Source organism: Pleurodeles waltl, chromosome 3_1, assembly GCF_031143425.1.
Source record: "Pleurodeles waltl isolate 20211129_DDA chromosome 3_1, aPleWal1.hap1.20221129, whole genome shotgun sequence".
Taxonomy (NCBI): domain Eukaryota; kingdom Metazoa; phylum Chordata; class Amphibia; order Caudata; family Salamandridae; genus Pleurodeles; species Pleurodeles waltl.
In genome coordinates, this window is record NC_090440.1 from 348505061 (window position 1) to 348577149 (window position 72089).

The window sequence follows — 72089 nt, forward strand, 5'->3', positions numbered from 1 at the left end:
ACGCTGTGCAGCATGCAGCAGGCCACCACTATTCTACACACATTCTCATGGCCACAGCACAGGGAACCCCCAGAGATATGGAGGCAATGGAATCTAGTCTTCAGGAGACCTATAGTGTGCTCAATCACCCTCCTAGTACGTCAATGGGCCTCATTGTAATTCCTCTCAGCATCTCTTCTAGGATTCCTCACTGGCGTCAGGAGCCAATGCATGTTGGGGTAGCCAGAATCACCTGCAAGAGTGGGCAAAACATGACTGTAACTAACTACCCTCAGTTGCAGACAGCCTGGCTGTCAGTTATGTACAGAAAAAGTGTCAGACACACGCACCTAATAATAGTTTGCAAAATGTCAGCCCCCTGTCATCCAGATATGTAGCAGTCGAAGTGACCTCATACCGCTAGCAGTTCTTGTAATGGCATAAGGCGGGGTTCTCCGCCGTGCACCCATTCATTGGTTAACATGGTTGTCAATGGGGAATATGGGCCTATCATGATCGCCGCCGGTGGTGACGGTGCACACTGCCGTGGAGCGCACACCATTTTGTCACCCCAGGTTCACTTGACTCCTAGATTTCATGCATGCAAGTACTCCACTGAGTGTCCTGCTGTGTCCTGCCTCTGGTCCTGGAAATGGCATGAGTCACAGGGGAAAGGGCCCCGGCCTTCACCACAAAGGAGCTGGAGAACCTGGTGGACAGGGTCCTACCTCTGTATGCCAAGTTATATGGTCGACCAGAGGTGCAGGTGAGAAGGCGAATGGTGTGCATGGATGTGTGTGATGGTGGTGAATGGCTGTATGCATGTGTGCACCATTTGTAACTGCACAGCCATTTAATGCATGACATTCAGCATGAGTGAGGTTCTGGAATGCTGTTTTAAGCGTCTGTCCCATAGGGGACGTTTGGCCAGCGGTATCAAATGTGCTTTTTCTGACCTCAGTGTTTATTTTCTGTGTGTCCCCTACAGGTCAGCGCCCATCAGAAGAGGGGACTCTGGCAGGCTATCGCCAGGGAGGTCTACAACCGGCGGATCACCCACTGCAGGAAGCGGTGGGAGGACCTGAGGCCCTGGGAGATGAAGACCTGTGAAGCCCAGCTGGGGAAGTCCTTCCAATGAGGAAGGGGTGCCCGTCGGGCCCTGGCCCCCTTGATGCGCCACATTCTGGCGGTGGCATATCCAGACTTGGATGGGCGCTTGAAGGCTGCACAGCAGACACAAGTGGGTGAGTGCCAAGACCATATAATGCATCCTTGATGGATGTCTGAGGGTGCTGTAGTATGTATGCTTTCTAGTGGCAGGGACTCTGACTGATGTAATTTAGCATTATGGCCCCCATTGGCAGTTAGATGATAAGAGGCAGGTCTGCAGTTCTTCAGGTCCTTCTGTAATGTGGGAGATGGTTGTATACTAGGGTTGTAGCCAGTAGTCAGGGGCATAGCCATGAGAATAGCTGTAGGTGCTGCATGTTGGTGTATTAGCTGGGTTAGAGTATGGGTGAACCAGATATGTAAATCCATTCAGATGTTAATATTCTCTCTCCTGTTTTGTCTCCCAACCCCTTTACTCTTGTGTTGCCTCTGTACATCAGCATTATCTGGAAAGGGAGCAGTGGCACCTGCGAGTGGGGATGCAGCGGCCCACGGTTCCAAGGAGGCAGAGGCTACTACAGACGCCAAAGGGACCAGTGGGTTGGAGGGTAAGGGGAGTACCACTGGGGAGGTAACTACCACTGGAGGTAGTGACTCTGATACCTCCTCCGATGGGAGCTCCCTGGTGGTGGCAGACCCTACTGGGCCCACCCATTCTTTGACATCTTCTGCCACCCCTATGCCATCGCCGCCCTCCCAGTTGAGCCCCACCCAGTTGCCCGTGCCCAGTCACCCAGAAGGGTGGGCGTCTCCTTCGCCCCAGGCACATCATCCCCTGCCCCAGTCAGCCCTGCTGCCCTCACGGAGGAGGCTATTGACCACCTGAGGACCATCTCTGTAGGGCAGACAACCATTGTGAATGCAATCCAGGGGCTAGCATCCCAGATGCAGCAGTGCAATGCATACCTGGAAGGTGCCATAGAGATCTTTTCAGGCTCTGGCCTCCTCTTTGACGGCAGCCAGTGTTTCTGGTCTTTCTGTCCCCCCTCCAACCACCTCTACCCCTTCCAGCACCCCACTCCCTTCACCCGTCCCAAGCACACGTTCAGACAGCCATACACACACCTCAACACACAAGAAGCACACAGAGAAACACAAGCACCACACTTCCCACCACAGGCATACACACAGCCAACATACAAAGGCACACACAACAACATCCACTTCCCCCACTGTGTCCACCTCTTCCGCCACCCTGTCTGTCACCTCTACATGCACACTCACAAGCACTGCACCCTCATTCACTGTTGCTGACCCCATTCTTGCAGTCACCACAACATCAGACATCCAGTCATGCACCCCAGACACCACACCTGCACTCACCACAACAACTTTAAGTAACACTTGCAGCACACTCACCAAACTTGCAGACACCCAGACAACATCCATTTACACTGGCAGCCTGTCTTGTCCCACTGTGTCCACCCCCTCTCCTCCCATTACACTCAAGACATTCACAGACACCCACCCAACTTGTAACTCTCCCCAATGCTAAAGGGCATCCATCCTTCACAAGTCTCATGAGATGGGAGAATCGTGACAAAACCAAAAGTTGGATTTGAGAACAGGGGGTAGGAAGGAGTTCAAGATCCGTACCTTGTCCGGGTTCCAAATAAAGTTGTAACGGCTATTCCTTTAGCTTGTGAGCTCTGATTCACTTCCCCATAATGGGGCAGAAAACCCCAGGTGAAAATTCTAAACTCCACGTGCAATACTTGCGCTTGATGGCAGACGGATGCCACCAATCAGATTCTGAAATCCAACCCCGCCCTTTTTTTTTATTTTATTTTTTATCTTCTCTGATTTGGGGTAGACGCTCTATAATCCCTTGCTGTCTCTGGACCAGCTTATTTCCATGGCATATTTGCTCATTAACCACCTCGTCATTGTAGACTAATCAACCCTAGATGATGAAATGGCATTGGTTTGCAGCCTGCTCCTCGTTGGCTTATGTTTTTATTGGCTGCATTCAGTGTTGGTCATGATATAGTTTATATATTTGCTTCCAATATAAGTCCCACCTTACCCTCCATTCTGAGTTGTGGAGGATGAGGTTATCTCTTAAGGAGGAATAACGTCCAGAAGAGAGATGAACAGCACTATTTGAAAACTATTTTCTTTTGCCACCTCCATGAGGATCATTAAAAGGAGGAGGTCCTTTATGACCAGGATGTAGCAGATAGTGGTATCTCAGAAAATTGTGAATTCGCCGATACTTTACAGGATGTGTTAGAGGAACCTGTAACTCCCTTTCGCCGCCCGGGTCGCTCAGCCCTGCTCACGCTGCTGCAGCAAGACAATCACGTGTCACTTTCAACGCCCATCTCTATTCCCTCAACCCTTTTTCTCTTTCTCTTTGGTTCAGAATACGGGATGACACCATATGCGCCTGTCCGAGCGGCAACAGGCTGCCACAAACTGTACTGCAAGGTTCTTAGATATCTTATCGTACTCAAGCCATCCAGTGACCATTCTAAACTACCTGGCAACCACTAACATTAAGGTCTGAAGCAATGTTGACACGCGGCACATGCAGTCTCCACGGCCAATGAGCTTTTCCAAATGCAGTGCAACGCGTTAGAATTGGTTGAGATGTTGTACTTACTCCAATCCTACATCATTTTACATAATACTAGTCCCGCCTACTCCGAGATTATGTTATATTGTTGGATTGGCTGGCACGTGAACCGGAAGAATTGAGATGTACTGCCTCTTGACGCTCCCCCGTCCGAATCTGCACCCCCTACGTCAGAGGGTGCTTGTTCATTCAGCTGCTTCCTGCATGTTTCAGCTTGTGTGTCCGTCTCCGCTCCCCCAACGCGATGTTGCGCATGCGCGAGCGCTCACAGCAACACAGATTCAAACGAGGTGTTTAACCCCTTCGCTGCCAGGCCTTTTCCTTCTCAGGTGCCAGGGATTTTTTGGTCTATTTGGGGCTCTTCGCTTTTAGGCCCTCATAACTTTTTGTCCACATAAGCTACGCACCTTGCAATGGGTTTTCATTCTATACCGGGCGTACATCAATACATTTGCTGAAATATAAAGATTGAAAGATAGGATTCAAGAAAACCTTTGTATTTCCAAAATGGGCCATGACAAGGTGTAGAGAAGCAGTGGTTATTTGCACATTTCTGAATTCCGGGGTCCCATACTACCATGTGAATTACAGGTCATTTCTCAAATAGATGTCTTTTTTACACACTGTCTTACATTTGGAAAGAAAAAATGTTGAATAAGACAAAGGCCAAACACCAAACAGTCTGATTTTTAATGCATTTTTAAAGCTGACTGCATTTACAATGGTGCATAATTACACACAGAAAGACTAACGTTATTAAAAATTATACAAGTTATAACTTTAAAAGTACTTAACCTATTCAAAAGATCTTGGTCTTATAATTTATATCAAGATATGAATTGTTTTTAGAAAATCTGGTCTTGAATTATTCATTGAGTGTGTTTGGTGCATGATTGGATTTGTGAATACAGCAAATACTTAGCACATCTCCTGGATTGGCCTACCTGCTCGACCAGTTATACTACCAAATTGGAGCATTAGGGGGCGCAGCTTTCACCTCTGAAGGCCTTGGTGTGGTTGGCCGGACCCTCTGCATAGAGTGCTCGGTTTTACACACTACATAGAGGGCTAGCCTACTACAGTGTGGAGTTGCATTTAGTCAACTGTAGGCATCCTGGAACATGCAGACACAGATAAAAATGGTAATATGAGAAATGTGAAAAAAATAGGAATAGTGTACTGATCCTGAAAAGGAATATTATGGCCATAGAGATAGAGGAGTGCACCATACATGAAAGAGGAATACATGTTGAAATTTAAATAGGACACTATAACATCATTGCACTAACAGCAGGATAAAGAGAAAACTGTAGAAAAAAAAAGTGAAGAGTGTGAAAGAGAGACACACACTATGAAAAAGACATAACCAACAAGCTTGAAATAACAATGACAAGGGGCTAAATTGAGCAGTGAAAAAAGCAATTCGTGAGAAAGAACATGGTCGGAGACCGTGGGTGTAGGAGGCTGGACCGTTACATGTGGTGGTCAATTATAGTGTTACACCCGATACTGGTTCCAGCCAACCCTTATTGTAGAGTGCCAGACAGTGTCCCAGGTAGCAAAGCTCTATGAAGGTAGTGGTGCAGAGCAGCTGAGGCCTAACCAGGATGAGTCAAAATCAATTAAAAACATGAGCCCAGTCACCCAATAACTTCCCACAAGAAGAGACACTACACAAGATTACAAAAAGAAAGGGACTTAAGTACAAGTACACTAGACTAGCAAGTACATATACATCCCAGAAAGATTGTTCAAGAATAAACACAAATTAGAATCTTAGAAAAGCAAAGAACTGTATAGAGGCTGTAATGGGAAACCAAACCATATACTATAATAATAGTGGTATAAGATAAGTGTTGGCCACCAGTGAGGGGGGATCAACAGACAAATGCAGAGGGAGTATTGAAACACCAAAGGTAGGTTCGGAAACAGTACCCATCAGTCATGAGTAGATAGGTGAGTAGGAGCAAGATCCCATAGACATGTATAGGAACCTCCTGGTTGTCGAAGGAAGAAAAAAGAACACCTGAAAACCCCATAAGCCAGACGCAACCAACCATAGAAGACCCAACAGGACACAGTACCCTACAAAGGAGTCCTGTAGCAGAAGTAGCAAGTGTAGTCAGAAACACTCTTGCACACTCAGAAGGGCTTCAGGAAAGCTAGTTGCTGTGGAGGCTGAACAGTTCAACCAGATGAGTCAAAAGGCAGCGTTCTGAAGAAGGAGTCAAAGAAGAAGAGCAGACAGTGTCCAAGCCACACAGTGGTGGGCAAGGAAGCACAGGACACCCGTGTGGAAGTTATGGAGAGAGAAGTCCTGCAGGAGAGGTCCAGGTGGTGACAAGGAGTCCAAGAAGGTGACCACAAGCTGTCACATGACACGCTGAGGAGGATCCACTAGTTAGTAGCCATCAAGGCCATCAACAAGCCTTGGAAGTTGTAAGAGGAGGTAAAGAAAAATTGCAAAGAATGATGGTATCACCACGGTTCCAGAGTATTTATCCTTAAGGGGGAGTCGCAGGCAACCCACAAGAAGACGAGGAGCCAGCATCAGAGAACAGAGCCCCCACGAGTGACCCACTGGCGACAAGAAGAGGAGACACTGTGAGACGCAATAGCGCACAACAAGAACAAGTCCCACAGCGCAGAGAATGCAGCTACGAGCCTGTGCATGCAATAGAAGAGTGCTGAGGATCAAGCTTCATGGAGCATGAAGCACGACTGGAGCAGAAGCCAACAAGTCTTGGTACAGACAAAAGATGTGGTGCACAGAGGTTCTGTCCCAGTGGCAGAACAAGGGCCTACCTTCTTCATCTTGGTGCAGACGTCAGTTAGGAGCCACTGAATACCACTGAAACACCTCCTGTGTTGCTGAGTATTCAATGATCTCTATGGCAGAATACTCCAACAGCCAGCCATCGTTACCTGAGGTGCACGCAAGTGAAGGGGAGTGTCTGCTCCACTCCAAAGGAGATCGCACTTCAGCTGCACCAAAGAAGCATGAAGCAAACGACCCCAGGGGATGCACAGCCATCGAGATGTTGCAGATTACAGACTGGAGCAAGGATACACTGTTTCAAAGAGACATCTTCTACTATTATGCAGACTTGTCTGGTTCCTGCGTTGCCGAGCAGCAGTTACAGAGGGCTCAGATCTGAAGAGTTTTGAAGAGGGTTCCTTCCTGGTACTTTCAAGATGAATCTGAGGAACCACCTGCACAGGAGTGCATGACATAGCCCAACAAGGGGGTTTAGAAACTGTCTGCAGTAACCACCAATCAGGAGGGGTCACTTACATCAGTTACATGCCATGAACTCTAGAATACTACAGGGGCCTCTGCAATTCTTGATTCCAAGATAGCAGAATGAAGTGGCCACCTGAAGGAGCTCTGGGTGTTACCACAGGGATGGAGTTGGAGAGGGGAGTCGACACTCACCTATCCTTTGTACAGTTTTGTGCAAGAGCAGGGCTGGGGGATCCCAGAACCGGTGTAGACTGGCTTATGCAGAGATGGGCAGCATCTGTGCCCATCAAAGCATTTCCAGAGGCTGGGGGAGGATACTCCTCCCCAGCCTTCACACCTATTTCCAAAGGAAGAGGGTGTCACACCCTCTCTCAGAGGAAATCCTTTGTTCTGCCTTCCTGGGCCAGGGCTGCCTAGACCCCAGGGGGGCAGAAACCTGTCTGAGGGGTTGGCAGCAGCAGCAGCTGCAGTGCAAACCCTGAAAAGGCAGTTTGGCAGTACCCGGGTTCTGTGCTAGAGACCCGGGGGATCATGGAATTGTCTCCACAATTCCATGATCTTAGACATGTTACATGGCCATGTTCGGAGTTACCATTGTGACGCTATACGTAGGTAGTGACCTATGTATAGTGCACGTGTGTAATGGTGTCCCCACACTCACAAAGTCCGGGGAATTTGCCCTGAACTATGTGGGGGCACCTTGGCTAGTGCCAGGGTGCCCACACGCTAAGTAACTTTGCACCCAACCTTCACCAGGTGAAGGTTAGGCATATAGGTGACTTATAAGTTACTTAAAAGCAGTGGTAAATGGCTGTGAAATAACGTGGACGTTATTTCAATCAGGCTGCACTGGCAGGCCGGTGTAAGAATTGTCAGATCTACCTATGGGTGGCAAAAAAAATGCTGCAGCCCATAGGGATCTCCGGGAACCCCAATACCCTGGGTACCTCAGTACCATATACTAGGGAATTATAAGGGTGTTCCAGTATGCCAATGTGAATTGGTAAAATTTGTCACTAGCCTGTTAGTGACAATTTGTAAAGCAGAGAGAGCATAACCACTGAGGTTCGGGTTAGCAGAGCCTCAGTGAGACAGTTAGGCATCACACAGGGAACACATACATATAGGCCACAAACCTATGAGCACTGGGTTCCTGGCTAGCAGGGTCCCAGTGACAAATAACAAACATACTGAAAACATAGGGTTTTCACTATGAGCACTGGGCCCTGGCTAGCAGGATCCCAGTGAGACAGTGAAAACACCCTGACATATACTCACAAACAGGGCAAAAGTGGGGGTAACAAGGCTAGAAAGAGGCTACTTTCTCGCCCCGCCCGCCCACAAAAACAGGAAGTTTTGTATTTGATCATTTTGATGTGTCCAGATAGTGTTTTGGGGCATTACATGTTGCAAGCACTAGGCCGAACTACAAAAGTGAGGAGCCATTTTTATTGGGAAACTTGGGGGAACCGGATTCCGGAACTTTCCGTCACAGAAACGTGAGGAAAAAATGTTTTTGTCCCACATTTTGAGGTTTGTAAAGGATACAAGGTAATAGAACCTGGTGAGAGCCACATAAGTAACTCTATCTTGGATTACACTAGGTGTCTGTTTTTCAAAAATGCCTAGGTGCCAGCTGAGCTAGAGGCCAAAATCCACAGCGAGGCACTTTGCACAAAAAAGCTCTGTTTCCTTTAGGAAAATGTGAAGTGTCCACATTGTGTGTTGGGGCATTTCTTGTCACGGGCGCTAGGCCTACCCGCACAAGCGAGGTAACATTTTTATTGGGAGACTTGGTGGAACGATGGGTTGAAAGAAATGTGTGTCTCCTCGAATATCCCAGATCTTTCTATCACCAAGATGAGAGGAAAACGTTTTGTTTTTTTCAAACTTTGAGGATTGCAAAGGATTATGGATAACAGAAGTTGGTGAGAGGCCCACAAGTCAACCTATTCTGGATTCCCATAGGTGTCTAGTTTTCAGAAATGTCAAGGTTTTCTAAATTTTCTTAGGGGCTGAATGAGCTGGAGGCCAAAATCAACAGCTAGGCAGTTTTCAAAAAACACGTCAGATTTCAATTTAAAAATGTGTCGAATTTGCATTTCCTGACGCATGCACTGGGCCTACACACACAAGTGAGGTACCATTTTTATCAGGGGAATTGGGGCAAAACAGAATAGAAGAACAAGTGTTATTGCCCCTTGACTTATTCTACATTTTTTCCTTCAAAATGTAATACAGTGTGTAAAAAAAGAGAAATGCCCTGTAATTCATATGCAAGTATGGGGACACCAGAATTCAGAGATGTGCAAATAACCAGTGCTTCTGTACAGCTTACCTTGTGCCCATTTTGGAAATACAAAGGTTTTCTTGATACCTATTTTTCAATGTTTATATTTCAGCAAATGAATTGATGTACACCCATTATAGAATGAAAACACATTGAAAGATGCAGGTCATTTATTGGCTATGGGTACCTAGTATTATTGATGAACCAACAAGCACAATATATCCATGCAACCATAAGAGTCCAGCAGACGTAACAGTATATCATTTTGAAAAATATAACATTGCAGAAAAAATTTGGAGTAAAATGTTGAGAAAAATGGCTGTGTTTTTTTCCCCTCAATTTCATTTTATTTTTTTATTTCATCTGCTATTTCTGCATGAAAACATTGTAGGATCTACAGAAATGACACCTTGTTGAATTAAAAATGTAGTCTATATTTCAGAAATGTTTTGCATCACACCCATTTCTGTCTGTCACCACACACATTTCTGTCAGTAACTGAAGGGAGGAGAAAGCACAAAAAAATCTTTAAAATGGGGTATGTGCCATTAAAATGCACTGAAGGGAGGAGAAAGCACAAAAAAATCTTTCAAATGGGGTATGTGCCAGTAAAATGCACTGAAGGGAGGAGAAAGCACAAAAAGATCTTCAAAATGGGGTATGTGCCAGTAAAATGCAAAATAATTGTATAAAAATTGCGTTTTCTGATTAAAGTCTGCCTGTCCCTGAAAGCTGGGAAGGTAGTGATTTTAGCAACGCCAAACCTTTGTTGTTGCCATTGTGAACGATAAAAACACAAGCCTTCTTCTGAAGCCCTTTTTTCTCTTATTTAAAATAAAATACTTTTTCTTGTTAAAATTTCTTGGTCTCCTTAAGTGGGACACACAAAAATACGTAAAATTGCATTGTGTAGCTTATGTGGACAAAGCGCAAACTGCCACAAATAGACCAAACAGTGCCTGGCACCTGAGAAGGAAAAGTCCTGGCTGCGAAGGGGTTAAACATTGGCAGCGAAGGGGTTAAACATCTGGTTTGAATCTGTGCTGCTGTGACTGGTCGTGCATTGCGCAACATTGAGTTGGGGGAGCGGAGACGGACAGACGAGCTGAAACATGCAGGAAGCAGCTGAATGAATTAGCACCCTCTGACGTAGGGGGTGCAGATTCAGACGGTGGAGCCTCAAGAGGCAGTACACCGACCGTTAGAATGAAAAACGCGCATGCGCGTCATCCTCAATAAATTTCAAAGCGCGCATGCGCTCCAGAAGTGCCCGTTGAGGGGAGCAGTTCCAGACAGCGAAATTGTCAAAACAGAGCCGACCCTACTCATTTTAATTATAGAATTATGCCTTGCTCCGAAGAAGGTCAAGGTTGTTCCTTGGGAAAGCGCGCCAAAGAAGATAACTGCCAAGAGACGCAAGCAGTTCTGCGGTTTGCAAAACTTTCCGAACACGCAACAACGCCGAGTAGGGGCTCTAGTAAAGCAGCAGGATATGACCTGTACAGGTAATTGTAACCTAGGTAGTTCTGGTGCTCATCTTTGCGAAGAAAATGTGCTCGGAGTGGCGCTTTTCTCTGGACGCACGAAAGCACCAGATGCCTCTTTCGGCGAAGAGAGTGGGTGCTGGGGTAATGTTCATATCCCCAGCTCTACATATTCATTTTTTGCTGAAAATGCACCCCTTGTATGCTGTTAGCAGGAGCGCTTCTTGGTGAAAATTCAAATATGGCGGGAAAGTGTAGGCGGGGCATCTAGAGTCTTTTGTGAGCTGCTGTTCCCCTGCTGTATAAGTTACTTGCTCAGGGGGTCGTGTATATATAGGTTAAGTGATGTGGTGAGATTCTGTTTAGCCGAAAAATCATATATTTTTATCCAATTTACACGTATGCGTCGTACTTCAGAGAAGCCTTTGATTACGAGTTATGGAGACTGGTGCGTGCTTCGGTTCCTTAAAGAAGTCGAAAGACTTTGGTGTGAACGTGCTTTTCCAAAGCCATTCAGTTCTTTCCACGGTGTCAACCTCCTATGATGGGTGCAACTTACTGTTATGATGTCACAGGCCACGTGCGCGTGAAGACACGACCTATGCCGGGTAGCAGAGTTGCTGGATACATTTATCGATTTAATTTATTGACTCCTATAAATCAGGTACTCTTGGAATGTAACTCTGACAGACATTGAGCATATCGATTCATACTGTGGTTGACTTACATATATTTAGGACATGGAGTAATCCTTTACTGCTGGTTGCTTCTTTTTAAGTCGAGCGCGCAAGCACTTTAGCCAATTGTAAGTATTATGGGCTTTTAATTAACAGCGCCTATTCTATTCCTTCGTGGGCTTGCCTTCCAAAAATCCTTTCATTGGTTAACGATTTACGATTCTCATTGGGGAGGTTTTGTTACTGCTTTGCAGACTGACCCTGTCATCAGGGTAATTGCACGATTGCGATATGTTTGAGGGTGAGCAAACTTTTTTGTTATCTTTCAGTTTTTAATTTTGCTCCCAAAATTAGTGATCGCGGTTAACATCCAGACCTGCTGTTTTCCGTAGTGCTTATGACTATGTGATTCCTGCAAAGGAGAAAGCGCTAGTGAAAACAGACATTCAGATTGCTCTTCCCTCAGGATGCTATGGCAGAGTGGGTAAGTTGATCATACATTGTATTGGACACTTACATTACAGGTTGTGTTATAAGTTTATAAATATGGCATTCTTTTCCCTGCTCTACGGCACCCTCCTAGTTAAGTGGGTGGTAGCCAGAATAAATGTATGGTTGGAAGGGCGATATAAACTTTAAGTGACTTTAATCTGCATTTTTTGATTTCTTAGGTTTGGTGTGCTGTCATTGCAGTAATTATGCCTTTGTTTTTTAGTCTATGGCTACGTGTGTGTGTGTGTTGGTATTTCTCCCAAAACAAATGCATATTGTTCCTTGCTTTGCCCCCTACTTGAAAGACGTTGAGGGCTACTATTTTTTATTTTTTTGTATTCTTGAGGCATGAATAGAAGTAACCGGAAGTAGATTTTATACAACTCTTTTTTTAAAAGATTAACTTTGTTTCCTTTCAGATACCAGAAAAAGATGTGCAGTGTGTGATTCCTGCATCGAGAAGATGCCATGTTCAGAACTAGAGTATGCCCATGTCTTGCATTAACTGTAATAAGCTAAACATCTCTAGCTTGTTATAGATGTTATGCCTTTTTCTACAAAGAAGTGTCTCAAAGCGAGGTGCTCAAGTAGAGAAATGGGTAGTACCGATGTTGATGTGGTGTAACTTTACTCCTACTTTTCAGGGTCTTGGGGTGGGGTATCTTAGAAAACCCTTACTGTTTTCTTACACTCCCAGCGACCCTCTATGCACTGCACTAGGCCTGGGGTCCATTTGTGGTTCACATCCCACTTTTGGAGTATATAGTGTGTTCTACAACGTTTGCACTACTTTTCACTATGAGCACTGGGCCCTGGCTAGCAGGATCCCAGTGAGACAGTAAAAACACCCTGAAATACTCACAAACAGGCCAAAAGTAACAAGGCTAGAAAGAGGCTACGTTTCTACACTTACTTACCAGATTTGGTTTGTGTGTGTTTTTGTGTATATTACTTGCCTCCTAAGGGAGTATATCCTCTGAGATACATTTGCCATCTTGTCCCTAAAATAAAGTACCTTTTATTTTTAGTAACTGAGTATTGTGTTTTTTTTCTGATATAGTGCTATGTGGTATAGTAGGAGCTTTGCATGTTTCCTAGTTCAGCCTAAGCTGCTAGAACACCTCTAATCTACTAATAAGGGATAACTGGACCTGGCACAAGGTGCAAACTATATAAGCCAGGCCAGCCTCCTACACCCACTCCCATCCTTTAGTAGGCACATTTAGTTGGTTAAGGTCGATATGCTCCATTGTCAACAAGACTTCTATTGTTTAAATAGCCTGTACCACCTCCTCCTAATACCCTGCAGTAAGACTTTTTAGAAGTTGAGATTCCGGCATGTTACCGATAGATCTTTCTTCAGATGCGGAATGGAATAAGCAGGCAGCTGTACTGCTTCTTATCTATTTAGCTCCAGATTGCTGAAGGGTTTATGGAATATTACATGCAGCCTCCCTATTGCTAATCTATTTTTTTTTCTCTATTATCTTCAGTAGTGTTCACTTTTCAAGAAGTAAAACCAACTTTATTTAAATGGTCCTCATTTTTCATGTATTTTTCCTAGCACGTATTTTGCACACATTAAATTAATTCAGTGTAGGCTAATTGAAAGTGAGGAACCATTTTAACAAGCATATTTCATTTGGGAATTGGTTTTCAGTGCAGTGGTTGTTGCCAAAAGTGGCATAGCGGGCAAGCAACAGTTGGTCTGAATGCTACCTACAGGGATTGCCAGTTTTAGGCTATTTGCAGGCATTCCTTCCATCAACATTTTGTGCATTTAGTAGTACACCCTATGTAGTCCACGGTATGCTCAGATGTGCGTTCCTTGGCTCAGTGTGCCACATGATCCAAGCTTCACCTCGCTGACCCAGACGAAAATGGACTGGGGTTTGCTTGTGTTTGGGCCTGACCTGGCGATACAGGCTGAACTAGTCCCATGAGGATCAGGGTCAGTTGATTTGCATAAGGCGGGCTTTGTCTAACACCGCATTGTGGGTGAAACCATGGGGTTTCGATGCTGTCCAAAGGTATTGGTAGTGGTTCCGACTAATGGTTCATAACCTTTCCTCTACTGTGGACACCCACTTAATTATTGGACGTTGGGGACCAAAATCGAAGCACCTTTGAGGTTTTGAGCTGCAAAAATACACAAAATATAGTTGTGTTGATCATACAGAAATTAGTGTGGGGTGTTTTTTAATTTTAAATTCAGAAATGGCTATTGGAACTTTGATTTAATGGAAAGTTTTTGGAGCTCTTCTAAACTCATTTGTGGCCACTCAACGTCGACACTATTTTGTTTGATACCCTAGCACGAAGCACTAATCCCCACAAATCAATGTCGGGATTCTAACTGAATTTTTAGCCTTCAATTTCACTCATTTGTGTTTAAGATTGTTTTTATATTTTCAGTTTTTGTTTTAGTTATATACACTTTCTGTTGATGATGATGATGTTTCCATTTTTTATGCAGTCACAGGCCTTAGTAGGCTTCCTGGACCCCCGGACCACAGACTTTGAACCACTGGTTCCAACTGTTTGCAAGCATTCCTCCCATAATCCTTTGTACTTTTGATTAGCGTTTCTAAATCGCAGATGTTTTAAATAAAATTCTATTTAGTTTGTGGATATAATTTAGTTGTTTGGCAATCGGGGTTACTAGTATGTTCCTTTCTACCAAGCCCCCCCACCCCACTGAAAGATGCAGAGCTTTGCATAATGTTCACTATCTTAAAGCATTCAGTACTTTGCTATCCTATTTCAGCTACTAAATGCTGTAATACTTACTGTTTGATTACTATTTTGTCTCTGATTTTTGTAGCTCCACGATCTGGTTTAGCTGCTAAACACTTCATAGACGTCGGAGGTAAAGTATGCATTTGTCTTCTCCCATTTGATAAATGTATAAATATAAGCAATGGAAGTTTTCTTTTCCTCTTGAATGCATCATTCTCTAACAGTTTTCCAGTCCTAAAACTGTCACACAGTTTATTCGGCATCTTTTTATCCGTTCTCTGCATACAGCCCCTGGACATGACGTTGGAGCAGTTCTGTAGTTTGAGTATACTCTTCGACTTGTACAGTCCTCTTTGCTCCAAAAACACTGTCAAACCTTCTAATTGGCAGCATCACACAATCTTTCTATAGCGTACATTTTTATTGCGCATACAGGTCCATGACCAATGTTCTATATGCATGTGGTTGTGTGAATTTCCAGCCATTGCTTCTTTCAGTAAGCACACTAACCCTGCTGCACATACCCTAAGGAAGAGAAAACAAAGCTTTACCATTCAGCATTGGCGCATGCATTATCCAGTGTAACAAAATAGTTTTGGTAGAGAAAATTCATTTGGAAAAAGTGAAGCCTGCCCATGAGGTGTATCCTATCGTAAATACGGTTTGGGACCTTCACACGAAGTAACTTTGCCTCTTCAGTTGTCGAATTTCTAAAATACTAAAAATAGAACGCTTCTGAAATCTACTTGCCCTGTTACAAAACAAGTTCTTCTTGTCATTTTGGTGCCACGCACTGTGACCAAATATGACTGTCCTCATGTTACAACACTGTCTCTCCGGTTATGTTGGGGTGCATTTTATATTGGGGTTTAGCTGCTAGCAGGTCTCAGATCTTTTCTATCTGCAGCTGGCTGTAAGTGAGACATTCGTTTGTGGATTATTGTTCATTCTTTACAAAAATACTCCTCGGAAATCGTATTTAATGTTGCACTATAGTTTAGCTAACATTATCTTCCAGGCTGCATTTTTCTATGTACATGTTATTTGGAAAATAAACAATCCTCAATTTTGCTTTCACGCTCATGTATGTAATCGGTGAATTATGTAACAATCCTAGACCTAAACTGTTAATTTTTGCCGCCCTGTATACATTTTTATTCCGAATCCATGTCCATAATGCAAGCTTAGATCTTAGCTTTTCAATCTAAAGTAATTAGACATGGTCCAACTTAATTTGAATGGAGGCAACCCTACATCTTTATGCAAGGGAAACCTCGAGTCAGACATTTTTTGAAATCGGTTTAACACCCTATCCCCGTGCCTATCGAAGTCTCATCTGGGTCTTCGGCGCATTAGCGCTTAGGAGAAAACAAACCTTGGCAAAGTCAGCATGTGCCACCTTTGGCACTTATTGGCTTTGCCATTTGATGATGTACATCAAAGAAAGCAAAAAACGTGCTGTCATGCAACCGTTGGCATATGTAGGTGATTTAAGTACGTTGGTGGAATGACTAAGGCTTTGCTTTTTTTAAATCTACCGTTCCAAAATAGTGGAATTTCTAAGGGGGTCCCACACGAGGTGGGGGCGCGGGGGTGCTGCTAAGTGCTAGGGGGGGGGGGGAAATACATGCACTCATGAAATGTCTCACCAAAAAGGATAAAAGTTCCTTAAGCGAGCAGTGGAAGCATTGAGGCCTGCTAGTCAAAGGGATAGTAAAGAGGTTATGTTCCAGGGTAGGGACAAACCCAAGACTGGGAAACAAAAGGCATTGCATAAGCAGTAAGCACATGAGTGATAGTAAAACCAACCAATTGTAAGCAGTAGACTGGATATAAGACCCTGTAAATTCTTGGTAGGACCCCAAGGAGTCTTAAACAAGACCTAAAACGGGCACCATTGGGTGCCCAGTGCTTTTGGAATAAGGGTGCTTTCACTTTGCCTGTCAGTCTTTCTATTTTTATTTTTTTATTTATTATGTGGTGGTTACATGTCACTCAACAAATTGCACATTTATCTGCCACTATGGATGGGACACGGAAAACCCCAGAAGGCTGGTAGAAGCAATGCTGGGGGTCCTCTAAGGAGCCACCACATTGCATGGAATCATACTTCCAATATTGGCAACAGTATTGCAGTATGATTCAGACATGTTTGATACCAAACATACCCGAGTTGGAGTGGTGTGTGTGTGTGTGTGTGGTTTTTTTTTATTTTTTATTTTAGTTTTTTTTTTTTAGTTTTCACAACAGCCAGTGGTATCTTTTCAGGCTCCAGTGACTATGCAAGCTTGGTTGATGACAAACCTGCTTCAAAGCTGGGGTGGACTGCGAGGGTCCTAATCGGCCTTGGCACATACTTTGTAGTGATTTATCACACCTCAAACAGTCTACTCAGCACACATCTCTGTAGTGGTGCAGTCTTCTTGGGTGGGCTTCTTAATATGGTTACTGCTTGGAAAAGCTTGTGTGGAGAGACTGTACTCCACACATCTAAGGACACAATTCTCATTAGTCTTAGTTTGGCTGGCTGACCCACACTATGAGGGGGTGAGGGAGGAGTAGTTGGCAGCTTGGCAAGTCAGCTCTGGCACTGCAGATCCATCGCACCTTTGCAGGATTGTCAATCTGTCAGCAACAGGTTGACTTCAAGATGCTTAAAGTCAGAATTAGCTTGTTCCAACAGCCAAATACTGCAAGTGATGTCACCTTACCTCTGGGAACCTGACTGGCCCAGTCTTTCTAGAGCACGCCCTTCCTTGGTCAAAAAGTTCTCTGAACAGAGAACTAGGCCTGGGAGGAGCTCCGTGATGTGCCCAAAAACCTCCATCCTGCTTCGCGGAGTTCCAAAAGTGGCGGTGTGTGCTAGGTCACATTGATTTTTAGCAGCTGACTTATTTTTTGCTTCCTTTATGTATAACTGAGCACCTCAATCATGTCCTTCAACTAGATAGTGATGGAGAATCTATAATGCAGAAGTTTGATTAGGTGCACTAACCTGTTGGCTTGTGTTCTATACAGTGTCTGCTCGTTAAGAAATTGCGTCAAATTGTTGCACGGTCCTATTAATGTGTACTGTCATCGTTATTAGTGTTCTGTGTGCTCCTTCCTTCATGAGAACGTTCATGAGAAATGTTGCCATCATTCTGGTGGTACCAGGCTTCTGTCACCATCGACTTTGAACAATAGTCTGCTAAGGCCAATTCATATATTTCTACTTATTGGAAAATGTGTAATAACAATTTCATCTTTCTCTTTCGAAACCTCTAGCACCTACATGTCCCACACTTTCACAATTTACTGTTTCTTGGCTCCACTTTTTTTTTTAATATTCAAAGGCCACTCACAAGAATGCAACTTGTTTTCTTTTGGCAGCTGGTGTTATTGATGAAGACTACCGGGGGAATGTCGGAGTGGTGCTTTTTAACTTTGGAAAAGAAGCTTTTGAAGGTAATTTATTTAAACTGTATTAATTAACAGTTCAATGCTTTTGTCTAGGTTTTTGTTAATATTGTCATGCCCCTATCCTTGACTGAATAGTCTTCAAAATGGCATTTCCGGTAGATAGATCATTTGTTGTAAGCACTTAAAAGTTTATTCAAACCATATTTTAGCTCACAATCTTAAAGTAGCCAATTTTGATCACCTTCTTTCTTCCATGTTCTTTAGGGTTTGGTTTAGAGTGAAGCCTTCTTTGTTTCTAACAAAAGAACGTACTTAAGTTTATAAAAAAAAAAAAAAAAGTCATAACTAATTGACTTATACTAGCAAGTCTGTACAAAATCGCAGACTGTCTAAATATCTTTTTTTTTTTTTTTTTGCTTTAAAGTTTATGGAAATTAAGCTTGTTTAGTGACACGTTTGAGGGTTATACTGAGGAAGAAGACCTCCTTAATCTGGTTCAATGAGTTTGCGTTTCCAGCCATAGACAGTGTACTTATTATGACGGATGTCTAGGGATTTCTGCAACAGCTAGCTAATGAGTATAAGCTAATAGAAATAACCTGAATCAAGACCCCACAAATGTACTCAACGTAAGAGCTGTGGGGCAGGGGTAACTATACTTCTGACCAAAAGCAAGCTTACAGGCTATTGAACCGCCAGGCTAAAAATAAACTAGACCCATGGTCTTGTTCTACTGGCAGAAGCCCCAATGCTGTGTAAGTGGACTATTCGTCATCCCCTTTTGCTGATGTTGGAGCCATTTGGTTAAACACTCATTTGAGCTTTCGAAGACTGAGAACTAAACAAAACCTAGGTCGTTAGTCTTCCATGAATGGTGAAAGCTGAATCTGATCCTTTCAATTACTTTCATATTGAGTGCTGAGTAAGATCCAAAGCAAACTGTCACTTAGGTTAGGAGCCCCAGGTTGGCCATTGAACTCACTGTTTTCACCTCTTAGTTTGGATACAAAGTACCTCCAAGAGATGAAAACGGACTCCTACCCTGGGCATTTTGTTCCACTGAAACAACTAGATTCTGCATCTCAGTGCAGCATTCACAAACCTATCAGCTTGACTTTTGAACACGATGATTCAGTTTTTTTTTTTTTTTTTTCTTTTTTTTTCTTTCTCTTCACTTGGACCTGATTATGGGGGATATAAATCCAGGGCATTATCTGCAAATAAAACTTAATCATGTGAAAATGTGGTGTGTGTGGTTCGGAGGTCTCATCTGCTGTTCTGCCTTTGTGTGTGTATATATGGAAAATGTCACTTACCCAGTGTACGTCTGTTCGTGGCCTTAGTCGCTGCAGATTCACATGCTGTGCACATCCCGCCATCTGGTGTTGGGCTCTGAGTGTTACAAGTTGTTTTTCTTCGAAGAAGTCTTTTCGAGTCACGAGATCGAGGGACTCCTCCCATTTCGGCTCCATTGCGCATGGGCGTCGACTCCATCTTAGATTGTTTTCCCCGCAGAGGGTGAGGTAGGAGTTGTGTATGCTAGTAATAGTGCCCATGCAATGGAGTGAATACGTATGTACATAATGTTGTTTAAAGTAATATATTTACAAATGTTCAAGATCAACTTCTAAACGGCTACAGGCTCCCGGGGAGGCGGGTGGGCGCATGTGAATCTGCAGCAACTAATGCCACAAACAGATGTACACTGGGTAAGTGACATTTTCCGTTCGATGGCATGTGTAGCTGCAGATACACATGCTGTGCATAGACTAGTAAGCAGTTATCTCCTCAAAAGCGGTGGTTCAGCCTGTAGGAGTTGAAGTTGTTTGAAACAATGTTCGTAATACTGCTTGACCTACTGTGGCTTGTTGTGCGGTTAACACATCTACACAGTAGTGTTTGGTAAATGTATGAGGTGTAGACTATGTAGCTGCCTTAAATATTTCGGTCATTGGAATATTTCCTAGAAAGGCCATGGTAGCACCTTTCTTTCTAGTTGAGTGTGCCTTTGGTGTAATAGGCAGTTCTCTTTTTGCTTTAAGATAACAACAGGTTTGAATGCACTTAACTATCCATCTAGCAATGCCTTGTTTAGAAATTGCATTCCCTGTATGAGGTTTTTGGAAAGCAATAAATAATTGTTTTGTTTTTCGAATAAGTTTTGTTCTGTCAGTGTAGTACATTAACGCTCTTTTGATGTCTAATGTATGTAGTGCTCTTTCAGCTACAGAATCTGGCTGTGGGAGGAACACTGGTAATTCTACTGTTTGATTCAAGTGGAACGGTGATTTGACTTTTGGTAAAAATTTAGGATTTGTCCGTAGAACTACTTTATGCTTGTGTATTTGAATAAATGGTTCTTGTATGGTAAATGCTTGAATCTCACTTACTCTTCTTAGAGATGTGATGGCAATTAAAAATGCAACTTTCCATGTTAAGTATTGCATTTCACAAGAGTGCATGGGCTCAAAAGGTGGACCGATGAGTCGTTAAGACAATGTTGAGGTTCCATGAAGGAACTGGTGGTGTTCTTGGTGGTATAATTCTCTTTAGGCCTTCCATAAACGCTTTTATGACTGGTATCCTAAATAGTGAAGTTGAGTGCTTAATTTGCAGGTAAGCTGAAATTGCGGTAAGATGTATCTTAATGGAAGAAAAAGCTAGCTTTGACTTTTGCAAATGTAGTAAGTATCTTACGATGTCTTTGGCAGATGCGTGTAAGGGTTGAATTTGATTATTATGGCAGTAATAAACAAATCTTTTCCACTTATTTGCATAGCAATGTCTAGTGGTAGGTTTTCTAGCTTGTTTTATGACCTCCATACATTCCTGTGTAAGGTCCAAGTGTCTGAACTCTAGGACTTCAGGAGCCAAATTGCTAGATTCAGCGATGCTAGATTTGGATGTCTGATCTGTTTGTGTTGCATTAACAGATCTGGTCTGTTTGGTAGTTTGACATGAGGCACTACTGAGAGGTCTAGTAGTGTTGTGTACCAAGGTTGTCTTGCCCATGTTGGCGCTATTAGTATGAGTCTGAGTTTGTTTTGACTCACCTTGTTTACCAGATATGGAAGGAGTGGGAGAGGGGGGAAAACGTAAGCAAATATCCCTGACCAACTCATCCATAACGCATTGCCCTGAGACTGATCTTGTGGGTACCTGGATGCGACGTTTCGGCATTTTGCGTTTTCCTTTATTGCAAATAGATCTATTTGTGGTGTTCCCCAATTCTGGAAGTAAGTGTTCAGTATTTGGGGGTGAATCTCCCATTCGTGGATCTGTTGGTGATCCCGAGAGAGTGTCTGCTAACTGATTCTGAATTCCTGGAATAAATTGTGCTATTAGGTGAATGTGGTTGTGAATCGCCCAATGCCATATTCTCTGTGCCAGGAGACACAACTGTGAGTGTGTCCCTCCCTGTTTGTTTAGGTTATACAATCATTGTCATCTTGTCTGTTTTGACAAGAATGTGTTTGTGGCTTATGGGTTGAAATGCTTTCAGCGCTAGAAATACTGCCAATAGTTCTAAGTGATTTATGTGAAACTGTTTTTGCTGAGTGTCCCATTGTCCTTGGATGCTGTGTTGATTGAGGTGTGCTCCCCACCCTATCATGGAGGCATCTGTCGTTATTACATATTGTGGCACTGGGTCTTGGAAAGGCCGCCCTTGGTTTAAATTTATACTGTTCCACCATTGAAGCGAGGTATGTTTGGCGGTCTACCAACACCAGATCTAGAAGTTGACCCTGTGCCTGTGACCATTGTGATGCTAGGCACTGTTGTAAGGGCTGCATGTGCAACCTTGCGTTCGGGACAATGGCTATGCATGAGGACATCATGCCTAGGAGTTTCATCACCATTTTGACTTGTATTTTTTGTTTTGGATACATGGCCTGTATTACATTGTGAAAAGCCTGAACCCTTTGTGGGCTTGGAGTGGCAATCCTTTTGCTGTGTTGATTGTCGCCCCTAAGTATTGCTGTGTTTGACACAGCAGAAGGTGTGACTTTGTGTAGTTGATTGAGAAACCTAGTTTGTGGAGGGTTTCTATGACATACTTTGTGTGTTGTGAACACCGTTCTAGCGTGTTGGTTTTGATTAACCAATCGTCTAGGTACGGGAACACATGTATTTGCTGCCTTCTGATATGTGCAGCTACAACTGCCAGGCATTTTGTAAACTCTTGGCGCAGTTATTCGAATGGCAACACCTTGAATTGGTAATGTACCCCTTGGAATACAAACCTTAAGTACTTTCTGTGTGAAGGATGTATCGGTATATGGAAATATGCATCCTTTAGGTCTAGTGTTGTCATGTAGTCTTGTTGTTTGAGCAGTGGGATTACGTCCTGTAATGTCACCATGTGAAAGTGATCTGATTTGATGTAGGTATTTAATGTTCTGAGATCTAATATAGGTCTCAGACTTTTGTCTTTTTTGGGTATGAGAAAGTACAGAGAGTAAACTCCTGTTCCTTTCTGTTGGTTTGGTACTAATTCTATTGCTTCTTTTTGTAGCAATGCCTGAACTTCTAGTCCTAGAAGATCTATATGTTGTTTTGACATTGTGTGTTTTCGGTGGGACGTTTGCAGGGAATTTGAGAAATTCTATGCAATAACCATGCTGGATAATTGCCAGTACCCAAGTGTCTGTTATCTCCTCCCAATGTTTGTAAAATTTGCTTAGTCTCCTCCCCACAGGTGTTGTGTTAGGGATGTGTGACTTGGAAGTCACTGCTTGTTTTGAGGAGTTTTGGGGCTTTGGAACTTTCCTCTATTCTTTTGGTATTGTCCCCCTCTATATTGCCCCCGAAAACTTCCCTGCTGATATTGGCTTTGATAAGTGGGCCTTGCTTGTGAGGTTGTGGCCTCTGGAGGTTGACCTCGAAACCCTCCCCTAAATTGTGTTTTACGAAATGTGCCTCTGCTCTGTGGGGAGTAGAGTGCGCCCATGGCTTTTGCCGTATCAGTATCTTTTTTGAGTTTCTCAATAGCAGTGTCGTCTTCCGGCCCAAACAATTGCTGTTCATTAAAGGGCATATTCAGCACGGCTTGTTGTATTTCCGGCTTGAATCCTGACATACGCAACCATGCGTGTCTCCTTATCGTTATTGCAGTATTTACTGTCCTTGCAGCCGTATCTGCTGCATCCATTGCTGACCGTATCTGATTATTGGAGATACTTTGTCCTTCTTCCACCACTTGTTGTGCCCTTTTCTGGAACTCTTTGGGTAAGTGTTCTATGAAATGCTGCATTTCGTCCCAATGAGCTCTATCGTATCTTGCCAAAAGTGCTTGAGTTGGCAATGCACCATTGGTTTGCTGCTTGTGCTGCAACCCTATTACCCGCAGCATCAAATTTGCGACTCTCCTTGTCTGGAGGTGGTGCGTCTCCCGAGGTATGAAGAGTTTGCTCTCTTGCGAGCTGCCCGACCACCACAGAGTCTGGTGTTAATTGCTGCGTAATATAAACAGGGTCTGTTGGCGGGGGCTTGTACTTCTCCACCCTTGGAGTTATGGCTCTGCCTTTTACAGGATCCTGAAATATTTGTTTGGAATGTTTTAGCATTCCTGGGAGCATAGGTAAGCTTTGGTATTGGCTATGAGTGGAGGATAGTGTATTAAAGTCATCCTCAATTGGTTCTGCATGCAAGGTGACGTTATGAAAAGCAGCTGCCCTTGAGACCACCTGCGTGTAGGATGTACTGTCTTCAGGTGGCGATGGCCTCGCAGGATAACAGTCTGGGCTGTTATCTGATACAGGAGCATCATAAAGGTCCCATGCGTCGGGATCATCTTGACTCATTGCAGTATGAGTCGGGGATTGCATCAGTGGTGGAGTGGCTACCGGTGATGTGTGCAATGATGGTGGTGGTGGAGTGGTTTGTCTTACCACCTTTTGCCTGTGGCTGCTTGTCCTTTTCTTGAAAGGCAAGTCGTCTTTTCTTCTTAATTGGGGGAAGAGTGCTTATCTTCCCTGTGTCCTTTTGAATGTGGAGCCTTCTTTGAGTGTAGTCTGGCTCTACTGATTCAAGTTCTTCTTCGAACTTATGTTTTTGCATCTGGGAGGACAATCCCTGTTCCTCTGTGTAGGAACCGGTTTTCGGTTCCGAGGCTGAATCTTTCAGAATCAAAAATTTTTGGGCTCTGAGGAAACCTTTATTTTTGGCGTTGTGGTGTCTCGGTGCCGAATCTGCTCGGAGCTGCTGTCTCGGGCCCGAGATTGCTGTGTGGCGGTATCTCGACCGGAGTCGGATGACTTCGCCACAAGCATGCCCTTTTTTGGTGCCGATGATTGGTCACCTATTTTTCGGGTTAAGCCATGGCCTGTTGGCGGTGGCATCCCCTGGGCTTTTGTTGTCTTCTCGTGAGTTTTGTTTCGACGTCTTACTCGTGGTTTTCGGCGTTTCTTCGGGATCGAGCTCGTCCGATTTCCTAGATGGAGAAGGTTTCTTCCTCCTCGAAACACCCTTGTCCTGTCGGTGCCGACGCCATCTGCAGTCTTCTTGCTCTTCGGTCTCTTAATGTCTTCCTCGACCGAAACGCTCGACAGGCTTCACAGGTATCCTCCTTGTGCTCTGGAGACACACGTTACAGACCAGATGCTGATCTGTATACGGATACTTGTTATGACATTTTTGGCAGAAGTGGAATGGGGTACGTTCCATCAGCCTTGAAGACACACGTGGCCGGGCCGACCAGGCCCCGACGGAGAATTGAAAAAACCCCGAAGGGCCACCGGAGCTCTTCAAAAGTCAGTGTCGATCTGTTGTAACTAACCCGATACCGAACGCAAACAATACCGACTATTTTTCCGAGATTCTAACTAACTTTCCGACCCGGAACACGTCCGAACCCGATGGTGGAAAACGCAATGGAGCCGAAATGGGAGGAGTCCCTCGATCTCGTGACTCGAAGACTTCTTTGAAGGAAAAACAACTTGTAACACTCGGAGCCCAACACCAGATGGCGGGATGTGCACAGCATGTGTATCTGCAGCTACACATGCCATCGAGTGTGTGTGTGTGTGTGTGTGTATATATATATATATATTTTTATATTTTTTGTCACATTTGCTACATTTGAAGCTGGCATTGAGCATGTCTGTTCGCCTTGTCCCCCTTTGTCTCTAATGCATTGTCTTGGTGGACTGAACAATTGTGGGGTGGGTGTTTTTTCTTTTTTAAGTCTTAAGTGCTTTCCCTCAGTGCAATATCCACCTAGCTCCAAGCAGCTGAAAATGGTGCTACCCCAGCTCTGTTAGAGCTACTGCAGAAGGCTGAAATTAAATGCATAGTCTGGAAGGTTGTGCTTTATGCGGACCCTTGCATCAGCAAGAAATGGCAGTGAAATCCAAGCCTTCACCATAAAAACTTTTCCTACAATTTGTCAAAGACCATGTCATGTTATTCTGGTGCCCATTGTTCCCCCCCCTAGTGATTCAAAAATTTGTTTCAGAACCCAGACAATGCAGTAGAAAGTGGTAGTCCTAGTAAGCATCCATTAGTGTCTTGGATTACATCAATATTGCAAAATCACTGCAAATATTGGGCATTTGCGGAGTAGTGGCCTGGATGAATTGCCATGTTATGAATTGCCGCTCCCTGTAAGAGGCATTAAAAGATGCTTCAGTGAGGCTGACGGTTCCTTCTCGGGCATGTATTTCAATAAGGTGAGCTTTGGTCCTGCGTGATTACTGTGATCTCAGCGTGTGTGTGGTGTGTGTGTGTGTGTGTGTGTGTGTGTGTGTGTGTGGGTTTTTTTTTTTTTTTTTTTTCTTCCCTCCTCCCCTAAATCCATAACTGGAGAAAAGGCAGAATAATTTACCTGGACCTACAGCTTCCTAGAGTTGGTCCCTTTTCATAGATTAACATTTAATGATCCCTTTGCATCCATATAGGCCTGCTTGCAGGCTAAAGCCTCTTCACACTTTAACCATAAAGATGATTTTTATAGTTCAAGATTCTTTCAGTCTGCAAATTGTGTATTAAGTGATCATGTGTTAATTACAGTTTGTTTTTAACAGTGCTTTTTAGAATTATAGTGCAACTGCCAGTTCGATGACTGGGAATTATTTACTTTTGTTAATCTATGATAATTACCAACTTTGAAGTTTTAACTGAGAAGCATTGGCGAGTTAAAGTCTGTCATCTAACACTTTATTTGGTTTCACCGTGATGGTTGTGCTGCCGAATAACCCAGCAGGTCATGCTGTCCTCCTTTTTTCCTTGATCAGGCGATCATTTCAGAATTATTTTCACAACCCTTGATGTCTGAAGGTTTACTTTGATTTGAGTAAAGTACGCAAATAGGAAAAAACAGTTTTTCTTAGCTGCTAATATATTAATCTGTCTAATAGGAGTTACTTGCCTACAACTACAGTTCTGCCGCTTCTGTGAATTTCATACCTTTACACACAACCCTGGTCTAGTTAATTATCAAACGTGCTTCAATCATGTAAGTCCCAGAGGACACTTTGTTTGTTATTTTTTTTTTTTTTTAGGGTCGAGCCTCCGTCGCATGCGTATTGCAGCGGGACACTTTAGGTATTAGAAAAGGGCTGGGAGCCCTGTCGTCACGTCAGTGTGTTTCATTGGTTCGTGGGCTTGCCTATTAAAATATGCATGCCTTTGACTAATGAAAGCAAGCAGAAGTCATGCCTTTTCCGGTGGCTAGCCCTCCTCGAGCGCATCGACCAAGTACAGAAAACATGCGAGGCTCGCTGTTTTCTGTCCGGCTCGTGGGCTACTTTTTCTCTATTTTCCTAGTGTGATTTCGCTTGGCAGAAGTCGAGCGCTTTACACAGGTAATTGCACTTTTTTGGGTTACGTACATAAATGCACTTTTGCCGATAGATGAAAAGTCGGGTTAGGAGTTTACAACGCTATCAGCTCTAACATGAGCAAACGCGAGACCCGTTGCATTGCAAATGCTTGTTCTTCAAAGGAGCAGTGATCCAAAAAATTGAACCGAGGTAACTCAGTGCTTACTTTTGATACTGGTGGCTACTGCCTTAACTGTGCCATGCAGCTGCAGCCCATCTGGCTACATTAGGCAACCTTCCTTTTTTCCTCTATTTACGAAAGCTTATGTCGCTTGATTTTACACTAATTTTTGTAGGGCTGGCTTAACAGCAGTTTCCTGTCTATTTCTTTACCTATACAGAGTGGACTTTGACAACACTTAAGGCCTCATTACGAGTCTGGTGGTCACTTGACTGCAGTCTGCAAGCAGTGCTACCCTGGGGATTACGACCTCATTCTCTGCCACCCATTTCAGAAAAGGCTGGCTGAGAATTTGGGGGGCAGGGTTGGTACTTGAGTAGCTTTAAAACTTCATTTGCTTTTTCAAAGGGTGCATACTTAACTGAAGCTTGGTGGCTACGTTGCTGCTGGGAGATCATTGTACATTTATTTTCAAATGTATGCAGTTTGGGTGCTTGAAATATGTTCACCTCGCTGTTTAGATCAGCTACTCTGCTGAAAACTTAATCTTGGAAGAAACTAGCTGTGTTAAAAACATGTTATCCCATTGAGACTGGTACTCTGTTCTTTTGTCGCTCTTTGGCCCTTGTTCTGGCTAAACTACAGATAACACACTGAAGATCCTCCACTTTCTGGGCAGTTGTTGGAGGTGGACGAGGGATAGCCATTTATTTGCTAAGAGGATGGGCATTGGGTTTGGTTGTCGTAGTTATCTCTGAAGACTATGGTTCTTGTGATTTACTGGTTTCTGCTATTCTCCAGTATTGGTATCTTTAATACATAAACCTGCTTGAATCATACCTTGTCTTTGAAGTGGGAGTCCCACGGTACATAGAAAGCAGTAAATTACATTTTTACATTGAAGTTAATGGAAAAGGGATTCACTTTAATAGCTTATCTGTTATTAGAAGTGACCCAAAGTCCAGCTAATCGGGCATGAGCAACCTTTATAACCCTCTCCACAGAGGCTTCAGTCTGTGTGGGGTGTGCTTTTTTTATTTTTATTATATTGCACATCATGTGAAGGGAGCCTCCCCGAGCTCTGCTCTAGTTACAACTTTCATAACCGGACTTCTTCTGAATACTGTTATTTGCTTATAGGACTGCGACTTCTGCATTATGTCTACAGCCAAGAAAGGTTTATTTCAACCCTGCCGCACCTGTAGAAATCTTAGGCGCCACTGTGAAGATCTTTGCAAGGACTGCATATACTATCTTCACCCAGAACACAAGGTGCAAGATTATAACATTTTGTCAATCTTTCTTCACAAGACCTTGAGAGGCAGGCTAGGCTCCTGCTTTGGCTTCAAAAGCATAAATCCAAGCAATACCCCCTCTCTGACAGCGACACCTCAGATCTGTGGTATGGAAGAAGAGGAGAAGGTCTGTGGAGGGATTCTCTCCAAAACGAAGTAAGTCAGCCAAGAAAACACCTTCTGTGAGAAAGTGGAGAAAGTTCCTTCCACCTCAAAGAGAAGGGAAAGGGTCATTCTGAACCTCCCACACCAGCTGCCAGTACTATTAAAATTAAACATCCAGATCTGCCATTGACTTCAAAAATTTCAGACTTGTCGACTAGCGCATAGTCTGACAGCTTTGATCACCACTGCTACCACAGCGACTGCAACGTTTACAGCACCGCCTTCACCGATGATAATGTGGTTGCTGTTATCGGTGAGCATAAACCTTCTTTACTGTTGACAATGCCCCAGTGTAAAAGCGTCAATTTAAATTCTCCTACGTAGACCCATCAGATTCTACTCCTCAACATCAAGCATGTGTATGTCTGTAAAGAAACCCACTCCAAAGACTTTTTAAAATCGTCTGCTGATACCTTTGGCTCCATCGATGACCGCAACTTCGACATGCATACAATCCGACCGCACCATCAATGGTAACACCATTGAAGACTGCGCCATCAACCCATTTGTATCCTGCAAGGCCCACCATCGATGGGCATTCATTCAGCAAAACTGTCTTTTCTACCCTTTAGATTAATAACTAAAACAAATCCGCTCGAGGCATTACTACCATCACATACCTCACCCAGTAAAGTGTTGCCTGCCCCTCCAGATAATCTTCTTAATGAGGAGGAAGATAAAGAGGAATATTGAGATGACTATTTGGTGATGGGTTGTTTGCAGTGGCCCAGTCATTTAGACTTACAAATTTAAATGCTAGGAAGATGAGGAAGACCAGCAGTGTGACTATTTGTATGCTTATAAATAGTTTGGTAACCAGCCTGACGCAATTTCACCACAACCAATGGTGCAGATGCCGGTGTTACTGTTTGCCAATTTGCAGCATATGATGCGAGATTACTGCAGTAGATTCTCACCACTGGTATCAGCAACGACCACTGCCGTTTGATCCTTCTACCAGGGATCAGAGATCCAGGTACCTGCAACACTGTTGCCACCTCAATCTTTACCTCCCGAAAATGATTTTCCTTGCTAGGACGAAGTCCAGCAAGAAGGTGAGATCCAGGACACTGCCTGACTGCCCAATAAATTGGATGACTACCAAACACAGACACCATCGCTTCTACGCCACCCCCAGTAGATTGTCCATGTCAGGACATAGGAGGGTTCCATAATATTATGGGACAAGCAGCCAAGAGGTTCTAGCTTCCCATTTTCAAACAGATTGCTTTCTTTATGATTTTAAAGAAGATTACAGAAAGTTAGTGCGACCCAGATTGTAGATCTTATTTGGGAAGAGGGCCTTAAAGTTTATGCAGACCCCATCCTCGATACCACAGGTACTTCCCAGATTGGTTGTAAAGTAAGCCAGAGAACTCACCAGCTTGTTTGGTCTTCCCAAACCTGACTAATAACCCGGGCAGCTCAATGCAGGTCCAGGTCTGAGACCCCGGATAGGGAAGGAAGAAAGGCACCTGCATATCATAGGAAAGAAATTCTCCACAATGGCAGCAACAAAGGTCAGGGCAGAAAACTCCTGGGCATTCCTAGGATGATATGACCACCAGATGTGGTGGGACATCTCCCATTATATCTAGCTCCTTCCCGGGGATGCTAGATCTGAAGCGAGGAAGATATCCGCGGAGATCCTAGATTGTGCTGTATATGTCTCATCCACAGGCTTTCGGCAGCTAGCCAGAGCAACAGTACGAAGACACCAGGGATTGCTAAAACTCACTTTGACCTGCCTGGAAGTTCAGATGAGGGTTCTAGATATGCCATATGACTGAATTCCCTCTTCGGGAAGCATGTTGATGAGGTACTACAATCGGACCCTGAGACGGCCAGATCTTAGGATACCCTATAATTCAAAAGGACGGCCTTTCGAGGGGCAAGAGGTAGGGGATTTACTCCTACAGAGGCAGTCTCCACCAATATAGGCAGTATCTGCCTTATCAAAGCCAGTTTCGTACAGGCACCATGCAACAACCCTATTAGCAACCACCATCCACAGCCTACAGACATCCCACCAGAGGAAAGTTCTACTATAGGGGGCATGGACACATCGAGAAAGCACGGACCTCCACCTGGCGCTGGCCACTAACCCCTATTGCAATACTCACCTAAGGGGCAGAATTTACAGCTTCTCCCACCAATGGTCCCAGATCACTTCAGACCGATTGGTTCTCAATATTATCACCAGAGGGCATACCCTGGAATTCCAACAAACCCCCTCCAGATGTACCACCACGAGGGCTCCTCACTTGAAAGAGCTCCTTTTTATATATTACCACAATGATGGACAAGGGAGCAATAGAGATCGTACCAAAGTCTCTGAGGGGAACCTGTTTCTACATGCTTTTTCCTCGTTCGGACTTACATCTTCAACTGAACAAATTCCTGAAAACATTAATTCCATATGGTCACTCCTCAGGATGTATTCGTTTCTCAATCAAGGGGATCACATGACGGCCTTAAATCTCCAAGACGCCTATTTCATAGCCTTATTCACCCCAGCCACAAACTTATTACGCTTGAAGGTAGGCGGCATCCACTACCGAGTCGGTGTCGCTGTGCAGTCCGAGTTCAGCTCCTCGAGTGTTCACCAAATTCTCGGCTCCAGTGGCAGCATATCTCGGACAAAGGAGTTCAGGTGTTTTCTATACTTGGGCGATTGGCTCATAAAGGTGAACACTGCATGCCAAGCAGCCAGAGACACAGCAACATACCTATCTCTCCCAGACCATAGGCCTCTCAGACCAAAAAAATTGAGGGATAGGGAGGTATTGTGGTCCAGTGTATGTCCTCCCAAGTGATATGTCAAAAATATAAGATACACTGTTCCAAATGTGAAAGGGAGCGAGGATACCGTAGCAGGGGTCCTAAAGTTTAGGAGCAAGAAACCTCACACATCCCGAGGGATGTCATGCTTCATCATCGGAGCTGCTCCTCGTCAGACCGGCACTGCAATGTCTGACGGGCACCACCCCGAATGGGGGGGGCTCTTTGCCGGAGATCTTTTTAAATAATGAAGCCGTGACCCCAAGAATGAAAAAAGCACAGGAGGCGATCAAGAGTAGTGATTAAAATTGGCTCTCAAAATCAGCACCGGGTAACTAATTTATTGGACCAGATGAGAAGAAAAGGCCAAGGTTAAAAATAGTCATACGAGTGAAACAGAAATAATGATCAATCACTCTGTCAAAGAATCAAAATGAGGGCAGGGAACTTCCAAACCATCCCTATCGTGGGTCAACATGTTTCGCATCCTGGTGGTCCATACGGATCCAGTGATGCTTCGTCAGGACCAAAAACTACTAAGTATCTCCTAGGCATAAAAGGGGTCTGGATAACTGTTTACCAGAAATTATCAGAAAAAAGAGTATCCAATCACTTACATTCATATGAAAATTGTTCCTGACGCCCTAAAAATAAAGGTACACAGGTTATTTAAAAAAAAAACACAGGAAAAAGAACAGTACGTAATACCAAGGAAGGGAAATGGTGGTAGAGGGCAACCGTGCTACACAGTGCGAGTGTAAAAAAAAAAAAAAAAAAAAGTGCCAGGTAAAATACATGTAAGTCATCTAAACTTACCATCCCAATTATGGGAGCGCGCTTCCTAGGACCACACAGACCAGTGGTCGGGCGCAAAAATAATCTGCGGGAGAAGTGAGAGTCAGATTATACAAAATGTACAACAATTGGTCGTCAAAATAATACAAAAACCATGGAGGTATGGATAAACAGCTCAAACCTATGTATAGAAACTCGTATTGTTATTCAGGGTAGAGTGCCTATTCCCCTTTGGTGGAATACATGGGTGTTCTAATGGCAGAAAAGACATCAATGGTAACAGGAAAAAAAGTCAATGTTGAGGGACTAGAGTATATTAAAGGTTTTTAATGAGGCCGAGAACCTGTGCGAATGTTGGTGGCTCAAATTGTGTAAAAATAGAATAGTTGGGGAAGGCACCAGCGTGCCAAGACTAGTTCAAAATTAGCCGTAGTCGGAAGATGTCAGAGCGAGTACAATGAACCCAGGTCTGTGAGCGGTAGACGCGGGTCGTTCTATGTACGCAAAGCAGAGTCACTTACTTTTTTATGCTGCTGCCACCGTCGGTACACCTACCCGGGTCCGCGTTCCCTGAATAGTGCAGGGAACTCCGGAAGCGCCGGTTATAATCAAAGCGACCCGGAAATAGAATGTTGCCGGGATACGCTTGTGCAGTTCAGCAACATGTAGAAAGTGAAGAGGGACTCTCCTATTGGGGGCCCAGGACAATGAAAACAAAAGGACTCCCAAACATTCGAGGAGTCCACTGTAGCTGAGTGAAGGGCTGAAAACACGGCCCAAATAAAAAATAATAAAAATGTAATGGGCAGACTGGCCATATGCCTATAAGGTATCAAAAAAGCATATAAAAAAAACAGAGAAAAGGTAGAGCCAATGATGTAGATAATATAAAAAGCACAGTAAATTGTCCAAGGAAACCAGTGGGGTTAATTAACCAGATTAGTCCACGGGATATCATTGTTTAATCCCTTAATGTGAGTGCTCAGTTTGCAGTGGGTGTTCAAAGCAAAGCAGATAAATTGTTTGTAGGCTATGGACAACTTTAAAAAAAAAGGATATCCTGTTAATAAAACTATATAGGTCAGTGGATTGCTGTCGCCTATCAGCTTGCAGGAAAACCATTGACTAACCAGGTCAAGGCTGACTCCATTAGAGCTGTCTCCACCTTCACAGCTCTTTGCCGGAGTGCCTATACAACAAATATGTAGAGCAGCACTTTCACTCAACACTACTGCCTCAATGCCGCAGACAGGATGGACGCAGCAGTAGGACAAGCAGTTCTTCGAAATGTATTTGGATAAGGTGAGTTAAATATTTCCAATTCTTCGATGGCATGTGTAGCTGCAGATACACATGCTGTGCACACCCCGCCATCTGGGGTTGGCCTCTGAGTGTTACAAGTTGTGTTTCTGCGAAGAAGTCTTTTCGAGTAACTAGACCGAGGGACTCCTCCCATTTCGGCTCCATTGCCCATGGGCGTCGACTCCATCTTAGATTGTTTTTTTTCCGCCATCGGGTTCGGACGTGTTCCTTTTTGCTCCGTGTTTCGGGTCGGAAAGTTAGTTAGAAACTCGGAAAAATCATCGGTATTGTTTGCGTTCGGTATCGGGTTAGTTACAACAGATCGACACCGACTTTTGAAGAGCTCCGGTGGCCCTTCGGGGTTTTTTCGATTCCCCCGTCGGGGCCTGGTCGGCCCGGCCACGTGTCTCTTCAAGGCTGATGGAACGGACTCCATTCCGCTTCTGCCCAAAATGCCATAACAAGTATCCACATACAGATCAGCATCTGGTCTGTAACTTGTGTTTGTCGCCAACACAAGGAAGATACTTGTGAAGCCTGTCGAGCGTTTCGGTACAGGAAGACACTAAGACCGAAGAGCAAGGAGACTGCAAATGGCATCGGCGCCGACAGGACAAGAGCGTTTCAAGGAAGAGGAAGAAACATTCTCCATCCAGGAATCGGACTCTGATGAGATCGTGCCCAAAACAAAAAAAACCTAAAGCCCAGGGGACGCCTCCGCCAACAGGCCATGGCTTAACCCGAAAAATAGGTGACCGAAAAAGGGCACTCTGGTGGCGAAGTCATCCGACTCCAGTCGAGATACCGCCACACAGCAATCTCGGGCCCGAGATAGTGGCTCCGAGCAGGTTCGGCACCGCAATGGGTCGGCACCGAGAGACCACAACGCCGAAAGTAAAGAAGGTTTCGTCGGAACCGAAAAAAGCAGCCGAAAAGGTTTCGATACCGAAACATCCGGCCTCGGAACCGAAAACAAGTTCCTACACTGAGGAACAAGGACTGTCCACACAAATGAAGACCCATAGATTTGGACAGTTATTGGAAACAATGGAGCCAGACTATGCACAAAGAAGGCTCCATATCCAGAAAGAAACAGGGAAGATCAGTATTCTGCCTCCGATTAAAATGAAACGCAAACTTGCCTTCCAAGAAAAAGACCAGCAGCCACAGGCAAAGGTGGCTAAACAGGTAACCCCGCCACAATCTCCACAATGCTCTCCGCAACCATCACCGGTAGCCACTCCACCAATGATGCAATCCCCAACTCGTACAGGAATGAGTCAAGATGACCCTGACGCATGGGACCTTTATGACGCACCAGTGTCGGATAATAGTCCTGAATGTTATCCAGCTAGACTGTCGCCACCAGAGGATAGTACAGCCTACGCACAGGTGGTGTCGAGAGCATCGGCATTTCATAATGTCAGCTTGCATGCTGAGCCCATTGAAGACGACTTTCTTTTTAACACAGTCGTCCACACACAGCCAGTATCAGTCTTCCTATGCTACCCGGAATGCTAAAACACGCCAAACAAGTGTTTGAAGAGCCTGTAAAAGGAAGGGCCATTACTCCAAGAGTGGAGAAAAAATATAAACCGCCACCAACAGACCCCGTGTACATCACACAACAGCTAACACCGGACTCCGTTGTAGTAGGGCAGCGCGCAAAAGAGCGAACTCGCATACTTCAGGAGATGCACCACCTCCAGATAAAGTCGAAAATTCGACGCAGGCAAGAGGGTGGCGGCACAGGCAGCAAACCAGTGGCGTATTGCCAATTCAGGCTTTGTTGGCCAGATACGATAGGGCCCATTGGGACGAAATGCAACACTTTATAGAACATTTGCCCAAGGAGTTCCAAAAGAGCGCAGCAGGTAGTAGGACAGAGTATCTCCAACAATCAGATACGGTCAGCAATGGATGCTGCAGACACAGCTGCTAGAACTGTCAACACAGCAGTAACAAGGAGACATGCATGGCTGCGTACATCAGGATTTAAACCAGAAATACAGCAAGCTGTGCTGAATATGCCATTCAACGGACAGCAGTTGTTTGGGCCGGAGATGGACACTGCGATCGAAAAACTTAGACACTGACACGGCCAAAGCCATGGGCGCACTCTACTACCCACAGAGCAGAGGCAAATTTCGAAACACAGTTTAGAGGGGGGTTTAGAGGACAAAGCACAGAACCCACAACCTCACAAACAAGACCCACTTACCAGAGCCAGTATCAGCGGGGACGTTTTCGGGGACAATTCCAAAAGAATAGAGGGAAGTTCCAAAGTCCCAAAACTCCTCAAAACAAGCAGTGACTTCCAAGTCACAAATCCCCAACACATAACATCTGTGGGGGGGGGAGAGACTAACCAAGTTTTACAAACATTGGGAGGAAATAACAGACACTTGGGTCCTAGCAATTATCCAGCATGGTTATTGCATAGAATTTCTCGAATTCCCTCCAAACGTCCCACCGAAAACACACTATGTCAAAACAACATATAGATCTTCTAGGACTAGAAGTTCAGGCATTGCTACAAAAAGAAGCAATAGAATTAGTACCAAACCAACAGAAAGGGACAGGAGTTTACTCTCTGTACTTTCTCATACCCAAAAAAGACAAGAGTCTGAGACCTATACTAGATCTCAGAACATTAAATACATACATCAAATCAGATCACTTTCACATGGTGACATTACAGGACGTAATCCCACTGCTCAAACAACAAGACTTCATGACAACACTAGACCTAAAGGATGCATATTTCCATATACTGATACATCCTTCACACAAAGTACCTAAGGTTTGTATTCCAAGGGGTACATTACCAGTTCAAGGTGTTGCCATTCGGAATAACTGCGCCAAGAGTTTTTACAAAATGCCTAGCAGTAGTAGCTGCACATATCAGAAGGCAGCAAATACATGTGTTCCCGTACCTAGACGATTGGTTAATCAAAACCAACACGCTAAAACGGTGTTCACAACACACGAAGTACGTCATAGAAATCCTCCACAATCTAGGTTTCTCAATCAACTACACAGTCACACCTTCTGCCGTGTCAAACACAGCAATACTTGGGGGCAACAATCAACACAGCAAAAGGGATTGTCACTCCAAGCCCACAAAGGGTTCAAGCATTTCACAATGTAATAAAGACCATGTATCCAAAACAAAAGATACAAGTCAAAATGGTGATGAAACTACTAGGTATGATGTCCTCATGCATAGCCATTGTCCCGAACGCAAGGTTGCACATGCGTCCCTTACAACAGTGCCTAGCATCACAATGGTCACAAGCACAGGGTCAACTTTTAGATCTGGTGTTGATAGACCGCCAAACATCCACCATTGAAGCGAGGTGTAACAGTATAAATTTAAACCAAGGGCGGCCTTTCCAAGACCCAGTGCCACAATATGTAATAACGACCGATGCCTCCATGATAGGGTGGGGAGCACACCTCAATCAACACAGCATCCAAGGACAATGGGACACTCAGCAAAAACAGTTTCACATAAATCACTTAGAACTATTGGCAGTATTTCTAGCGCTGAAAGCATTTCAACCCATAAGCCACAAACACATTCTTGTCAAAACAGACAAGATGACAATGATGTATAACCTAAACAAACAGGGAGGGACACACAACACAGTTGTGTCTCCTGGCACAAAGAATATGGCATTGGGCGATTCACAACCACATTCGCCTAATAGCACAATTTATTCCAGGAATTCAGAATCAGTTAGCAGACCATCTCTCTCTCGGGATCACCAACAGATCCACGAATGGGAGATTCACCCCCAAATACTGAACACTTACTTCCAGAATTGGGGAACACCACAAATAGATCTATTTGCAATAAAGGAAAACGCAAAATGCCGAAACGTCGCATCCAGGTACCCACAAGATCAGTCTCCGGGCAATGCGTTATGGATGAGTTGGTCAGGGATATTTGCTTACGTTTTCCCCCCTCTCCCACTCCTTCCATATCTGGTAAACAAGGTGAGTCAAAACAAACTCGGACTCATACTAATAGCGCCAACATGGGCAAGACAACCTTGGTACACAACACTACTAGACCTCTCAGTAGTGCCTCATGTCAAACTACCAAACAGACCAGATCTGTTAATGCAACACAAACAGATCAGACATCCAAATCTAGCATCGCTGAATCTAGCAATTTGGCTCCTGAAGTCTTAGAGTTCAGACACTTAGACCTTACACAGGAATGTATGGAGGTCATAAAACAAGCTAGAAAACTAACCACTAGACATTGCTATACAAATAAGTGGAAAAGATTTGTTTATTACTGCCATAATAATCAAATTCAACCCTTACACGCATCTGCCAAAGACATCGTAAGATACTTACTACATTTGCAAAAGTCAAAGCTAGCTTTCTCTTCCATAAAGATACATCTTACCACAATTTCAGCTTACCTGCAAATTACGCACTCAACCTCACTATTTAGGATACCAGTCATAAAAGCATTTATGGAAGGCCTAAAGAGAATTATACCACCAAGAACACCACCAATTCCTTCATGGAACCTCAACATTGTCTTAACACGACTCACGGGGTCCTCCTTTTGAGCCCATGCACTCTTGTGAAATGCAATACTTAACATGGAAAGTTGCATTTTTAATTGGCATCACATCTCTAAGAATGAGTGAAATTCAAGCATTTACCATACAAGAACCATTTATTCAAATACACAAGCATAAAGTAGTTCTACGGACAAATCCAAAAGTCATATCACCGTTCCACTTCAATCAAACAGTAGAGTTACCAGTGTTCTTCCCACAGCCAGACTCTGTAGCTGAAAGAGCACTACATACATTAGAAATCAAAAGAGCTTTAATGTACTACATTGATAGAACAAAACTAATTCGAAAAACAATTATTTGTTGCTTTCCAAAAACCTCATACAGGTAATCCAATTTCTAACCAAGGCATTGCTAGATGGATAGTTAAGTGTATTCAAACCTGTTATCTTAAAGCAAAGAGATAACTGCCTATTACACCAAAGGCACACTCAACCAGAAAGAAAGGTGCTACCATGGCCTTTCTAGGAAACATTCCAATGACCGAAATATGTAATGCAGCTACATGGTCTACGCCTCAAACATTTACCAAACACTACTGTGTAGATGCGTTAACCGCACAACAAGCCACAGTAGGTCAAGCAGTACTACGAACATTGTTTCAAACAACTTCAACTCCTACAGGCTGAACCACCGCTTTTGGGGAGATAACTGCTTACTAGTCTATGCACAGCATGTGTATCTGCAGCTACACATGCCATCGAACGGAAAATGTCACTTACCCAGTGTACATCTGTTCGTGGCATTAGTTGCTGCAGATTCACATGCGCCCACCCGCCTCCCCGGAAGCCTGTTAAAGTTTATCTTGAAAATTTGTAAATTTCAAAATATTACTTTAAACTACATTATGTACATTACTCCATTGCATGGGCACTATTACTAGCATACACAACTCCTACCTCACCCTCTGCGGGGGAAAACAATCTAAGATGGAGTCGACGCCCATGCGCAATGGGGCTGAAATGGGAGGAGTCCCTTGGTCTCGTGACTCAAAGACTTCTTTGAAGAAAAACAACTTGTAACACTCCGAGCCAAACACCAGATGGCGGCATGTGCACAGTATGTGAATCTGCAGCGACTAATGCCACGAACAGATGTACACTGGGTAAGTGACATTATATATATATATATATATATATATATATATATCCGATTCAAGCATGTGAATCTATGAAACCTAATACTGGAGAACCTCAGTTTCAGGTAAGTAACTTTTTATTTATTTTGACAGTTTCAACCTTTTGTGAACTTCGTCTTGCTGTATTTTTATAGTATCTCGAACTCTTCTGTCCAGACGCAGTTGATGTTAGCTTTTCTTTCAGATTAGTTTTGCATATGACACATTCTTAGTTGCCAGAATTCTTTGATTTTTGTAGTAGCAACGCTGTTGGGAGATAAATATCATCTGCTACCACATGATTTGCTCATGTTTACAAATTTGAATCAAACAGAAAACCTGAAACATCCATTTTTTTTTTATTTTTTTATTTTATTTTGCTTTCTGCCTTTGTGTGTGTTTTTGTATCAAGGGGCCTGGGCTATACCCCTTCAGATCTGTCATCCCTATTGTAAATTCCTTGTTGTGCTCTTCCCTGAGACCCTTCCCTTTGCCTGTTTTCACTTTTGTTTCTTCCAGTCACTCGTGAGTGTGTTTTGACATGGTTAGCCCCCTACTTTTTGCGTGAAACTTGATGTGGCTTCTAGTGGTCTCAAAGCCATTGTGACCTCCACCCGCCAAGTGGACCTGGTGGACTTCTTTAAGTTGCTTTGCGCAGTGTTTCCAAGTGGCACCCTTCTCTGTGCCCCAGCTCCAAGACCTTCAGCTGCTGCTCCCACTTAAACCGGGAACTGCCCAAACTTCTCTGGCTGGACCATTAGGCTGCTCCTCAACCTAAAAACGGAAGGTAACACTTGTGAGAACATTGCCTGATTCTTTATTTATTTTTAATGCATTTTTCTAGTTTTACCCTTGATTCCTATGGCGTGTGATTCTGCACAAACAATACATTTTCTAAACTTTGAAAATCTGCACAGTGCATGTCATTGTCTACTATAGAGAGCCAGCCTCCTAAAACTTTCAGAAGTTTGCCAATCTACACTTTGGTCTCATCCATATCTATTTTATCATTCAACTTTTTAAATTTGTTTGAGAATCTGTCCGGTCAACGATAACACAGGTGATTAAAATCTGCAACATGCATGATGCTTTATTTTTGCACACTCTCTCAGCCTGTCTAGGTGAGGAATCTTATCTTCGTTCAATCAAAATATGAAGTCCCACTGGAATCTTCGCAATTCTAGGTACCATTTCAAGGCGGCACTCCCGCACCATGTAGATAGTTTGTTCCTCCACATATCTATTTTTTTTTTTTTTTTTTTTTTTACACTTTCATTACTGTTTTGAAAATTAAGCCACCACGTATCTAGGCCAGACAGTTACTGCCACCATATTTATACAGTGCTTACTGATAAGCCTCTGCTGTTATCCGTCACAGTTGCTGGCTTTGTAATGGCAGCATTCTTCCTCTTCCACCCCCCCCCCCCCCCCCCCCCCTCCTTTCCACAGCAGAATTTTACCCTGATAAGCATCCTCCACCCCTCTGCACATTAACCTCGGCCTCTGGCTTATCTGTATGGTTCTGTGGTGCCCATCTGACCAAAACTCTTCTTTCCTGGCTGAATGGCAGATACTGACAGGTGAATAAATACTTCAGCTTGCCTTCTGAGTGCTTGTGTCACTGGAGTGAGAGGATTGTGCGGCAAGGTGGATGATCCTTGCAACCACCAGGCACTGCTTTGTCTGGTGCCTGCTAGCATCAGTCATCCAACAGGTAAAGAAAATTCAAGCCTGGACCTTTTTGACTTTGAAAAGCGTCTAGGTTTATTTTATTTGTCCAGTTTTGCATGTCTGGTTGTTTACTTCATACAAGGTTGTTGGATTATTGCATTAGTACAGGATGACTTTGACTGTCTCGTTCAATTTTTTTAAAATTTTATTTGTAGTGAAAAAAGGCGATAGAGTTGCACAGCTGATATGTGAGCGCATATTTTATCCTACGCTGGAGGAATTAAATGTAAGTAGTTAAATAAAAGCTGTCATTAGTCACATGGCTAAAAAAAAAACTTGCTTTTTTTTAACAATTTTTTTTGCATCTGCTTTTTCAGTAGAACACAATGAGCATGGTAATGTAAACATTTCCTGTTAAAAAATACAGGGGCAAAAGAGAGCAGTGTTTGGAAATTTTGCTTTTTTTATTTTTTTATTACCTTATGCAACCTACTGTTCTGTAAGTAGAAGGAGACTTTATTTACTCAGTGTATTGTACTTTAGAACTAGTTTGTCAAACTTCATGGTAGTGATTGTGATCACGGCCACATAATACAGTCCCCCCCTTTTTTTTTTTTTTTGTGACCAACTTGAGAACTGTATTGACTGATAATGGAACAGGAGTTTGTGTTGGTGTGTGTGGCTTCTTCATGTCTAAAATTGTCACTTCCCCTGTTTCCAATTTGACTCCCTATGCCCTCCAGTTGCCAGGACTGCTGCACATGAAGGAGTTTCTGGCTAGCTTAACTTCCCATTCCCCCCACCCACCCCACCATTCTATGAGTCCCTCAAACCAAGGATGGTGCAGCAACATTTGGCAGTACCCTGAATTTCAAGCATGAGGTGGTGGAGAGGAGGGGTTAAGGTGATGGCTTGCATGACTCTCAGAATGAGGGGGAGGAGGTAGTTGAGCTATTCAAACACATCTCATCTTTCCTCACTGTAGCATTTGGTTTCCCCCAATCTAGAAGATGCCAGCAATACACATGCTTTCTGGAGAAAACTTCTTGCCCTATTTTGTACTCTGGTCCAGGCAGTCATCTTCCTAAATCTAACCTGCAGGTCTTCATCACTTTGTGAAAGGCGCACTATAAATCCTAGTACACATGTACAACACACAGATGTCGGCATTCAGGATTCCGGATCAGCAGTGGAACTTCAGATGAATGGTCCTGTAAAAGTGCTTTCATGTCTTGCAGTTAAAAAGACGCTCCCTTTAATAAGCCAACAGTGGAAGGCTGCCACCATCTTACTCCATGCATGAAACTGGCAACAGATGGTAGTCTTCTGTCACTATGCGGGTGTACTTGGTGCACCTCCAGTCCAGGCAAGATGCAGAACCTGATTCAAATATCAGATTTGAAGGTCCAATTCTCACATCCTTGTAAATGCCCAATTCTCAACTATTTATTAGGTGGGTCATCAATAGGGGTATGGACCAGTTTACCCCAAAATACTAATTGAACTCCAAAGAAAAGATAGAATATCAATGTTGACAAAGTGCCTCCATTTGAAGTCCATAATGATGCTTATAGTCCTTGCATTCAATTTGAAAACATTTATTAAGGGTACTGAAACTTCTTTCTTTCCTTTACTGGAACAATGGGTCTATCTCATGTTGGCTTTCCTACTTTTCTTTTACATTACTATTTTAATACCTAACAGTTTGATTCAATTATTAGTCACCATTTGCAGCCTTGAGAGAGCCCCGGGTGAATTAACCACGTGTCTGCTGTTTTCTAAATGGAACATGGGTCCCAAAGATATTTGTTTCATTACCCTTAAATGTTCGCACTGAGTGCAAACATGGTCTACATAAACCAATTAATGGATTTATTGGCTTGTGACCTGGGTTGTGCGCCACTCTGACCCAATGTATAATTAAATGTTAATAATTTTGTGATTCAGTATTGAAAGTAAATTGTTTGAATTAGCTACTATTTGTATTGGTCTCACCTGAGACAGAGTACAGCTTCATATATGCAAAGGATAATTAGATATTAATCTAATTTTAAATTATTTTACTTGAATCTGATTCATCTGACACCAATCCGTAAGCAGTAGATATACAATCTTTACGAAATTAATTTACTCCCTCAGAAGCTACTCCTTAGCTTGTAGTCTGCACATGAAGCCCCTTCAGGAGTTTTCTTCAGGATCTGTAGATGCAGACATTAGTTTGTATGTGGGTGGGGAGTAAAAGCCAGAGGTGTGTGGTGTGTGTATTTTATTTTTTTCTCTCTTCCCTATCGAAGCTTATTCTCTAAGGTCTTTATATTCAAAGGCACCACTGACTGGGTCTAAATTCCACCCCAACAATCTGAGGTGACAAGCTAACCTTTTGCAATATAGAGGCCCTAAAAGTGTCATTTCTGGTTGGACTACATTTTATGGTGTTTGTGTAGATAGAATAACTTTTTTTTTTTTTTTTTTTTTTTTTCTCTCTCTGTTCTCAAATCAGAGTAATTTTAAAGCGCACTACTCACCCATGAGGGTTTCAAGGTGGGTGGGGGGGGGGGGGGGTTGTTAAAGCTCGAACAGCTATGTCTCCTGAAGATAAGCAGATCCTGTGTCTTTGGGTGGGAAGAGTGTTCACGTCTTGGCAGTGAGGTGGGAGAACGATCTGCCACTGGCGGTCATACTGTCAATGCATGGGACGGTGGCGAGGGCAAGGTCAGTGGAGCGTAGAGGTCAGGTTGGGGTGTAGGAGAGCAGTCGGAGGTATTCTGGTCCAGTGTTGTGCAGTGCTTTTGTGAGCGTGGGTGAGGCGTTTGAACATTATCTTGTTGACGGGAAGCCAGTGTAGGTGTCTCAGGTGGGCTATGATGTGGCAGGGGTGTCAAAGATGAGGCGTGCGGAGACATTCTGGCTAGTAAAGGCTAGTACTTGTTTGTCACATTGGGAACTTTGTTAGCAATCTGCACAAGCATGAGATGTTAGGGAGGGTAATAGTTTCAGGAATAAACGCAGATCACGATTCTAAATGGAACAGGACTCCAGCGTACATGTACTTGACGTAAGTTCTTCCAGAAGAACTGAAATAGTGCATCCTGACTTCAGGATGTTCTGTCAATGCAGATCCCGGTCCTCTACGGTATGCTTCTCCCGTCATGCTCGAGTGTGTGAGGAAGCATTTAAAATGGGAGCAAGTGATAGAAATTTGGCTTCCATGGTCACAATATGTGTAGTTGGTTGTGGGTCTGTCTCACTCCGGATTGGAATAGTCCTTTCTGCAAGCCTTTGACCTTCCCTTTGCCTCATAGAATGCCCCTGCCCTTTGGTGGGTTGTGGGGGGGGTGTGGGTGTTTTTTTTTTTTTTTTTTTTTTTTTTTTTTTTTTCCCCTCTCTCCCCTAACCGTAGATGACGGTTATACTGTTGCCAGTGTATCCTTGGTCCTTCCTGCTCATCGGAACTAACCGATGTGTTGGAGAAAATTACTGTTCTTTGCTCACTGAGTTTACTTCTATCAACCCGAGGTGTGTAAGGAAGACTTCTTTGTTGTATTTTGTCTTGTACTTCTCCCCCCCTACAAATGTTTTGTGCTTCTGTAGGCTCTTTAATCCAGTCTTGGCATTTTTGTTTTATATTGCGGTTTCCAATCTTTTCGACTTCATCGTTGGGCTTTTTGGGGGGGGGGGGGGGGGGGGTGGGGAGCAGCAGAGTTTGGGGGATACTGATTACTCGTTTAATGTTGAACATTTCAAGCAAATTGTACAATATACTCCAAAGCCGACTGTAGTTGATGGTACGTTGCTAGGGACCAATGTGGTGACATATCAACAAGTTTAACAACCTTGTTGACTTACTGGCCACCCTGGTTTAGCATAGCTACGTGGCATTGTCATCAACAAAATGACGAGTGGGAACAACAGTACACTGCTACAAAACATTAGTAGATTAAAGAAAAAAAAAAAATCTTTTTGGGGCCAAGTTAGTACTTGGACACTTTATTCTGAGCTGTGTATCAGCAATGTACTGCATAAAGACACCGGGTGCAAAGCAAGGAAGTCTGTTAGGTGCATGTAAGAACCCAGTAGTTTGTTGGACTTACGTTTTTTATTCAGGTAATTGAATGGACCTGTACTAACTCCATTATTACATTTTAAAATGCCATGGCAGGGATGTTGTACACCACTGAGTTCACCAGTGGGCTTTTTGGAGTAGACCATTGTTGTATTTGGGAGGAATATGTTGAAAACATTTATATTTATTTGTGTGTGTGTGTGTGTATATGTATGTGTGTGTATGTATATATATATATATATATATATAATATATATTTTTTTCCTTCCCTTGCACAGAGATTGCTGGTTGGAAAGTGTTTGGACAAGAATGTTCCTTTAATGTCAATTGGTTTTCTCATTCAAACAAATTGAAAGGAAACGTTTAAATTAATTGGCTCGAACCTGTGCTTTCTAATAGAAACCCATGGCTCTTGCATTTCTCGGTGCTGTTTTAACCTTGGCTAGCATGTGGATAAACGTGTGTTCATTTTGTATTTCAGGTTTTAGATGACACTGCTCGTGGTGCAGGAGGCTTTGGATCCACTGGGCAGAACTGATCTGATCTGAAAATTTTGTTGTAACATTTTAGGTCAACTACAATTGAAGTGCTGGAGGCTTCAGCTGCAATGGATTTTATTATGTGCTGTTGTTTTAATCCCCTATGTAATTAAAGTGTACCATTTTTTTCTTTTGTAGAAATGCAATATTTGCTAAATTTTATGTGGCATTTTCTAATAAATGTTTAAGCTACCTAACAAGATTAACGCCTTGATCATATCGTGCAACCTCACAGTAAATGATCTTTGATTCATAGCCTTAAAATAGATCCTTGCCTCTAGGCTGGGCCTCGAACTCGGACATTTTAATAAAAAAAAAATCCTTTCTGGGAAAGAGAAAGAGAAACCAGATTTAAAAACTGCAGCACAAATAGTTAAAACACAAGAGCAGACTTGTTTTTGCCATCAGTGGAGTGTATTAGGCCTAGAGAGCCTTGTCCAGTGGCCATACAGGATGTTTTACTGTATGGATCCATGCTCTGAATACAGCATCCAGATCAAAGCCTGTGTTTGATTGTTCAGAGTCCCATTTAACTAGGAACCTAAACTCTGCCCAGTCACCATCATGCTTGTTTATATATATATATATATATATATATATATATATATATATATATATATATCCCTGGTTAGAATTATGACATGACAAAAGCCTGTTACCATTCCAGGTACTGTATTACAGCTTTGATTGGTAAAATACCATCTGCTCCAACCTAAAAGCAAGCCCTGACGTGTGTCTCTGATTAGAGCGCATCCGAGAGATGTAGCTTTGTCTGGACACAAGGGAACAACCAGTTAAAGTCTAACAATACCCTTTCAGGCTTGGAGTGGCACATAAATTATGCACAAAGGAGCTGGGAACCTTAGAATGGACTGCCAGTAGTGGTGTATTCGATATTAAGGAACTGCTGCTCTCCAGCCAAATTGTGGAGCTAATCAGTGTTCCATAGATTACCTGAATGAATATATCCTCTACTGTAGGAAGCTGGCCAGGTGTGTGCTAAGTACTTGTGCCTTATAGCAGGTCCAGGTATCCCCTCAGTGAAGTGTATGCAGTGTCTAGAAGCCAGGCTCTCTTGAGGTAGCTGTGGATGAGCAACCAATGCTTACCTAGGAGACATGCAAAGCTCATGCAATACCACTACAGTCACACAGTACTTAAATACACTTGGTTATACAAAAAGGTATTTTTGGAACACTGTATCAAAATACTAGAAGCAACCTTCCAATAGGAGCTAAGTAGAACACACACATATTATTTATATAATACAATCTATATGCATAAAAAGGTTAGAAAACTAGAAAAGAGTAAAATAGCAATAGTAGCACTAGAAGGAGCCGAAACCATATACTAAAAGGGGAACGTGAACACAGGGCCCCCAGCTAGTTAGTAATTCATGTAGATGGGAGTACTAGGAAACTACACGGGTAAGTAATGTAGTACACCATTTCCTCTCCCTCCGTCACCAGGAATGCAGGACTAAACCACTAGTTTCCCACAATGACCCTAAAGGATGAAAAGACACCAGAACAGCCTTTAGGGAACCAGCAGTGGTAAGCTTGAAGCTGGAGACCTGTGGTGAGACGGGAACAGTCCAGCAGTCTCTGGAGTACAGGGGGATTAGGAGATACTTTCCACCTAGAGGTACCTTTTTGGAGCTGGTCGAAGGAAGACAGGTCAGCACAGAAGCTGAAGAAGAGTTCCTGATGCGTTCAAAAGGTGTCCCAAGCTGGATTGCAGATAGGTGTCTGCCAAAGTTTGTTGGTCGAAATTCTTCACAAAGGCAAACTCAGTTGGAGAAAAAGGGGTGCTGCTGGGGACCAGCAAGGTCCAGGAGGGGGGAGTCACAGGGGACCTCATGTCGTAGAAGGCCTGCAAAGGCAGCACCCACAGGTGTCCCACAGGACAGGTACACAAGTTTCTGAAGCAGCCCATGTAGCACCACAGAAGTTGCTCCCACGTTGCCGAAGGACCATGCAGAGGTCCAGAAGTTGCAGGAGGGAGTGCTGGGGGCTGGAGCTACACGTCACCTGCAGTTCCCCCTTGGAGGTGAAGCAGCAAGCCTTGGCAGCTGCAAAGGACAAGGTGTATGGGGGTGCTGTCTTACGTGGAGTGGAACGGACTTGCCACCAAACCGCTCCTGGATGGTTCAATCGGTGTTCCGGAGGCCAGAAGTTGAAGCGGGAGTCCTGGAATCTTGCAAGCTGAATCTGAGGACCCACCCTAGAGGAAGACCCTATGTAGCCCAAAGAGGGGGTTTGGTCACCTAGCCAGGTACCTATCAGATTGTGCCTCTGATGTCACCGGCCTGGCCACTCAGATGCTTCCAGAGTTACCTGCCAACCTTGGAATCAAGGTGGCAGAACCCAGGGACCACCTGGAGGAGCTCTGGTCACCATCCCTGGGGTGGTGATGCACAGGGGAATTGTCACTGCCTTTTCTATTGACTAGTTTCATGCCTGGGCACGAACTGGTGGGGACTGGTTATGCAAGGAGGGCACCAAATGTGCCCTTCAAAGCAAAACCAGTGGCTTGGGAGGCTACCCCCTCCCAAGCCAGTCACGCCTATTTCTAAAGGGAGAGGGTGTTATCTTCCCTCTGACAAAGGAAATCCTTTGTTCTGCCTTCCTGGGCTTGATCTGATCAAGCAGCAGGAGAGCAGAAACCTGTCTGAGGGGTGGCAGCAGCTGGGCTGCCTAGAAAAACCCTGTAAGACAAGTGGTAGCAATGCGGGGGTTCTCTAAGGAGTCCCAGAGTTCATGGAATCATACTTCCAATACTTGCAACAGTATTGGGGTATGATTCAGACATGTTTGATACCAAACATGCCCAGGTTCCGAATTAACATTATAAAGCTGGACATAGTGACCATTTTCCGTTACATATATAAAATGGTGTTCCTGCACTCACAAAGTCCAGTAAAATGGAGCTGAAGTTTGTGGGGGGCACCTCTGCTGGTGCAGGGGTGACCTTGTCGCATAGGCTCTCATTTATTCTAATGAGACTACTGGATTTCGAGTGGCAGAATCACCTGCAGTGTGGGAGACTAACCCACTACAGGTGACACCTGTCTCTACAGTCTGGGTTCTGCTCCGGCTAACTAGCAGTGCCTCATCTCTACCCAAAGGCATGGATGATTGGGCAGCCGAGCGCATGACATAACTGGTTTCTCAGTGAAGCCGATGTCACACAGGTCTCATCCGTTTTTCTCAGTTACATTAGTCTCACATACACAATGACCGTCAGATATTTCAATAATGCTTTAATAAAGCAACTGCATCTTAGATAGCAAAGCTAACCAGGACGATACAGCATAACCAGATTAAAATCGTGACCAGGAAAGTCAAACATAAAAATGCTGCCATATTGTCACGAGTCACCAGACTAATTTCTACCTAAGCTATGATCGGGCACAGCGTGTTAAGATCTAATTCTGCCCTTCAGGTTCCTCTGGGAAGACATCATCCCCAGTATCTGAGCAAAGGCCTGAAGTCTGCAAAACAGCTGTAGCAAAGCATTTGGCAATCCGCATACAGTCGTGGTTCTCTGGCTGGAATCTCTAATGTGTAAGGGACAGGGGAAGTGTTTTTTTTAATTTAATATAATAAAACAGCTGATCTGATAAAATGTCCCTACGTAAGGATGTGTACTTTCTATGAATGTCAAAGACTAAACTTATACCACGTTCACCGGCAACCTATCTTACTGCAGCCTTGGAATAAGCACAGAGTGAGCAAGAATGTATGTTTTGAGAACAGAGTACAGACCTAGGCAAAAACAGCTAGATAGAGAAAATAAAACAAGACTGCAAAAGTGGCTACTGTAACAATAATAAAGCAAAGCCAAATATCTAGGTTAAAGTGCACAGCAGCAGGCTTAGTATGCTAAAATAACGTGCATCGAGCTATATCGAAAATGGCTACACAACACCTGCCCCTTGTCGGTTGTTCAAAGCCTAAATATACATAAAAGCTACTGAGCACAACTAAGATGGATTGAGATGTATATGGAAAAATGTCAATGAAAAGTTAAAAGGACATGAGCATATAAAAGGACAATTTAAAACTTAACATATGGCATAAAAGGGACTGAATTTCAAGAGTCAGTTATTTTTTTTTATTTTTTATTTCCAATCTGTTCCGGGACAATGGAGGACAGGAAATCTTCCACTTCGGCAGGTGTTAAAGTTGGTAAAGCATCGCAGAGAAGGACCCAGGAGCAGTCATGTTCCATGGCCTGAGCCAAGGCGGCGTTCCCTGGTGTGCCCAATGATGAGTTAAGAACCACATCCTCTAGGAAGGGCAACTCCTAAGCAGTTTCTTGTAGCAAATGCACCCTCAACGTGCATGCCTGGTAATGAGCCCTCAGCGAGTGATGAAAGCAAGCGCTGCATAGCAAGACAAACCTCCAGTGCATGTTCCAAAGAGCACCAGAGACACTAAAACACGGGTTGCACACAATGTAAAACTGGTCTGAATGCCCGGGAACAGTCACACTGCAATTGATCCAGGAGTGTTGCTCCAAAATACTGCATCATGTTCACACGACACAGCTGCGCTGATGGGAGTGCTTTCATTCCTCCTTGTTGCGGCGGGCAGCCATTGTGCATAAAAAATAGCAACAGCAAAACACCAACTATTCTAGCCAAAGTTATTGGAAATCTCCCACAAATACTGGAGAATATTGAGTGAATGGCTGATGGTATTAAACCGAATATGGAGGAGAAGGTGTGAACAAAACTAGAACCAACAGCCGTGAAGAAACTTGCGATTCCAGTAGTACTGGATGCATTAAGTATCTGTCCCACGAGTTCACCAAAGTGTCTCGGAAAGTTGGTACTGTACCGCTGATGACCTTGCCATCTGAAGGGCGTAGGTCTCGGGTGCAGATGTAAAAGCCACATGTTTTTTAAACAAAGCCTTAAGTCTGCTCAACTTGTCAAAATTTACATTAGAAATAGCAATATGAGGCCAGATGTCCGCTACCTTTTTTATTTTAGTGGGAGGAAAAAGTACGTTCCTACAGCATATAATAATCTTAAGACCGAAACAACAAACTATTCTGGCTCGCATCCCACAACAGTCTTGACAATTGAGGAGAACATAGCTGTTGTTTGAAAGCACATGGAAGGTAGGTCTAATCAAGGGGACTGGAACTCCCTTCAGATAACAAGCCAAGTTTGCTGCAGACGTGTTACATGCCCCATGCAAGGACAGCTGTTTCTTCAGCCATTCGATGGTTTGTAAAGTCTTGCATTCATTACTGCTAAAAAAGACTTCTTTCAAGCCAGTGAGACATTTGTTTGCGAAAGGTAGCTCTGAAACCTTATGGATTTAACTATCTCCTAGCCTTTCATGTCTGCCTACCAGAATGTGTTTTAAACAGGATGTAAATTGTAGTGTGGAAATAAGATTAATGACCCTGTGTATTAACCACTCAGCAGATGGTATTTCAGCCACTGTAAAAGGCAACTTTTCGATGTTTAGCATGACACATCGCTCCTTTCTAAGCGATTAGTTGTTGTTGTAGAGTTAAATTAAAAGAAGAAAATATTTCCCTCATGCTGACATTGCCAGGTAATGCGACCTGCCTTCAGTGTTTTAAGTGTCCATCCCAACTGCATAATGGACCATAGCTGACTGTTCATGATGTAAGAAAGACATATCTATAGCAGAAGAGACAATGTTATTTAAGGTGTCTATCTGGGCGGACAGGGTATTAATCCCATTATCTACAACAGCTAATGCCTTTAAGTTTCCCTGGTCTATTTGCCTTAACCAGGCAGCAGCTTCTTGTTGTGAAAGCTTCCAAATTTCATTATATACTTCAGATAAGAAGCGTTTTCTGGGGCCTAACAGGATGTCCTGTAAGTTGGTGTTATTCGACAGGAGACTGAGGTGTTCTCTAACCGCGCCTAGTGAGGAAGTCTTTAACCTTTGCTGGCAGAGTTTCCCTACACTGTATTTTGTTACTATACCCGCATGTTCAGACGATATATAGCGATGGTCTGGCCTACTAGTTCTAAAACACCCCGTGGAGTTGATAAAACGTTTGTGACACCCATTGGTGTCTATTGGCCACCATAACCACCTCCCAGGACGTGTCAGTGAAACATTAAATGTGCCATTCAGGAACCATTCATCGAGCTAATCTTCAGTTGCATTTATATATATATATATATATTTTTTTTTTGCCAATTATGACATTTTGCAGGGGATGGTATACTGGGCGTGTTCAATTCCTTAATCTTTGCTAAGCCTAAACAACTCGTTTGTTGTACAGTTTCATTTAAAAATATTTGAACAGGTATCGGGCATGCTCTAAATAAAGCTCCCTTTCCTCGTATTTGCCAATGTCTAGTTCCCCACACACTTCAAATCAATTGACTTTAGCCAATATTCATAGCCTTCTATAGTCAACCGGGAAACAAAGGAATCTGGATAAATACATTTCATATTTGTTAATAAAATGCGAGCATTTTGTGTTTGTGACAATTTAAAAGAATATGACTGCATTTTTAACATCCTGCCCAGAAAAATATGTACACTTTTCAGAATAAGCTTTAGAACTCCCTTGTGGTGGAGTCGGACAATGTTCCCATTGTGTATAATTTAAAACAGTCTTTCGGCTGCTTGCTCTGTGGATGAAATGGTGCCCATAATAATTATAGCAAAACAAATCACCATAATTCTCTTTAGATTGATAAACATTTGTTTTCCAAATACAGTATAATACTGAAATTCAGTCATCATAGAAGCCACTGTTTTCACATCCCAATCATCAGAAAGAACCTCGGTGGTATTATATAGTTCATTGAAAGTTTAACCACATATGGTATCTGAATGACCTCTGTAGGGCTGTATATATCAAAAGTTACTTTATCCCAAACAGTCCCATCAGGAATTGGTATAGCGGAAATGTTCACAAAAGACAAGTCACTGCGGGCCTTTTGAGAAGAAAAATGTGGTTTTAAGACTTCATCCACCAGTTCAACTGTTGATTTTTCAGGAAGAAAATTATCATGTATTAACAAGAATGCAATGACAAATCCAATCGAAAGCAATAAGGCTAGCACAGTCCAGGAAAGCCACAGATAGTTCCATGGAGGAATGAGGTAAGTTACTTTAAGCCAATTTATCAGCTTACATGGTTTTGACAGTTCAGGTGTTGAAGAGGCGAATGAGTCCGAAAAGTCATCGTTGATGTCGGCAAAGTATCCAGAAGACGTTTGTGCAAAAACTGGAGCTGTGTTTGTTGGTGGAGTTGGTGTTTCCCGCGGTGGCCCAGAATAAATAGCACCATGTGTCTGTGTCGAAGCTGTGTCAAATCGACCAGTAATTTCCATATTATTTGATGTCACTGCAATAAAGCAAGGTCATTTTCCACCCTCCCCAAGCTCAGAGAGGTGTCAGTGTTGTTGCTTACAGCTTGTAGAGTGACTTCTTGACCAGTAGTGAGAGATTCGGGAACTACAGGATTTTCTTAGGTACCTGCCAACAGTGGTAGAATGACAATTCTGGCACCGTGTATTCCCAAAACTGGGACCAGTGCACGATCAGAAGGGCCAAATTTCTTTTTCACAGGAACCTTTTCATGTACTAAATCCCCCACTCTAGGAATCCAGCCGGTAGGAGTTACAGGTACTTCCTTAATTCCTACGGAGGCAGCACTGGCAGAAGAGTTGTCGTCACCGAACTGTTGTAATTCCTCTAAGACAGTGACCCGCTCATTTATGTCAAAAGGTGTTTCTGTCGTCTCCATGCCAGGACCATCAAGATCTGGAACATACATTTGTGTTCCGAACAGGCACTTATGAAGTACAGTTCCCCCCCATCCCCCCCCCCCCCCCCCCCCATCCCCCCAGGACCTTTAAGGCAGATTAAGTGCTCTCTGGACTCTACTCCATACAGGTGATTAAGCCAAAATGTCAAACAATTCCTCAGCTAATTTAGTTCTATCAGGAGGGGTTCTAATAAGTTACAATGGATAGAACTAAATTAGCCGAGGAATTGTTTGACAGTTTGGCTAGAGGAGGTACATATCGAGACCATACATAGCACTAATCGTTTACAGAATGAATGCGTGAGGAATACATTTTTTAGACTTGAGAAATTGAAAAAGAATGAGCTTTCTAAATGGTGGGATAAAGCAACATTAAAACAATATAAAACATTGAACCGTATTCCACGGGATCTTAGGTCACAAATATTCCCAACCTATGATGATTTGGACCCTGATCTGTTGGCTCTATGAGAGTTAACATCTAGCTCAATGAGACTCGGATATTTTGATCACTAACGCTGAGAGGAAGGTTACTACTTTCCAATCTGCGATTGCTGTTATTGAAAACGAGATTAAGAATTTGAATTTAAAAGAAGCAACTGAGAAGAACTATAAGATTTTGGATGAGGTTTTATTAAAATTCCAAGAAGAGATCACACAGAGAAAGGCAAGAACGCTTAAGAGGGATGAAAGGGACTATTTGACTGGTAGAGACTTTACCTTTGCAAGTAAATATGATCATCTTGTACATACTAATATGACCCACAGAGGGTTAACTTTTTCCATTGTTTCTGATACTACTATCACTAGCACTCCGATTACGAGTGATAGTGACACAGAGGGTGGACCAGGTACTTCTGCTCAGCTAGGTCCTATGACTAAGGGTAATGTTTTTTTTTTAACAAGAACTCTTGAGGATCAAGCAAGGCAAATAAGACCAGAACAGAAAAAGATCAAACATAGGAAGCCCAGAAGGGGAGGGAGAGGAACCGACTGCAAAAACAATAGAACAGGGTGGAATGAAAACAAAGTCCCGGGACAAGAGATTCTGAAAGCTAGTGATTACTCACCTATTAATGTAATTAATTTATCTAAAATCAAGCTCTCACCAGGTGCTAAGTGCCTTTTGGAGAAAGGTTTAAATGTTTGCCCTACCAGCTATGGTGATCCATGTAGCTCCAAGGTGGATTTATTAGAATTAAAGAAATACTTTTTGTCAAACCCAGTTTGTTTACAACCGCTTAGTTCTTCCACACAGGGGTTGGAATTAAGTGCCTTGTCCATCAAGGATATCCAGGACACAGCAACATTACTGTCAATTGCAGAACGTGATGAGGATCCTATCACTCTTTCACAGGTGTTGGAGGATTTAGATATCACATCCAACACTAGTATTACTAGTGGTTTGAGGAGGAAATCGCGTTGGATGCCGAAATCAATTAGTAACAATCATTTGGATGTGTTTTTTGACTTGGTGTGTAGAGATTTTGATACGTACCTATCCAAGAACAAATTTTGGAATTTCATCCATAATTTGAGTTTTGAAGAACGTCAGGCACTTAGATTACTTCAGCAAGAGAAAGACATCATTATTAGGCAGGCTGATAAACGTGTTGTAATTATGAATAAATTAGGTTATGACAATGAGATTACATTGCAATTGAGTGACGTTTCATGTTATGACCATATAACATATTATCCAATTCCTGGTCTAATGAACACAATAAATAGTAAATTGCTCATCTGCTGTAGACAGGAATTACTGACCAAAGATGAATATTTATACCCTAAGGTTGATCACCAAGGTTTCCTTGTCTTTACACATTGCCTAAGATCCACAAGAAACTACCTTTTCCACCAGGACAACCTATTGTATCTGGTATATCAGGATCAACTGAGAAACTCTCTGAATATGTGGATCTGTTTTTACAACCATTTATATATAATCTTCCATCCTTCATCAAGAATACAACACATATACTTAGTATTTTGACTGGTGTAGAATGAGATAGCAATATGTTGTTAGTTACATTAGATGTGGTTTCATTATATACATGCATTAATCATGATTTAGGACAACAAGTTTTACAACACTTTCTTAACAGGAAGTCGGCGAATCTTTGGGAGCATACAAGAATGCTGATCGAAATGACTGATTTAATCCTTGGTAACAACTATTTTCCTTTTAATAAAGAATGGTTTCAACAGAAACGAGGGTTGACGATGGGCTCCAGATTCTCCCCCTCATACGCAATTCTTTTTATGGGGTGGTTTGAAGAGAAGTGGGTCTGGGGTCCCAATTAGACCCAATGGGAAACCTTTATATTGTATTGGAGACGCTACATCGATGATTGTTTCGTGATTTGGACAGGTAGCGAAGAGAAGTTGATTGAATTTTGTGATTTCTCAAATTCTAATCATGAGAATATCAGATTTACCTATTCAGCATCTAAGATCATTGAATTTTTGGATGTAGAACTTTTTATTGATAACAATAGGATACATAGTAGACTCTTTCGGAAGACCACGGCGTGGAACTCTGTTCTGCATGCTGCAAGTGTACATCCGAAGCATCAGATTAGGTCAATACCTTATGGAGGGTTGGTGAGAGCAAGACGTAATTGCAGTAAAGGTGACAAATTCATGAATTGTATCAATGAAATGAGTATGAGATTCAAGACACGAGGTTATTCCAAACGTGTGATTAAGAAAGCACAGGAAAGAGTTAGACACATTCTTAGAAGTGACACATTGAAATCTAGGAACCAGGGTAAACCCAGTAAGGAGGTAGACAAGGTGAGATTTGTCACTGATTATACTAGCACATCTCTGGCTCTTAGAAGAATTGTTAATAAGCATTGGGATATTTTACATCAAGATGAGGCCTTAAGGAACTTCATATCGGACAAGGCAGCTTTTACATTTTGTAAGGGAAGATCCCTTTAAATTATTCTCAGTCCTAGTTTCACGGCATCAAAACCCCTGGCTATCTATGAGTACGGTAGGCTTCGTCAAATGTGGGCTGTTGGACTTTTGCTTATACAGGGTCATCCCCAGTCTTTTTCGCCTCCTGCCTCCTATTTTTTTCTGACATGTTGCTGTTGGCTTTTCAACTCTGAGCACTTTACCACTGCTAACCAGTGCTAAAGTGCATATGCTCTCCTGTTTAAATTGTATGTAAGTGGTTTATCCATGATTGGCATATTTGATTTACTAGTAAGTCCCTAGTAAGGTGCACTAGAGGTGCCAGGGCCTGTAAATCAAATGCTACTAGTGGGCCTGCAGCACTGGTTGTGCCACCCACATAAGTAGCTCTGTAATCATGTCTCAGACCTGCCACTGCAGTGTCTGTGTGTGTATTCTTACACTGTAAATTCGACTTGGCAAGTGTACCCACTTGCCAGGCCTAAACCTTCCCTTTTCTTACATGTAAGGCACCCCTAAGGTAGGCCCTAGGTAGCCCCAAGGGCAGGGTGCAGTGTATGGATAAGGTAGGACATATAGTAATGTGGTTTATATGTCCTGACAGTGAAATACTGCCAATTTCGTTTTCACTGTTGCAAGGTCTGTCTCTCTCTCATAGGATAAAATGGGGGCTACCTTTAAATATGATTAAAGTGTAGATTCCCCTAGAGAGTAGATGGACATGTGGAGTTTGGGATCCCTGAACTCACAATTTAAAAATACATCTTTTAGTAAAGTTGATTTTGAGATTGTGCGTTTGGAAATGCCACTTTTAGAAAGTGAGCATTTTCTTGCTTAAACCATTCTGTGACTCTGCCTTGTTTGTGGATTCCCTGTCTGGGTCAGTTTGACAGTTGGGTTGTTTTTCACCTCACACCAGACAGTGACACAAAGGGAGCTGGGGTGTAATCTGCATTTCCTGATTAGCCATCTCTGCTAGGAGGGGGGGGTGGAGTGGTCACTCTCATCTGAAAGGACTGTGCCTGCCTCTGACAATGCTGTCTCCAACCCCCTGGTGTGTGTCTGAGGCCTTGCCTGGGTAAGGCAGGATTTCACCAGAAGGTGTGAGTCCCCTTTGAAGAAAGGTGACTTCAAAGACTAAAATGGGTATAAGAAGGGCACCCAAACTTACAAACTTTAGAAACACTTCTGGAACCAAGAGGAACCTCTGCCTGGAGAAGAGCTGATAGCTGAGGAAAACGTGCTGCCCTGCCTGTGACTGTGCTTTGTGGAGCTTTCCTGCAGTGCTGCTTCTGCCAGAGTAAGAGGGCAAAGACTTGACTTTGTGTGCCTTCCATCTTGAAGAAGAAATCTCCAAGGGCTTGATGTAGAGCTTGCCTCCTGTTGTTGAAGTCTCAGGGATAGCAAAGACTTCTTCCTGCCAGCACCTGGAGTCTCTGGAGAGACCCCTACTCTGCTCTGTGGTGCCCTTCCAGTTCCTGGGACCCTGAAAGGAGAGGCTGGCAGCCTAAGGACAAAAATACACGCACTGAGCGCCGTGCGGAGAAAAGATCGACGCGAATCCGATCGCGGCTGAGAAAACGACGCGACGCCGGTTCCGCAGCTGAGAAACGACGCCGCAGGAAACGCGACCGAAAAACCGACGCCCGGAGCAGGAGAAACGACGCGCAGCATCGCTGACGGAGGCTGAGAGATCGCACCCTGCGCCGCGGGACTTTCGGATCGTCGTGTGGCTGGCTTTTTCAACGCGCACCGCTGTGCCGAGTTGTTTTCGACGCACACAGCCGTGCAGAGTTACTTTCGACGCACACCGCCCGTGCGGGGTTATTTTTGACGCAAACCAGGTACATTTTCACGCTAGCAGCGCTAGTGTGGTGTTACAACTACCTAAAGACTCTTTTTATTTTAAACCTTTAAAAAATCATAACTTGACTTGTGTATGTTGGATTTTTGTCGTTTTGGTCTTGTTTTGTCTAGATAAATATTTCCTATTTTTCTAGACTGGTGTTGTGTCATTTTGTAGTGTTTTCATTAAGTTACTGTGTGTGTTGGTACAAATACTTTACACCTAGCACTCTGAGGTTAAGCCTACTGCTCTGCCAAGCTACCAAGGGGGTAAGCAGGGGTTAGCTGAGGGTGATTCTCTTTTATCCTAACTAGAGTGAGGGTCCTTGCTTGAACAGGGGGTAACCAGACTGTCAACCAAAGACCCCATTTCTAACATTGGTGACCAGCGGTCGGGATTGGACTTGTATTTGTACTTGACATACAGTAATTAAGTGTACACTACTGTTTTGATCTCAGACCACTACGTGACCACATACTACTTGTTTGGTGATCTTTTGATTTTTCTCTTAAGGACTCTTTTTATTCTACTTCCATGATTTTGCTGATCCCTTGACTGATTCTTTTTACTTCATTGGGAAATTATTTTTTTCTGCCTTTTGGAACTTTGCACTTGTGACCATCATGTCTCAATCTGGAGATGCAACAGCTGGAGCTGTGTTTGAAATGGAGAAACTGAAGGAGTACTCAGTTGCTCAATTGAAACAGTTCCTTAAAGATCTTGACTGTCCCACTGAGAGCTCCACCAGGGAGGGGGAGCTGCAACAGGCACATAGGGCCTGGGTGACAATCAAGAAGGCTGGAAGGCACACAGAGGAGGAGAATATGGGGGGGGAAGTGCAGAGGATACACAGTGGTGTAGTGGAGGAACCTGTTACGCCTGGGGGGAGGGTCCCCAGGAGGGGTGGCAGGGTGTCACCCAAGGGTCTGACTCCTGAAGAGTTACAGGACAGACAGGCAGAGAGGGAGTACCAATGGGAGATGAAAAAGCTCAATTGGGAGTTGGAAGAAAGGAGGAGGAACTTAGAGATTAAAAAAATGATTTATGCTTACGAGCTTAAATTGAAAGAGCTGGAAGTCATGAGGGCTGAGTCCAGCTGGAATGGTGGCAGCAACAATTGTATATCCAGTGACGCTGCAGAAGTGCACATGCCCAGAGAGGTGGTGCCCTACTTGAAGGAGGGAGTTAACACACGCCAGGAGGTTCAGGGGTATGAGGTAGCTCCAGTGATGCACAGGGTCCCTGAGGTGGATTGGGGAACTGGCATGGGGAGTCATATTCCTACTGGTGGGAGGGACACTCTACTGACTCTAGGTGAGAGTGACAGGGAGAGGGGTTCCCCCCAGGTAGAAGTCCTGGTTATGGAGGGTGAAAACATCCCAGAAGAGTGTGGGTTGAGTGTCAGGGACAGTCAGGTACTGTCTCACCAGTCTCAGGAGGGTGATGTGGGGTGCTTTTTCAAGGCAGAGTCACTGGATGGTTGGGTGAAGGGTACTTTGGTTAATTCCTGTGAGGGGCTGAGTGATGTAATTGCTGGAGAGCATATGTCTAGTCCTTATTTTCCAGAGCTATGCCAACACCAGGTGGAGTGTGAGTTCTCTGACCCCAGGGAGCTTACAATGGAGGCAGACTTCTGGGTGAGTACCAGAGAGTCTGAAGAGGCATTTGGGGGTGCTCCTGAGAGGAGTGGTCTAGGTAGTTCCCAACCAGGTGAGGTAGGGAAGGATTGTAGTGTCCCAGGTAGGTCCCAGTGTAGGGGGATGGGTGAGGGACCCCATGTCCAGTCTCAGAGGAGAGGGAATGGGGATGGGTTGAGGCCCAAGGTGCCCGAGATCCGGTCCCAGGTCCTGGAGGGTTCCCTGCGGGAACACCAGGAGGGGAGCCTAGCCTGTACCATAGGGCCATCTGTTGAGGGAGACCCCACAGTGTCAGGAGAACTTGGGGGGGGCGGCTGTAGCCAGCGTCCCCCCAGTTCTGGTGTCTGGCAGTACCACTCCTAGTGAGGGGGTGCAGAAGTCCAGACAGAGGGTTGAGAGGGGGTTGCGGACCCCAGTGGAGAACCTGGAGGGTCAGGGGTCAGCTCTGAGAGCAGAGCCCCCCATGAATGACCTTGGTAAGACCATTTCTGGGTTGGGGGGAATCCAGACTCTGTCAGATGGGCAGAGGTCAGGAGACCTGCGCCAGCCAGACTTTTGTGTGGCCCTTCGGGACAGTGTGTCCCTTGAGGGGGGTAAGTGTGCCCCCCTGGAAGTCCTGGTGTGCCAGGCAATGGTTCAACCGCAGGGTGGTGTCTCTGGGTTGAATGATCAGGTTCAGGGGGTAAACTCTGACCTGATGGGGGGTAAGTGTGCTCCCAAGGAAGTCCTGGTGTGCCAGGCAGTGGTTCAACCGCAGGGTGGTGACCCTGGGTTGGATGACCAGGTTCAGAGGGTAAACTCTGACCTGGGAGGGGGTAGGTAGGCCCCCCAGGAAGTCCTGGTTTACCAGGCAGTGATCCAGTCTGTGGGTACAGACCCTGGATTGGGAGGCCAGGTTAAGGGTGTCCCCCCTGACCTGGAGGAAGGGGCTACTGCTAACAGTGCCCCTACCATGTTGTCTTCTGGGGGGGCCACTCCTAGTTGGGTGGTCCAGGACCCCAGAGGGGAGGACCAGGGTCAGGTTGTCATCCCTGACCTGGTGGAAGAGAGAGTGGTCAAAGGGTGCCAGGCACCTGGGGCTACCACCCCCCACTCTCCACAGTCACAGTGGTTAGAGAGGCCTGAGGTCGGGCTCTCATCCCTGACAGTTGTCTGGGGCCACTGTGGCTTGCTGTCCTGGTGGACAGAGTTGCCCCTGGGGGGGGGAGGACGAGAGTCACACCCCGGGGGTGGAGTGGGCAACACCACTGTGTTGGCCCTGGTGGTACTATCTGCCCATTGCAATACATCTGTGAGCAAAGTAAAGTTAGGTGTTGCACAGATGGTGTCTGTAGATGTGGAGAAGGGTTCCCCATGGGTTAGCTTAGTGGGCCCTGAGAGTATGGACAGAGGGATCCAACTGGAGTCAGGAAGGCGTAGAACTGGAACATGCCCCTGCTGTTGTGGGCCTGGGTCCCTGTTCTATCGCCCCAATCAGGGAAGTACATCAAGGTATTGATTGTTCTCCCCTGGCTTTAGGCTGGTAGGGGGTCGTGTTGGACTTTTGCTTATACAGGGTCATCCCCAGTCTTTTTCGCCTCCTGCCTCCTATTTTTTTCTGACATGTTGCTGTTGGCTTTTCAACTCTGAGCACTTTACCACTGCTAACCAGTGCTAAAGTGCATATGCTCTCCTGTTTAAATTGTATGTAAGTGGTTTATCCATGATTGGCATATTTGATTTACTAGTAAGTCCCTAGTAAGGTGCACTAGAGGTGCCAGGGCCTGTAAATCAAATGCTACTAGTGGGCCTGCAGCACTGGTTGTGCCACCCACATAAGTAGCTCTGTAATCATGTCTCAGACCTGCCACTGCAGTGTCTGTGTGTGTATTCTTACACTGTAAATTCGACTTGGCAAGTGTACCCACTTGCCAGGCCTAAACCTTCCCTTTTCTTACATGTAAGGCACCCCTAAGGTAGGCCCTAGGTAGCCCCAAGGGCAGGGTGCAGTGTATGGATAAGGTAGGACATATAGTAATGTGGTTTATATGTCCTGACAGTGAAATACTGCCAATTTCGTTTTCACTGTTGCAAGGTCTGTCTCTCTCTCATAGGATAAAATGGGGGCTACCTTTAAATATGATTAAAGTGTAGATTCCCCTAGAGAGTAGATGGACATGTGGAGTTTGGGATCCCTGAACTCACAATTTAAAAATACATCTTTTAGTAAAGTTGATTTTGAGATTGTGCGTTTGGAAATGCCACTTTTAGAAAGTGAGCATTTTCTTGCTTAAACCATTCTGTGACTCTGCCTTGTTTGTGGATTCCCTGTCTGGGTCAGTTTGACAGTTGGGTTGTTTTTCACCTCACACCAGACAGTGACACAAAGGGAGCTGGGGTGTAATCTGCATTTCCTGATTAGCCATCTCTGCTAGGAGGGGGGGGTGGAGTGGTCACTCTCATCTGAAAGGACTGTGCCTGCCTCTGACAATGCTGTCTCCAACCCCCTGGTGTGTGTCTGAGGCCTTGCCTGGGCAAGGCAGGATTTCACCAGAAGGTGTGAGTCCCCTTTGAAGAAAGGTGACTTCAAAGACTAAAATGGGTATAAGAAGGGCACCCAAACTTACAAACTTTAGAAACACTTCTGGAACCAAGAGGAACCTCTGCCTGGAGAAGAGCTGATAGCTGAGGAAAACGTGCTGCCCTGCCTGTGACTGTGCTTTGTGGAGCTTTCCTGCAGTGCTGCTTCTGCCAGAGTAAGAGGGCAAAGACTGGACTTTGTGTGCCTTCCATCTTGAAGAAGAAATCTCCAAGGGCTTGATGTAGAGCTTGCCTCCTGTTGTTGAAGTCTCAGGGATAGCAAAGACTTCTTCCTGCCAGCACCTGGAGTCTCTGGAGAGACCCCTACTCTGCTCTGTGGTGCCCTTCCAGTTCCTGGGACCCTGAAAGGAGAGGCTGGCAGCCTAAGGACAAAAATACACGCACCGAGCGCCGTGCGGAGAAAAGATCGACGCGAATCCGATCGCGGCTGAGAAAACGACGCGACGCCGGTTCCGCAGCTGAGAAACGACGCCGCAGGAAACGCGACCGAAAAACCGACGCCCGGAGCAGGAGAAACGACGCGCAGCATCGCTGACGGAGGCTGAGAGATCGCACCCTGCGCCGCGGGACTTTCGGATCGTCGTGTGGCTGGCTTTTTCAACGCGCACCGCCGTGCCGAGTTGTTTTCGACGCACACAGCCGTGCAGGGTTACTTTCGACGCACACCGCCCGTGCGGGGTTATTTTTGACGCAAACCAGGTACATTTTCACGCTAGCAGCGCTAGTGTGGTGTTACAACTACCTAAAGACTCTTTTTATTTTAAACCTTTAAAAAATCATAACTTGACTTGTGTATGTTGGATTTTTGTCGTTTTGGTCTTGTTTTGTCTAGATAAATATTTCCTATTTTTCTAGACTGGTGTTGTGTCATTTTGTAGTGTTTTCATTAAGTTACTGTGTGTGTTGGTACAAATACTTTACACCTAGCACTCTGAGGTTAAGCCTACTGCTCTGCCAAGCTACCAAGGGGGTAAGCAGGGGTTAGCTGAGGGTGATTCTCTTTTATCCTAACTAGAGTGAGGGTCCTTGCTTGAACAGGGGGTAACCAGACTGTCAACCAAAGACCCCATTTCTAACATGGGCAATGCAGGATATGCTGTTGGGCGTGCCATGGCACCAAAGAGTTTTCCATAACAATGGACCGTGTTTATAAAATCAAGTCAGCTATTGATTGTAATACTTCCTTTGTCATCTACATGATACATTGTAAGTGTACTTGCACTTATATTGGGAGTACTATCCGCCCTCTCAAAACTAGGATTAGTGAACATGTTAGGGCACTTAAAAATGGCGATGAAAGATACCTTGCAGTGGCACACATTATGGCCTGTGAATCACAGGACAATCATACATTTTTTGGTTTTGAACATGTTCCAAGAGACCCCAGAGGAGGTAATTGGGAGCTTACTCTTCATAAAAAAGAAGCAACAGGATAATGCGACTAAAGGCGGTTAACCCCTTCGCTGCCAGGCCTTTTCCCCCTCCTGTGCCAGGCCTTTTTTTGCCTATTCGGGGCAGTTCGCGCTTAGGCCCTCATAACTTTTTGTCCACATAAGCTAACCAAGCCAAATTTGCGTCCTTTTTTTCCAACATCCTAGGGATTCTAAAGGTACCCAGACTTTGTGGGTTCCCCTGAAGGAGGCCAAAAAATTGGCCAAAATACAGTGACATTTTCGTTTTTTTCAAAAAAATTGGAAAAAGTGGCTGCAGAAGGAGGCTTGTGGTTTTTCCCCTGAAAATGGCATCAACAAAGGGTTTGCGGTGCTAAACTCAGCAGCTTCCCAGCTTTCAGGAACAGGCAGATTTGAATCAGAAAACCCAATTTTTCAACACAATTTTGGCATTTTACTGGGGCATACCCCATTTGTGCAATTTTTTGTGCTTTCAGCCTCCTTCCAGTCAGTGACAGGAATGGTCATGAAACCAATGCTGGATCCCAGAAACCTAAACATTTCTGAAAAGTAGACAAAATTCTGAATTCAGCAAGGGGTCATTTGTGTAGATCCTACAAGGGTTTCCTACAGAAAATAACAGCTGAAAAAGAAAAATATTGAAATTGAGGTGAAAAAACCATCAATTTTTCTCTACGTTTTACTCTGTAACTTTTCCCTGCAATGTCAGATTATCGAAAGCAATATACCGTTACGTCTGCTGGACTCCTCTGGTTGCGGGGATATATAGGGTTTGTAGGTTCATCAAGAACCCGAGGAACCCAGAGCCAATAAATGAGCTGCACCCTGCAGTGCATTTTCATTCTATACCGGGTATACAGCAATTCATTTGCTGAAATATAAGGAGTAAAAAATTGCTATCAAGAAAACCTTTGCATTTCCAAAAAGGGCACAAGATAAGGTGTTGAGGAGCAGTGGTTATTTGCACATCTCTGAATTCCGGGGTGACCATAGTAGCACATGAATTACAGGGAATTTCTCAAATAGATGTCTTTTTTACACACACTCCTATATTTGGAAGGAAAAAATGTAGAGAAAGACAAGGGGCAATAGTACTTGTTTTGCTAATCTATGTTCCCCCAAGTCTCCCGATAAAAATGGTACCTCACTTGTGTGGGTAGGCCTAGCGCCCGCGAAAGGAAAAGCCCCAAACCGCAACGTGGACACATCACAGAAAACAGAGCTGTTTTTAGCAAAGTGACTACCTGTAGATTTTGGCCTGTAGCTCAGCCGCCACCTAGGGAAACCTACCAAACCTGTACATTTCTGAAAACTAGAGACCTAGGGGAATCCAAGGAGGGGTGACTGGCGGGGCTCGGACCTGGTTCTGTTACCCAGAATCCTTTGCAAACCTCAAAAATTGGCTAAAAAAACACATGTTCCTCACATTTCTGTGGCAGAAAGTTCTGGAATCTGAGAGGAGCCACAAATGTCCCTTCCACCCAGCGTTCCCCCACGTCTCCCGATAAAAATGATACCTCACTTGCGTGGGTAGGCCTAGCGCCCGCGACAGGATATGCCCCAAAACACAACGTGGACATATCACAGAAAACAGAGCTGTTTTTAGCAAAGTGACTACCTGTAGATTTTGGCCTGTAGCTCAGCCGCCACCTAGGGAAACCTACCAAACCTGTACATTTCTGAAAACTAGAGACCTAGGGGAATCCAAGGAGGGGTGACTGGCGGGGCTCGGACCTGGTTCTGTTACCCAGAATCCTTTGCAAACCTCAAAAATTGGCTAAAAAAACACATGTTCCTCACATTTCTGTGGCAGAAAGTTCTGGAATCTGAGAGGAGCCACAAATTTCCTTCCACCCAGCGTTCCCCCACGTCTCCCGATAAAAATGATACCTCACTTGCGTGGGTAGGCCTAGCGCCCGCGACAGGATATGCCCCAAAACACAACGTGGACATATCACAGAAAACAGAGCTGTTTTTAGCAAAGTGACTACCTGTAGATTTTGGCCTGTAGCTCAGCCGCCACCTAGGGAAACCTACCAAACCTGTACATTTCTGAAAACTAGAGACCTAGGGGAATCCAAGGAGGGGTGACTGGCGGGGCTCGGACCTGGTTCTGTTACCCAGAATCCTTTGCAAACCTCAAAAATTGGCTAAAAAAACACATGTTCCTCACATTTCTGTGGCAGAAAGTTCTGGAATCTGAGAGGAGCCACAAATTTCCTTCCACCCAGCGTTCCCCCACGTCTCCCGATAAAAATGATACCTCACTTGCGTGGGTAGGCCTAGCGCCCGCGACAGGATATGCCCCAAAACACAACGTGGACATATCACAGAAAACAGCTGTTTTTAGCAAAGTGACTACCTGTAGATTTTGGCCTGTAGCTCAGCCGCCACCTAGGGAAACCTACCAAACCTGTACATTTCTGAAAACTAGAGACCTAGGGGAATCCAAGGAGGGGTGACTGGCGGGGCTCGGACCTGGTTCTGTTACCCAGAATCCTTTGCAAACCTCAAAAATTGGCTAAAAAAAACACATGTTCCTCACATTTCTGTGGCAGAAAGTTCTGGAATCTGAGAGGAGCCACAAATTTCCTTCCACCCAGCGTTCCCCCACGTCTCCCGATAAAAATGATACCTCACTTGCGTGGGTAGGCCTAGCGCCCGCGACAGGATATGCCCCAAAACACAACGTGGACATATCACAGAAAACAGAGCTGTTTTTAGCAAAGTGACTACCTGTAGATTTTGGCCTGTAGCTCAGCCGCCACCTAGGGAAACCTACCAAACCTGTACATTTCTGAAAACTAGAGACCTAGGGGAATCCAAGGAGGGGTGACTGGCGGGGCTCGGACCTGGTTCTGTTCCCCAGAATCCTTTGCAAACCTCAAAAATTGGCTAAAAAAACACATGTTCCTCACATTTCTGTGGCAGAAAGTTCTGGAATCTGAGAGGAGCCACAAATTTCCTTCCACCCAGCGTTCCCCCACGTCTCCCGATAAAAATGATACCTCACTTGCGTGGGTAGGCCTAGCGCCCGCGACAGGATATGCCCCAAAACACAACGTGGACATATCACAGAAAACAGAGCTGTTTTTAGCAAAGTGACTACCTGTAGATTTTGGCCTGTAGCTCAGCCGCCACCTAGGGAAACCTACCAAACCTGTACATTTCTGAAAACTAGAGACCTAGGGGAATCCAAGGAGGGGTGACTGGCGGGGCTCGGACCTGGTTCTGTTACCCAGAATCCTTTGCAAACCTCAAAAATTGGCTAAAAAAACACATGTTCCTCACATTTCTGTGGCAGAAAGTTCTGGAATCTGAGAGGAGCCACAAATTTCCTTCCACCCAGCGTTCCCCCATGTCTCCCGATAAAAATGATACCTCACTTGCGTGGGTAGGCCTAGCGCCCGCGACAGGATATGCCCCAAAACACAACGTGGACATATCACAGAAAACAGAGCTGTTTTTAGCAAAGTGACTACCTGTAGATTTTGGCCTGTAGCTCAGCCGCCACCTAGGGAAACCTACCAAACCTGTACATTTCTGAAAACTAGAGACCTAGGGGAATCCAAGGAGGGGTGACTGGCGGGGCTCGGACCTGGTTCTGTTACCCAGAATCCTTTGCAAACCTCAAAAATTGGCTAAAAAAACACATGTTCCTCACATTTCTGTGGCAGAAAGTTCTGGAATCTGAGAGGAGCCACAAATTTCCTTCCACCCAGCGTTCCCCCACGTCTCCCGATAAAAATGATACCTCACTTGCGTGGGTAGGCCTAGCGCCCACGACAGGATATGCCCCAAAACACAACGTGGACATATCACAGAAAACAGAGCTGTTTTTAGCAAAGTGACTACCTGTAGATTTTGGCCTGTAGCTCAGCCGCCACCTAGGGAAACCTACCAAACCTGTACATTTCTGAAAACTAGAGACCTAGGGGAATCCAAGGAGGGGTGACTGGCGGGGCTCGGACCTGGTTCTGTTACCCAGAATCCTTTGCAAACCTCAAAAATTGGCTAAAAAAACACATGTTCCTCACATTTCTGTGGCAGAAAGTTCTGGAATCTGAGAGGAGCCACAAATTTCCTTCCACCCAGCGTTCCCCCACGTCTCCCGATAAAAATGATACCTCACTTGCGTGGGTAGGCCTAGCGCCCGCGACAGGATATGCCCCAAAACACAACGTGGACATATCACAGAAAACAGAGCTGTTTTTAGCAAAGTGACTACCTGTAGATTTTGGCCTGTAGCTCAGCCGCCACCTAGGGAAACCTACCAAACCTGTACATTTCTGAAAACTAGAGACCTAGGGGAATCCAAGGAGGGGTGACTGGTGGGGCTCGGACCTGGTTCTGTTACCCAGAATCCTTTGCAAACCTCAAAAATTGGCTAAAAAAACACATGTTCCTCACATTTCTGTGGCAGAAAGTTCTGGAATCTGAGAGGAGCCACAAATTCCTTCCACCCAGCTTTCCCCCACGTCTCCCGATAAAAATGATACCTCACTTGCGTGGGTAGGCCTAGCGCCCGCGACAGGATATGCCCCAAAACACAACGTGGACATATCACAGAAAACAGAGCTGTTTTTAGCAAAGTGACTACCTGTAGATTTTGGCCTGTAGCTCAGCCGCCACCTAGGGAAACCTACCAAACCTGTACATTTCTGAAAACTAGAGACCTAGGGGAATCCAAGGAGGGGTGACTGGCGGGGCTCGGACCTGGTTCTGTTACCCAGAATCCTTTGCAAACCTCAAAAATTGGCTAAAAAAACACATGTTCCTCACATTTCTGTGGCAGAAAGTTCTGGAATCTGAGAGGAGCAACAAATTTCCTTCCACCCAGCGTTCCCCCACGTCTCCCGATAAAAATGATACCTCACTTGCGTGGGTAGGCCTAGCGCCCGCGACAGGATATGCCCCAAAACACAACGTGGACATATCACAGAAAACAGAGCTGTTTTTAGCAAAGTGACTACCTGTAGATTTTGGCCTGTAGCTCAGCCGCCACCTAGGGAAACCTACCAAACCTGTACATTTCTGAAAACTAGAGACCTAGGGGAATCCAAGGAGGGGTGACTGGCGGGGCTCGGACCTGGTTCTGTTACCCAGAATCCTTTGCAAACCTCAAAAATTGGCTAAAAAAACACATGTTCCTCACATTTCTGTGGCAGAAAGTTCTGGAATCTGAGAGGAGCCACAAATTTCCTTCCACCCAGCGTTCCCCCACGTCTCCCGATAAAAATGATACCTCACTTGCGTGGGTAGGCCTAGCGCCCGCGACAGGATATGCCCCAAAACACAACGTGGACATATCACAGAAAACAGAGCTGTTTTTAGCAAAGTGACTACCTGTAGATTTTGGCCTGTAGCTCAGCCGCCACCTAGGGAAACCTACCAAACCTGTACATTTATGAAAACTAGAGACCTAGGGGAATCCAAGGAGGGGTGACTGGCGGGGCTCGGACCTGGTTCTGTTACCCAGAATCCTTTGCAAACCTCAAAAATTGGCTAAAAAAACACATGTTCCTCACATTTCTGTGGCAGACAGTTCTGGAATCTGAGAGGAGCCACAAATTTCCTTCCACCCAGCGTTCCCCCACGTCTCCCGATAAAAATGATACCTCACTTGCGTGGGTAGGCCTAGCGCCCGCGACAGGATATGCCCCAAAACACAACGTGGACATATCACAGAAAACAGAGCTGTTTTTAGCAAAGTGACTACCTGTAGATTTTGGCCTGTAGCTCAGCCGCCACCTAGGGAAACCTACCAAACCTGTACATTTCTGAAAACTAGAGACCTAGGGGAATCCAAGGAGGGGTGACTGGCGGGGCTCGGACCTGGTTCTGTTACCCAGAATCCTTTGCAAACCTCAAAAATTGGCTAAAAAAACACATGTTCCTCACATTTCTGTGGCAGAAAGTTCTGGAATCTGAGAGGAGCCACAAATTTCCTTCCACCCAGCGTTCCCCCACGTCTCCCGATAAAAATGATACCTCACTTGCGTGGGTAGGCCTAGCGCCCGCGACAGGATATGCCCCAAAACACAACGTGGACATATCACAGAAAACAGAGCTGTTTTTAGCAAAGTGACTACCTGTAGATTTTGGCCTGTAGCTCAGCCGCCACCTAGGGAAACCTACCAAACCTGTACATTTCTGAAAACTAGAGACCTAGGGGAATCCAAGGAGGGGTGACTGGCGGGGCTCGGACCTGGTTCTGTTACCCAGAATCCTTTGCAAACCTCAAAAATTGGCTAAAAAAACACATGTTCCTCACATTTCTGTGGCAGAAAGTTCTGGAATCTGAGAGGAGCCACAAATTTCCTTCCACCCAGCGTTCCCCACGTCTCCCGATAAAAATGATACCTCACTTGCGTGGGTAGGCCTAGCGCCCGCGACAGGATATGCCCCAAAACACAACGTGGACATATCACAGAAAACAGAGCTGTTTTTAGCAAAGTGACTACCTGTAGATTTTGGCCTGTAGCTCAGCCGCCACCTAGGGAAACCTACCAAACCTGTACATTTCTGAAAACTAGAGACCTAGGGGAATCCAAGGAGGGGTGACTGGCGGGGCTCGGACCTGGTTCTGTTACCCAGAATCCTTTGCAAACCTCAAAAATTGGCTAAAAAAACACATGTTCCTCACATTTCTGTGGCAGAAAGTTCTGGAATCTGAGAGGAGCCACAAATTTCCTTCCACCCAGCGTTCCCCCACGTCTCCCGATAAAAATGATACCTCACTTGCGTGGGTAGGCCTAGCGCCCGCGACAGGATATGCCCCAAAACACAACGTGGACATATCACAGAAAACAGAGCTGTTTTTAGCAAAGTGACTACCTGTAGATTTTGGCCTGTAGCTCAGCCGCCACCTAGGGAAACCTACCAAACCTGTACATTTCTGAAAACTAGAGACCTAGGGGAATCCAAGGAGGGGTGACTGGCGGGGCTCGGACCTGGTTCTGTTACCCAGAATCCTTTGCAAACCTCAAAAATTGGCTAAAAAAACACATGTTCCTCACATTTCTGTGGCAGAAAGTTCTGGAATCTGAGAGGAGCCACAAATTTCCTTCCACCCAGCGTTCCCCCACGTCTCCCGATAAAAATGATACCTCACTTGCGTGGGTAGGCCTAGCGCCCGCGACAGGATATGCCCCAAAACACAACGTGGGACATATCACAGAAAACAGAGCTGTTTTTAGCAAAGTGACTACCTGTAGATTTTGGCCTGTAGCTCAGCCGCCACCTAGGGAAACCTACCAAACCTGTACATTTCTGAAAACTAGAGACCTAGGGGAATCCAAGGAGGGGTGACTGGCGGGGCTCGGACCTGGTTCTGTTACCCAGAATCCTTTGCAAACCTCAAAAATTGGCTAAAAAAACACATGTTCCTCACATTTCTGTGGCAGAAAGTTCTGGAATCTGAGAGGAGCCACAAATTTCCTTCCACCCAGCGTTCCCCCACGTCTCCCGATAAAAATGAAACCTCACTTGCGTGGGTAGGCCTAGCGCCCGCGACAGGATATGCCCCAAAACACAACGTGGACATATCACAGAAAACAGAGCTGTTTTTAGCAAAGTGACTACCTGTAGATTTTGGCCTGTAGCTCAGCCGCCACCTAGGGAAACCTACCAAACCTGTACATTTCTGAAAACTAGAGACCTAGGGGAATCCAAGGAGGGGTGACTGGCGGGGCTCGGACCTGGTTCTGTTACCCAGAATCCTTTGCAAACCTCAAAAATTGGCTAAAAAAACACATGTTCCTCACATTTCTGTGGCAGAAAGTTCTGGAATCTGAGAGGAGCCACAAATTTCCTTCCACCCAGCTTTCCCCCACGTCTCCCGATAAAAATGATACCTCACTTGCGTGGGTAGGCCTAGCGCCCGCGACAGGATATGCCCCAAAACACAACGTGGACATATCACAGAAAACAGAGCTGTTTTTAGCAAAGTGACTACCTGTAGATTTTGGCCTGTAGCTCAGCCGCCACCTAGGGAAACCTACCAAACCTGTACATTTCTGAAAACTAGAGACCTAGGGGAATCCAAGGAGGGGTGACTGGCGGGGCTCGGACCTGGTTCTGTTACCCAGAATCCTTTGCAAACCTCAAAAATTGGCTAAAAAAACACATGTTCCTCACATTTCTGTGGCAGAAAGTTCTGGAATCTGAGAGGAGCCACAAATTTCCTTCCACCCAGCGTTCCCCCACGTCTCCTGATAAAAATGATACATCACTTGCGTGGGTAGGCCTAGCGCCCGCGACAGGATATGCCCCAAAACACAACGTGGACATATCACAGAAAACAGAGCTGTTTTTAGCAAAGTGACTACCTGTAGATTTAGGCCTGTAGCTCAGCCGCCACCTAGGGAAACCTACCAAACCTGTACATTTCTGAAAACTAGAGACCTAGGGGAATCCAAGGAGGGGTGACTGGTGGGGCTCGGACCTGGTTCTGTTACCCAGAATCCTTTGCAAACCTCAAAAATTGGCTAAAAAAACACATGTTCCTCACATTTCTGTGGCAGAAAGTTCTGGAATCTGAGAGGAGCCACAAATTTCCTTCCACCCAGCGTTCCC

General features: G+C 44.5%; 1 protein-coding gene across 1 annotated transcript; it reads left to right on the plus strand.

Moving 5' to 3' along the window:
• The first annotated feature begins 10501 nt into the window (after nt 1-10501).
• Nucleotides 10502-45532, plus strand: DUT (deoxyuridine triphosphatase). Its single transcript, XM_069222498.1, has 6 exons — nt 10502-10766; nt 11815-11906; nt 14739-14783; nt 18026-18100; nt 40944-41014; nt 45273-45532. Exons 1-6 carry the CDS (start codon nt 10606-10608, stop codon nt 45327-45329), a joined length of 501 nt encoding a protein of 166 aa, XP_069078599.1. The 5' UTR covers nt 10502-10605; the 3' UTR covers nt 45330-45532.
• The last annotated feature ends 26557 nt before the right edge of the window (nt 45533-72089 follow it).

Coding starts and splice junctions, on each gene's coding strand:
- DUT (XM_069222498.1), top strand. CDS start 10,606: ATGCCTTGCTCCGAAGAAGGTCAAGGTTGTTCCTTGGGAAAGCGCGCC. Junction 14,784..18,025: donor ACACTTCATAGACGTCGGAG/GTAAAGTATGCA, acceptor TTCTTTTGGCAG/CTGGTGTTATTGATGAAGAC. Junction 41,015..45,272: donor CTACGCTGGAGGAATTAAAT/GTAAGTAGTTAA, acceptor TTTGTATTTCAG/GTTTTAGATGACACTGCTCG.